This window comes from Coptis chinensis, chromosome 1, assembly GCF_015680905.1.
Source record: "Coptis chinensis isolate HL-2020 chromosome 1, ASM1568090v1, whole genome shotgun sequence".
Classification (NCBI taxonomy): Eukaryota; Viridiplantae; Streptophyta; class Magnoliopsida; order Ranunculales; family Ranunculaceae; genus Coptis; species Coptis chinensis.
Window position 1 is genome coordinate 9,020,635 of NC_141456.1, and position 70,013 is coordinate 9,090,647.

The 70,013-nt window shown below is 37.3% G+C and overlaps 8 protein-coding genes and 1 long non-coding RNA gene across 18 annotated transcripts; 7 read left to right on the plus strand and 2 right to left on the minus strand.

Moving 5' to 3' along the window:
* The first annotated feature begins 5,243 nt into the window (after positions 1–5,243).
* Positions 5,244–8,708, plus strand: LOC147521913 (uncharacterized). 4 transcript variants are annotated; one of them, XR_015194674.1, is made up of 6 exons: positions 5,244–5,383; positions 5,570–5,653; positions 5,780–6,979; positions 7,341–7,898; positions 8,158–8,600; positions 8,636–8,708. XR_015194674.1 is itself a non-coding variant. In XM_086559325.1 (5 exons), the coding sequence occupies exons 3-4, from the start codon at positions 5,832–5,834 to the stop codon at positions 7,864–7,866; spliced, it is 1,674 nt and encodes a 557-aa protein (XP_086415451.1). In that variant the 5' UTR covers positions 5,244–5,383; positions 5,570–5,653; positions 5,780–5,831; the 3' UTR covers positions 7,867–7,898; positions 8,158–8,708. The 4 variants fall into 4 exon arrangements, 2 of the variants coding, with proteins under 2 accessions (XP_086415451.1, XP_086415462.1); XR_015194678.1 differs by lacking the exon at positions 7,341–7,898; XM_086559325.1 differs by having other exon boundaries at positions 8,158–8,708.
* Positions 8,709–9,145: 437 nt separating this feature from the next.
* On the plus strand, positions 9,146–12,749 carry LOC147521914 (replication protein A 70 kDa DNA-binding subunit B-like). Its single transcript, XM_086559345.1, has 12 exons — positions 9,146–9,456; positions 9,616–9,762; positions 9,835–10,032; positions 10,142–10,319; positions 10,480–10,750; positions 10,846–10,948; positions 11,033–11,157; positions 11,234–11,312; positions 11,397–11,544; positions 11,859–12,016; positions 12,113–12,230; positions 12,342–12,749. Exons 1-12 carry the CDS (start codon positions 9,320–9,322, stop codon positions 12,537–12,539), a joined length of 1,860 nt encoding a protein of 619 aa, XP_086415471.1. The 5' UTR covers positions 9,146–9,319; the 3' UTR covers positions 12,540–12,749.
* A 1,765-nt stretch (positions 12,750–14,514) lies between these two features.
* Positions 14,515–17,058, plus strand: LOC147521915 (uncharacterized). Of its 5 annotated transcripts, none has more exons than XR_015211239.1 (4): positions 14,515–14,727; positions 14,950–15,092; positions 15,697–15,743; positions 16,785–17,058. It is a non-coding gene; the product is annotated as an uncharacterized LOC147521915 (long non-coding RNA). The 5 variants fall into 5 exon arrangements; XR_015211254.1 differs by lacking the exon at positions 16,785–17,058 and adding an exon at positions 16,562–16,609 and having other exon boundaries at positions 14,551–14,727; XR_015211256.1 differs by lacking the exon at positions 16,785–17,058 and adding an exon at positions 16,189–16,236 and having other exon boundaries at positions 14,551–14,727.
* On the plus strand, positions 16,931–21,716 carry LOC147521916 (uncharacterized). 2 transcript variants are annotated; one of them, XM_086589367.1, is made up of 5 exons: positions 16,931–17,058; positions 17,156–17,226; positions 17,322–17,421; positions 20,704–20,819; positions 21,527–21,716. In XM_086589367.1, the coding sequence occupies exons 1-5, from the start codon at positions 17,056–17,058 to the stop codon at positions 21,582–21,584; spliced, it is 348 nt and encodes a 115-aa protein (XP_086445493.1). In that variant the 5' UTR covers positions 16,931–17,055; the 3' UTR covers positions 21,585–21,716. The 2 variants fall into 2 exon arrangements, 1 of the variants encoding a protein (XP_086445493.1); XR_015211238.1 differs by lacking the exons at positions 16,931–17,058; positions 21,527–21,716 and adding an exon at positions 20,921–21,195 and having other exon boundaries at positions 17,150–17,226.
* A 15,839-nt stretch (positions 21,717–37,555) lies between these two features.
* Positions 37,556–41,718, plus strand: RPK2 (receptor-like protein kinase 2). Its single transcript, XM_086589411.1, has one exon. It carries the CDS (start codon positions 37,803–37,805, stop codon positions 41,208–41,210), a length of 3,408 nt encoding a protein of 1,135 aa, XP_086445537.1. The 5' UTR covers positions 37,556–37,802; the 3' UTR covers positions 41,211–41,718.
* Positions 41,719–42,141: 423 nt separating this feature from the next.
* On the plus strand, positions 42,142–46,038 carry LOC147521918 (GDSL esterase/lipase At5g03980-like). 2 transcript variants are annotated; one of them, XR_015211308.1, is made up of 4 exons: positions 42,142–42,583; positions 43,061–43,267; positions 43,379–44,246; positions 44,360–46,038. XR_015211308.1 is itself a non-coding variant. In XM_086589429.1 (3 exons), exons 1-3 carry the CDS (start codon positions 42,361–42,363, stop codon positions 44,041–44,043), a joined length of 1,095 nt encoding a protein of 364 aa, XP_086445555.1. In that variant the 5' UTR covers positions 42,142–42,360; the 3' UTR covers positions 44,044–44,298. The 2 variants fall into 2 exon arrangements, 1 of the variants encoding a protein (XP_086445555.1); XM_086589429.1 differs by lacking the exon at positions 44,360–46,038 and having other exon boundaries at positions 43,379–44,298.
* LOC147521919 (SKP1-like protein 13) lies at positions 45,382–45,861 on the plus strand. Its single transcript, XM_086566730.1, has one exon. The coding sequence runs from the start codon at positions 45,382–45,384 to the stop codon at positions 45,859–45,861; it is 480 nt and encodes a 159-aa protein (XP_086422856.1).
* Positions 46,039–46,374: 336 nt separating the features above from the next.
* GDPD6 (PLC-like phosphodiesterases superfamily protein) lies at positions 46,375–53,252 on the minus strand. The gene is made up of 8 exons (XM_086589425.1): positions 52,628–53,252; positions 52,380–52,558; positions 51,278–51,461; positions 50,579–50,653; positions 50,212–50,321; positions 49,296–49,514; positions 47,968–48,123; positions 46,375–46,834 (listed from the first exon to the last, which is right to left on the minus strand). Exons 1-8 carry the CDS (start codon positions 52,647–52,649, stop codon positions 46,595–46,597), a joined length of 1,185 nt encoding a protein of 394 aa, XP_086445551.1. The 5' UTR covers positions 52,650–53,252; the 3' UTR covers positions 46,375–46,594.
* A 138-nt stretch (positions 53,253–53,390) lies between these two features.
* LOC147521921 (ninja-family protein AFP3-like) lies at positions 53,391–56,621 on the minus strand. The gene is made up of 2 exons (XM_086589423.1): positions 55,424–56,621; positions 53,391–54,137 (listed from the first exon to the last, which is right to left on the minus strand). Exons 1-2 carry the CDS (start codon positions 56,238–56,240, stop codon positions 53,722–53,724), a joined length of 1,233 nt encoding a protein of 410 aa, XP_086445549.1. The 5' UTR covers positions 56,241–56,621; the 3' UTR covers positions 53,391–53,721.
* Between the last annotated feature and the right edge of the window lie 13,392 nt (positions 56,622–70,013).

Genomic DNA, 70,013 nt, shown 5'->3' on the forward strand with positions numbered 1-70,013 from the left:
TTTGATGTATTCCAGTTATTACGTTAAATGTCCAGAGTCCTTCGGCGTGCAACGGTGCCATTTGATAAAACGTTAATTGTACGTTTATTGGTTTTTATACTTAAGTCCGAGGTCCACAGTCCGAAGTCCGAAGTCCGAAGACCAAAGTCCAAAGTCCAAAGTCTAAAGTCCGTTTAGTCAAGTTACCTTACTCACGTGGGTTTGGTAGAATAGGTCGAGTAAGGGATCGTCCAAACCTTAGGGCTCGACAAGGTTCACAACTGGAATTACAACTTTTAGTGAGTAGGATTTTAAGGTTTTTAGTTGGTTTAATTAAATTAATAGTAATGTAAATAATGTAAATTACTAACAATGATTTCGATGTGAATAAACAAAGATAGAGAAATAGGGAGAGGGTTAATCATACTCATGCAAGATTTTTTTAACAGTTTTATATTACCATTATCACTACAACTCTAATTCGTCTCGAGTTCATAGACAAACCCGAGACGACGTCGAGTATTGATCCCTAGCGAAACGCGTATATCTCTGAGTCGCATCGCACTAGCATAAGAAGTTGAACTAATATTTCATCTCTGGAATATCATTTCAGCTCCCCGCTCGATTCTACATCACCGGACAAATTGGAGAGTTATTCGACACAAGAGTCGCATGAGACATTTTGGTCTCTCGCGAGACTGATGCGAGCATCAAAGACTCCAAATTTGTACAGTCTCAGTCATTTTGGAACCGGATGTCTAATCTACACCTAATTCCTAAGCAGTGATTCTAGAATATTAAAGAGTCAATCCGGATTCTCACACGAGCAACATAACCCTCCTCCTGAGGGGGGGGGGGGGATGCTCATGGTCATTGAAAGAATAATTAAACTTGTTGTATACATTAAATAAATAAATGCATGACATGAATTAAACTTGAAAAGAAATGACTATTATTAAGAAGAAATGACTTACAATATTTAAGCTGTTGAAATGAAAAGGACGGAATTTAAGCTGTTGGAATGAAAACTAACTAACTACTTCGAAATGAAGCTAAAGCATAAAAATAATCAAGGAAGAATATCTAAAGACCCCCTCATATATATATAGGCTGGAGACCCTCGTGAAGGGATTTTATTTGATTTTGTCTTTTAGTAAATTTAGACGTTCAAAACTTTGAAAAGTTTTGTTTGTACCTTGTTTAATTTGCCTTGTCTTTTTCTCAGATTAAGGTTTTGTCTTTTTAGCCAATTTCAATTCAAACCACCGCTTTGAATTGGTACGTAATCTTCCATATTGTGAGGTGGCACAAAATTGTGACCATCACTTGTCACCGCCTATATCCGACTCATCATGCATTTTGGGCTCATGAGTGGGTCCACTTAGTGTGTCCAAAGGGCACGATTTGGCGCTTTTACAACTTTCTCGCTTTAGGAGTTCGTCGCCTCGGTCGCTCTGGCGGCGGCTTCACTAGCCAACGCCGGATCCGTGATTTATCGGATGTGAGCCGGAAAGTTTGTCTTTTTTTATATGTGGACCCGCTCGCGACCGGTTTTGTTCTTTTTGAAACTTTGGCTCTATCAGGCTTTGTTGGCTTCACTAGGGTTGAGTGGAAAACTTCAAATATTTAAGTATTCCCGCATTCCGATGATGTTTTATCATTATATTCATGTTAACTGTGGAAACCTGCAAAAGTACGAAAATATAATTATTACATGATTATTAAACACATAATCGATCAAAATGCTATGTCTCTCGGGTTTAATATTACGCTTTTGGGTGCTTATCAACCATACATGTGTATTTGACAAAAAGAAAAAAAAAAAGTCAACTAATCATAAAATAAGTAACAAGATACACTCAAAACTAAGCGAACAACAAATAAAATTGTATTGTATGCACTATATATTTATATGGGCCTAAACAAATAAAGTTGGATAGATTTAATGCATCATCCACTTTGGGATTTAGACATTTAGTTATCGTTAAAGATTTCAAAAACCATGGTAATTACGACATATTCCAATTAAATTTCTGAATTTATAAATTTTTTTCAACACTATAATGTAATTTACAATTATTATATATATATATATATATATATATATATATATATATATATATATATATATATATATATACCAAACCAAAACAAATTACAGTGGAAAATTAAATTATATAAAAAATAACATTACAAAACATATAATAGAAAGTTTTGCATTCATTCTAATATAAGCTCACATGTATAAAATAAATAAATAAATAAACCAAATAATGACAAATATTTTTTTAAATATATATAATACTACATATAATTAAACTCAAAAAGAACAATTAATGGGAAACCGAAAACTGGATGCAAATGCATCGAACTAACCTCAAATAATATTTAACGGAAAATCGAAAACTTGATGCAAATGCAAACATTAAACTAATCTTAAAAAGTAATTAATGGGAAATCGAACTATGTATATAACTGCATTAAACTAACCTCAAATAATAATTAACAGGAAATCAAAATTTTGGTGCAAATACATCGAATTAACATAAAAAATTAATTGTCGGGAAATCGAAAACTGGTTGGAAATGCATTGAACTAACCCTTAATGATTAAATTAATGGAAAATTAGAAACTATATGCAACTGCATTGAACTAACATCAAAGAAAATTAACTATAAATTGGGAACAAGATGCAATGCGTATAACTAATTTTAAATAATAATTAATTGGAAATCGAAAACCGGATGCAACTGCATTGAACTAATCTCAAAAAATAAACTAGATGCAAATGCATTGAACTAACCTCAAGAAATAATTAACGGAAAATCGAAAACTGAATGCAAATTCATTGAACTAACCTCAACCAATAATTAACGGAAAATCGGAAACTAAATGCAAATGCAATCTTATCGAATAATAAACGATAAATCAAAAACTGTATGCAAATGCATTAAAATAAGCTCAAAAAATAACTAACGGAAAATTGGAAATTAGGTGCAAATGCATTGAACTGGCCTCGAAGAATAATTAATAAGAAATTTGATGCAAATGCATTGAACTAACCTCAAAAAATAAATAACGGGAAATTGAAAACTAAATGCAATTGCATTGAACTAACATAAAAAAATAAATAATGGGATTGAAAATCAGAAACTGGATGCAAATGCATTAAACTAACATTTTTTTTTTTGCTCAGTAAGTATAAATTGAATTAAGGAAAGAAACGAAATAAAAGAACTGACAGGAGTGGTAGAACCTACATGCTATACGATGTAGGTTCAAGATATTCTAAAATATCAACCATATGGAACCTCCCATTCATAGCCATTTGATACAAAAGCCTCATTCTTAGCTAAGAAAGATCGAAATTTTGTTGCCTGGTCTACGACTAGGTTAGCCTCTCTCCAGTTGTGCGACACTTTGAAGCTTTGCACCTTCGTCGTGCAGATTTTCCATCTACATAGGAGTTGCCAAGGGATGCCCCCGAAAGTTAAAAGTCGCGGATACCTGCCGAATCTGATTCCACCCAAAGATTGCTCCATCCTTTTGAAAGGGCAAGCTCCACACTCTCCAATATAACCATGCACTCGGCTGTATAGTTGTCTGCAATTCTGATACCCTTGCTCAAGAGTAAGACAAAATCACCATGAACATTTACAAAGAATCCACCCAACCTAGCTGGATCTGGGTTCCCTCTAGAAGCCCCATCTGTGTTGACCTTAATTTGATTACCAAGACTAATTAACGAAACATCGAGAAATGGATGAAACTGTACTGAACTAATCTCAATGAATAATTAATAGGAAAGCATAAATTTGATGCAACTACATTGAACTAACCTCAAAAAATAATTAACGGGAAATCGGAAACTTGATATTGAACTAACCTCAAAGAACAATTAACTAGAAATCGAAAATTGGATGCAACTACATTGAGCTAACCTCAAAGAATAATTAGCAGAAAATCATAAACTGGATGCAATTGCATAAAACTAAAATCAGATATTAACTAATGGTAAATCAGAAATTGGATGCAATATCTTGAGGAATATTTAATGGAAAATCAGAAACTTGATACAAATGCATTGAAATAACCTCAAAGAATAGTTAACTAGAAATCAGAAATCGAATGTAACTAGTCGAACTAACTTCAAAGCATAAATAACAAGAAATTTGAAACTAGATGCAAATACATTGAACATCAAACTAACTTCTAAAAACAATTAACTATAAATCAGAAACTAGATGCAGATGTATTGAACTAATCTGAAAGAGTAATTAATGAGAAATTAAAATCTGGATGGAAATGCAATGAACTAATCTAAAAAACTAATTAAATAAACATCGGAAACTGGATGCAATTGCACTAAATTAACCTTAATGAATAACTAATGAGAAATCATAAACTTGATGCAACTGCACTGAATTAACCTCAAAGAATAATTAACGGAAAATTGAAAACTTGATGCAACTGTATTGAACTAACCTCAAAAAATAATTAATGGAAAATTGGAAACTAAATGCAATAACTACATTGAACTAACCTCAATGAATAATTAACAGAAAATCGAAAACTTGATGTAAATGTATTGAACTAACCTCGAAATATAATTATATTATTTGTAGGGAAAATATAACGTCCCAATAAGTATAATTTTGCATTTTAAATAGCGTTTATCACAATTCTTTTATTATGAATGAGAGTATCTTGCTATTCAAATAGTTTCAATATCATATTCGCTACATTGAACATTCTCATAAAACTTCAATCGTTAAATCTAACAGTTAAAAGAAGTCAATATGTTTTATCAAGGTTTGGTGTTTTCTTTTTATTGAGAGTAGTGCAAAAAATTTGAATGAGTGATTAATATAATTATCATATATATCTCATAGCTATGTATGATTGCTAATATTTTTTAGAATAATTAAATATAACGGCACCCATTCGTAGTATGGGTTCGAAAACTATTGATACCAGAAGTCAACTTTAGTCTCTTTATAGTCTAGTTCTCGATTTCTATGGTCTTGTATTGGGGTCGATTACAAATGTCGGCCAAATGGGATTGAGATGAAGGCTCACAAGAAACGTGTGGTTCAAAAGGAACGGGATTACTGTGCTGTTTTAGGGTCGGGCCGGTAATTGGGCTAAAGAAATCTAGTTTAAGCCCATAAAAAAGGCCATAGTGATAACTAACTTGCGCGAACGACAATGAAAAGAAGACAATATATTTTGCGAGGGAAAATAGGCGTGAATATCTCTCGTCCTTTCAAAATAATGATTTCCCAAAAATGTCCTCACATTCAAACTCTAATTCCCAAAAGCCTCTCCCCATCAACACATATATTCACCAGAACAAAACACAAACCGAAAATTTTGCAACCTAAATCAAGTCTGCTTTATCCAGGTTATTATTATTATTTTTTTCTCTTTCATTTCTTCATTTTTTTTTTTTTTTTTTTTTTTTAATGATTTTGTTTCTTCAATGGAATAGCAAAAAGATTCAAATCTATATTCTTTTTGTTATTTCAGCGAAGAGTTAAATTATATACATATAATAAATTGTTTTTATATTTTATTTTGAATTTGGTAGATTAAAGAGGAGGCGGAGGGGCGAGTGGGCTTCGGTTCCAGTTGGCTGGATATCGCGGCGACTATCTTTATTTGTGTACCCAAGGTTCTATTTAATCTTTAAATGTTCTATGTGCATTGTGCCATACATAGAACTACGAGGTTGTGTTGCCCAACTTTGTAGTACCATTTTATTGATTTTTTAGGTTGTGTTTTATTTTATTTTTTGCAGCTGAATATGTACTGATGAGATGAATTCTTATATCTGTTAAGAAGTTTCGCATATGGGATCTGATCATGAGAGTGAGCATTCTTTGATAATTACCGAGCTACTTGTTAGTGAAGATGAACCTCTTTCTCCAGTAAACAGGATAAGCTCCTCTTCGTCCTCATCCTCGTCGTCATCTTCTGCTGCTTCTTCATCAGGCTCTTCATTTGGTGATGATTTTATCCAGATAGATGAAAACATTGTTATTAAGCCCCAAGAAAAAACGGTTCCCAGCCCTCCTAAACCTGCTGACCTAGCTTCAAAGGAAGTTGAAACAGAGGTTCCCAGAGAGGTATCTAGCAACAATGAAAATCCAAGCTCGTCGGTGTCAGAAAAGTTTCTTAGTGAGGCCCCTACCATTTCTGGAGAATCTGAATTGAGTTCGCCAAGATCTGATCGTATTCCCAATGAGCACCACTCCAATTCGGGAGATTCTGATCCCGTTTCACCAAGATCACGTCGGATTCCCAATGAGGACCACTCCAACTCAGGAGATTCTGATCCCGGATCACCAAGATCACATCGGATACCCATTGTGGTCCATCCCAGCTCTGGAGAATCTGGCCCCGCTTCTCCAAGATCAGGTCGAATTCCCATTGTGGTCCTTCCTCCCAGCTCTGGAGAATCAGATCTGGACTCGCCAAGATCATCCCATACACCATTGAGCCCGGGAAGTGGAGGAGTTATGATATCCCCTCCGGTCCAACTGATGGAGCGATCGAACGAGCACAGTAAATATAGGATTCCATCTTCTGTGTTTGCAATAAGTAAAACTGCGTCGCCAATGGAATGGAGTGTGGCTTCCAATGAGTCATTGTTCAGCATTCACGTGGGGAATAATAGTTTCTCAAGAGACCATATTTTTCTTATGGGTAGGTCTGGAGAACTGGGAAAGTCTGGGGAGTTGATGTTTCCAAACAACTCTGATGAAGAGTATGTATTCTCAAATACTCCCCCCTCACCTCGGGGCAAAGAACCTGAAAAGAAGAGTTTGGATTCAAGGGAGGCTTTAGGTGTAGATGAAGTGGCAGCTGAAACCATGGAGGAGGTTCTAAGAGCAGCTACGAACGATCATAATAAAGCAAAGGTGCAGCCTGCCGCTCGTACTTCTAGTCACCATTCTGATGGGAGTGGAGCCAGCATCCACTCGTTTGCATTTCCAATGTAGGTTGCACTCTTCTCTTCAAAATATATTTATTTCAATATTTAATTTTCTGTGGACGAAATGTTGATAAAATTTAGTGATATATAGATCAGTGCCTTTTGGACATTAATATGCTTGTGTATGTTATTTGTTGTTTACTTATTTATTTCATGATACATATGGTTTGAATTCAGACTTTTGATAATGCAAAAGCCGTGATAAGAAACTCACCCTCTTTGTTGTGACAGCAGTGTTTGTTTGTTTTCGTTTGTGTTTGTGTGTAACGGCCATTCTGCCTCTTTTCTGATTGCTTAATATGATATAAAGGCGCCTCACCTCTGATTTTGTGGATGAGGAAAATACATTTTGTGTATGTTGCAGAAAGAAGAGGCGTTCACGGCGATGCTGCAATAGTTCTAGTTCTTGTCGAGAGTGCTGTGACTGTACACGGCCATCCTGCTCCTGTTTTAAGTGTAACCTGAAGTGCTGCCACTGTACATGGCCATCTTGCTCCTGTTCTAAGTGTTGTCGTCCCTGCAGCCATTGTTCATGCCCATCCTGCAACTGTTTTAAGCGTTGTCAGCCATCCTGCAACTGCTCGAGTTGTTGTCGGAATTGCAGCATATGCAAGTGGCCATCCTGGAAGTGTTTTAATTGTTGTTGGTCATGCAGTGACTGTTCATGTCCATCCTGCCACTGTTGTAATTGCTTTCGATCGTGCAGCCTCTGTAAATGTCCATCTGTATCCTGCTTTAATTGCTGCCAATGTACATGGCTATCCTGCTTCAGTTCTAAATGTTGGCGGTCATGCTGCCACTGTAAATGGCCATCTTGCAGCTGTAACTGTATTCGTGCGTGCTTCCACTGCTTCCGTTGTAAACGTGGTTGCAAACTTTGCAACTGTTAAATTTAGTAGCACATGTCTTTTGCATATACCATGTATGCCTCTCTTTCTTCACTAGTAATGAATCGTTGTTTACTTGTGACTGTGTGTGCTTGAACTGCTTTTTATCTATATGGATCCACTTGGATGATTGTCCACACTTATTCTCTACAGATTAGTCGTATATACACTTTATCACGTATGTTCAGGAAAAAGTACTTCACTTAATTTATTCTTTGTTGTTTCATGTTGTCTATACACTGCAAATGTTTTAGTCATTATGTTCATCTTTCTTCTATTTTCCTTCTTAAACAGATTGACGGGGGTTGCAGTGAAAAGTGGTTCTCTGAAGGTTGCCGCAGAGCAAGAGCCACCTAGGTACCAAGCACATTCACAGCCGAATGGAGTTTCCCAGGCTTCTTGCTGTACTAATTGGTTCCCTCGTTGTTGGTTCCCTAGTTGTTGGTTACCTCGTTGTCGGTTTCCTCGTTGCCATTTATGTTGTTGAGAGTGAATACTCATACCATTTTTGAGACAATGTTTGAACTACTTGTCATGAGGTTTTAGTGTTCTTTCTGAAACCCTCGCTTCCTAATCCACTTCGTTGAATTGGCCAGCTCCGCCATTTGGTTTCTCCCAACATTTTCTTGGTTAAGAGAGGAGATTTGTTTTATTGTGAGAAGGAACACAAACATAGAAGAAATCGTTTTGGGAAATACCATTAGTCCAAGGAATATTCTGATAAAGGGGAGGAGTTTGTATTTGGTTATGGTTAGTAACTATACGTTTACAGTGCCGCATTTTGATTTCAGGATCAGTGTATATTTTGTGACCAGTAAATAAAAAATAGTTGTAGTATTAGCTTCCTTGATCTGTTATAGTTTTTCTTCTTTTGGTAGATGATTCCGTATGTGTTTTTTTTAGGAAATGATACTGAGGTTTGGCAGACCCATCTGTATTAATATCTCAAATAAGCTGTAGTTACATCTTCTTCTAGAGTTTAAAATATTACATAGGGGAGGAATGAAACAAACATATTCATCTGTGTTCAATACAGAGAGTTTGGCTAGATGATCAACAACTCTATTCACCTCTCTTATACATGCGTGAATGTTGTGTCAGCAAAACTTGTAACATATCTTTCGATGGTGCCAAGGTGCAGTCTCCATGGTGCCGTATATGTAAAATAAGAAAAAAAAGGCACAGATGTTTCCAATTACAAACGCCTGAACTAATTACTAATGTTGGAGCAGTAAAGGTATTTTTCATGATCCACTACAAAATCAACCCGGTCCACAATACTTGCAGCACCAAATCAAAACCATTTCCCTCGTTAAATTTGATTTCCCGCGAAGTAAAAAATTCCAAAACTTTTAGCGGGCCAAAATTTAAATTTGTTTGGCGCGAACAGGTTAAAATAAAAACACAAATTCTTCCTCCTCATTTCTCAAATTCCAAAGAAGCAAAACAACAACAAATGGAAAAAACAATAACCCCAAATGCCATTTCAACCATCATGGCAAACCCATCTCCTGATACTTCTTCTTCCCCACTCCCAGATCTCGTTGTTCAAGTCCTTGAATTGAAATCCATTGGCCAAAAAAGCAGATACACGTAAGTTTTCTTCTTCTTTCTTTTCGTTTCGTAGTTTAATGTTAGCCCATTGTATAAAGTTTGTTCCTTTAATGCTAGATTCAGTTTGTAAACCTTGTATACAAAACTACGTTGTCTGGGGATTGTTTTAGGTTTGTGGGGGTGTTTTTGTAATTGCAGATTTGAAGCAAGTGATGGAGAAATGAAGCTGAAGGCAATGTCTCAATCTAGTTTATCATCAGAGATAACTATGGGAAACCTACAGAATCTTGGACTGATTCGTATTCTTGATTACACACTCAATCCTATTCCAAACAAGACTGAAAAGTATGCCTACATTTTTTTGTTTTTTTTAATATAAAGTTTTTCTTTTTCTTAAAATGGTTTTGAAATCTGCAGGTATTTGATAGTTCTTAAGTTTGAGATAGTATCTCAAGTACTTGAAATGGAGATTAAAGGTGAAGCTAAAAAAGAAGATAATAATAATAATACTGGAATTGTTTTAAGGCCTAAGGTGGATGTTGGAGTTCAGTTGAAGCGGAAGCAAGAAATGGTTGCAAAATCTGCTGCTCAAATTATGCATGAACAGCATGGGAAGTGAGTATCTATTTTATTATGCATGATATTTTAGTTTGAATGTGATATGTGTCGCATGGAATAAGTTTTTGGGAGTTGAGTGTTTGTGTTGTTATTTTTGATATTACAGTAGTGCTCTTTCTGCGCGAATGGGCTTGACAAGAAGAGTTTATCCTCTTAATACCTTGAATCCTTACAATGGTACCTGGACCATTAAGGTTCGAGTCACTAGTAAAGGAAACATGAGATCCTACAAAAATGCTAGAGGAGAAGGCCATGTCTTCAATGTAGAACTCACTGATGAAGAAGTAAGCACTATTTTCTTGCTTGTCATTTGATGTTTTTGTTTAGGTTAATAGACTATAGGAATGGTATTGTGGTTTGATTGATACTGCTATTTGTTCAAGTCATTGGGCATCTGGATAGTACTGGATTGATGTTGTATTATGATTTTCTATTGAAATGTAGGGTACACAAATCCAAGCTACAATGTTTAATGCAGCTGCTCAGAAGTTCTATGATAAGTTTGAGATGGGAAAGGTCTATTACATATCTAAAGGAACTCTAAAACTTGCTAACAAGCAGTTCAAAACAGTTCAAAATGACTATGAGATGACATTAAATGAGTACTCTGAAGTTGAGGAGGTCACTGGAGAAGAAATTTTTGTCCCTGAAACAAAATTCAACTTTGTCCAAATTGATCAGTTGAGCTCTTATGTCAATGGGAGGGAGCTAGTTGGTAAGATGCTGGTCTTGCATGTACACGTAGCCCAATCCAATTTTCTTTAAAGGTGTAATCATTGATATTTTTTATATGCTGTCTTGAATTTTCAGATGTAATTGGGGTTGTTCAGAATGTATCTCCTACTATGAGCATTCGAAGAAAGTTAAACAATGAGATTGTACCTAAGCGTGATATAACAATTGCAGATGACTCGTAAGTGCATACTTGAATTGATATTTTATTTTCCATTTATAGTGGTTGTTGTTTTGGCTGAGAATTTGGATTTATCCATGGCAGAAAGAAAACTGTTGTAGTATCATTGTGGAACGATCATGCCACCAATATAGGACAGGAATTGCTGGATACTGTTGACTCAGCTCCTATTGTTGCAATAAAATCTCTCAAAGTTGGAGATTTCCAAGGTAAATCTAAGTTCTTCAAAGATATGTGATTGTGTTTTTGTCCTAAACAAACCTCACCCTTAATATTATCTTTTAGGTGTATCTCTGTCATCTTTGAGCAAAAGCACTTTGTTGGTAAATCCGGATGTACCTGAATCTAAGAGGCTCAGAACATGGTATAATTCTCACATCATACATTTTTTAAGAAGTTTGATAATTTATATTTTCTTTTTCCATATTTAAATTCTCTTTGGGAACAGGTACAATTCTGAAGGTAAAGAAACCACAATGGATTCTGTTGGCTCTGGTATGGTCTCCAACACATCTTGGAAGGGAGTGAAATCTATGTACTCTGACCGAGTATGTGTTTCTCATATTACCAGTAACCTGTCCTTGGGTGATGATAAGGTATTGTGTCACCATTTATGTGCTCAAACTCCATAGTAATGTTTCTCTGAAAAATTTAATGCGCTTGCGACTCTTCAAATACCAAATGCTTTTAAGGATATCCGACTACATGATGCTTACACCAGAGATTTGAAAATGCGCTTCAAATTGTCATGAAAAACAGCTTACCTTCTGGCTTAGCAAATTTCAGTTGTCCATGGTTGGAAAATCTAGTTGGTTTAACTGGAATGCCTAGGATTTCTCTAACTTTTATTCAATGAATTTGTTTGTGTTGTGGCCTTTTGTTTTTTGTCTGACTTTATTTCTGTGGCCAGCCTGTTTTCTGCATGAAAGCCTGTATAAGCAACATCAAGCCTGATCAAACAATGTGGTATCAGGCCTGCAAAGTGTGCAACAAGAAAGTAACTGACGGTATAGGATCAGGGTACTGGTGTGGAGGATGCCAGAAGAATGTTGAGGAGTTTAGTTTAAGGTCCACAACTAGACAATTAGTAGCAATCAATAAGTACTATTCCGTTTAAATATTTTATGACAATTAAGCTAATAACCTTATAATTCACTTTTACAGGTATATACTGGTAGTTAGAATTTTTGATCCAAGTGGTGGAGCTTATGTTTCTGTGTTCAATGAGCAAGCAGAGAAAATTATTGGCTGTTCTGCCGATGAGCTTGATAAGATGAAAAAGGTAATGTCTACCTTCACATTCTCTGCTAGTCTTTCAAGCATTGTATCATTTAACTAATGTGAATTTTTTTTTGATGTCTCATATGTTTTGTATTCGGCTTTCTTTCCACAGGATGGAGATGAGACCTCATATCTGTTGAAGCTGAAAGAAGCTACATGGGCCCCTCATGTATTTTGTGTTGTTGTCACACAAGCTGACTACAACAATGAAAAAAGGCAGAGGATAACTGTTAGGGATCTGGCTCCAGTTGATTTTGTAGCTGAATCAAGGTTTTTATTGGAAGAGATTTCCAAAATGCAAGATTCTTGATTGAAGCGTTACTACTGGTCTACTTTGAGACTCACTTTTGCGTGCTTACCCTTGGATCTTCCCCATTGACGATAGTATACTTTGCTTAAACATATGTTAGCCATCGAATGAGGTTATCTTGTTTAAGAAATGTGTTTAGTTCTTCGTGTAATGGAATGTTTCTTAAGAAAATGTTTAGAAATATAAGTTAAGTAGCTGTTTCTTATTGCCCATGATGACTGATGTTTCTTGTCCATATAACAATTGTTAACTGCCTTTTAAGTCGCATAACAATTAACAGGTGACACATACAGCATATTTCTTTGCAGCTTTTCGTAGGAAGTTAAACACATGTGACATGTCTGACATGAAAGAAGATTTGCAAAGCATGCACATCTCTTGCCATTTCAGTGGTGTGCTGACAGCTGACTAGGGGTGTTCATGGGTAGGGGTGTTCATGGGTCGGTTCCAGTTTGGTTCTAACCGGTTTTGATTTTATTTTTAATGGTTCTTATTAGATTTGAGTCTTTCCACTTTTTTTTTATATTTAGAAAACCCGAATCGATACCAATTAATTAAAGAGCATGTCTTCAGTGCACATAATGTATGGGTACGCAGGAATGAGAGCCTTTGGATTAGTACTTTTTTGTTGAAATACACTTTCATCTCTGTGTGTGAGTGCCCCATATTTATCTTTACTTTCTCTCTCCTGCGCACCCTAGATTTACCTTTAATTAAATCGGTTTTGGTTTGGATTTCAATTTTTTCTCGAGTTATATATTATTATTGTTAAAATTATTTTTTTATTTATATAATCAATATTAAAATTGGTTTTTAGTGCCATAATAATATTTGTTACTAATATTTTTGTCCTCAAAGAAAGTAATGGTCTTAAATTCAATAGTTTTTCAAAGTTTTCAAAAAACTTTAAGTATATCTAATAAATTGTATATACACATTTTACAAATACATATATATTATATTATATATATGTACACATGTCATATGTATAAAAAATACATGTATCACAATTATATCGTTAGTTAGTATTGTATGTATTTATTATTCTATATATACACATGTAATATATTCAAGTACGTACACATGTTTTAGTTAATATATACAGTGTATTAGCTAATTTATAATATATATGTAGACGTTGACATTATTATTAATATTTATAATACACATATTTAATGTAATATTATAAACCATATATTTAATAACACACATTAATTATTATGCTATATATATTTAGTAGGCTTTTATCCATAACAAACAAAAACTATATATTATAATACTAATATAATACTAAGCTTTATATATCAAAATCATAATAATCGTTTTCAATTTCAGTTATGGTACTCATTGGTTTTTTACTATTCAGTTCTGATTTTTTATCAGTTTAGTTTTTGAAAATCCATTTTTAATAGGTCAAACATTTTAGGACCCAAAAGTCCAAAACCGATATAAACAATTCAGGTTCCGTTTGGTTTCGGATAATCAGGTACCATGAGTGCTGAATCTAGTTTTTTCAAAAATTCAATATAACCATTAATTAGGTGTTCCCTTCAGCTTGGATTAGGTGGTTTTGAACTATTGATGACCTTTAGGCTTTAGGCAAAGCTGCTTTGGAGGTATACAACCAGGTGGGCCTTGCGTTTGAATGACCCCATGCAAGGTTTGCAGAATGAGACCTTTATTTTATTTTATTTTCCTTCAAAAAATAGGTTTTTTATGTGGGTTTTTAACACTATAGTGGGTTTTTTTTAGTTTAATGGGCCTTTTGTTTTGGTTTATATTGGAGGCTATATGGAATGCCTTAGACGACATTGCCGCCCTGTATACAACAAATCAAGCATCAAAGACCATTAATACCGAGTAGTTGAGAATGCTCCTAGTGACCCACGTCAGCCCATTTTTTTTCTCTCACTGACACATCAGATTTTACTTAAAAAAATGAATTCTACGCCCTTTTTGGCGATTTCAATTGTTCGTAGCCCAAAATACATAAAAACCCAAAATAGATAAGTAGATAAAAACCTCCTTCTTAAATCTTATCTCCATTCTTAAACTAAGGTCATCCCTTCAAGCCCTCCATTCATCAAGTAAATCAAACTATTGCAATAACCTTACCAATATTATTGAAGTTTCATAACCTTTTGCCAATGGCATTGCAAATGTCATCGACCCCAATGATCATATTCAGGTGAATATTGAGTTTGCGCTCTCTTTTTTTTTTTATTTGTTTTTCTGAAGGAAATATGGTGATGGTGGCGATGGGTGTGATTTGGGTCTTAAACGGCAACGCATAATTGATCAGCCTCCACCCTTTTATGGGGCGCCACCCGGTTCCAGTTTCATTTAATTCTCTATACTATTTTATGCCGTTGAATTAAGATCTGATTACCGGATATCAAAAATTTTGTAGACAACTTCAAGGCGTCTTGCAGATAGGAAGGTGGAGAAGTTTGAGAAGAACAGCATTGCCCGAAACAACTGCAAAGAAAGGGGCTGACTATCCAGTTACACCCATCGTGCTTGGCTTCTTTGTCTTCGTTGTCATTGGTTCATGTGAGCTTTTTCCTCTTTTTAACTTTAACATAACTGTTAATCTGTCATTTATCGTTGAGTTCTTTAGAGCTGATCTAGAACACAGGCCCAGCTTGGGCATACTGAAGCTCTACAGGCTTGAATTCCGAAGTAGATGACCCACCAGTAGTTAACCTGCCATGTGAAGTACTTCTCTTGAAGGAACCATGTTCCACAAGTTTGTCAAAGGACCAAGTGAGAGACATTTAAAGTTCCTTATTAGTCAGACTTCACAATTTGTATACAAAAATTGCAACCTGAAACTAGAAATTCAACAATGGGCTTTCGTGAAATCTTCTAAATGGTTCAAAAAGGGTGTCACAGAATCTATATTACGAGCACTGGCATGCCCAATGTAGATATTTAGGGTAATCAATCAATATAACCAAACTGGTCCAGCACAGGCTCCAATAATAAAAGACGGGGAAGATTAATATTTTTTATTTCTTTCTTCTACGTATAATGGTGAAGATATTATATTCCTTTTTAGCGGAGAGATATATTGCACTGCTTGAAATGCATCTGATGACAATAAATTTCCAGATTTGAATGTGTTGCACATTGGCGGTTCTGCTACTTAATCCAGTGTCTGCAGTGGTGGTAATCCTACAGAAACCACAGATTTCTTACCAGGTAATAATGGCTCTTGCATATCTTCTGGACAGTGCATTGCGAATTTTCATTTCGGGTTTTTCCTGACTTTGTTCCTATTCGATAATACGGTATTATTAGTACCAGGTTACTAGGTTAGCTATATTAGACTTTATAGTTTCGTCCCACTTCCTTAAGTTGTGACCATAGAACAAACTACCGTTCCTGGATGTAAATTATCAGATGCCTCCAAAACTGATATTTTAGAAATTTTCATTATATACCAGTCATTGAGTGGAGGTTTGGCATCTTTGTTATTAGTGAAGATATTGATACATGTAGAAAAATTTTAACTAGAAGACGAGGTTTCAAATAAGGAATAGAGTGGGACCAAGTGAAATCGTCATGTTTGTCTGTATCTTCTATAATTTGTTGTATCTTATGATCAGAATTGAGTTCATTAAAGAATCAATCGATTTCTCTTTAGGTCTCCTTATTTCCACAAACACACTTGAATTAGACCAGGTTACTAGGTTAGCTATATTAGACTTTATAGTTTCGTCCCACTTCCTTAAGTTGTGACCATAGAACAAACTACCGTTCCTGGATGTAAATTATCAGATGCCTTGATATTTTAGAAATTTTCATTATATACCAGTCATTGAGTGGAGGTTTGGCATCTTTGTTATTAGTGAAGATATTGATACATGTAGAAAAATTTTAACTAGAAGACGAGGTTTCAAATAAGGAATAGAGTGGGGACCAAGTGAAATCGTCATGTTTGTCTCAGATCTTCTATAATTTGTTGTATCTTATGATCAGAACTGAGTTCATTAAAGAATCAATCGATTTCTCTTTAGGTCTCCTTATTTCCACAAACACACTTGAATTAAAACTCTGTGCCTTTGAAGAAGCAAGAAAACGTCTTCAAGATCCGTATTTTCTTTTACATTCAGATTAAAAGAAAAAGACCAAAGAATCGACCATGCTAGGGTTAGTAGTACATTTTATTTTTATTTTGTCTATATAATTAAACTTAATTCTTTTTATATATAATTTTATTTTGTTTGACTTTTTATTTAGTCTAAAAGCGAGTCAAAGTGCACTAGCATTGAAGAAATTTGTGGAGGAGAGTCGGTTGGCTCTTGAGTGTACTAATCTTTTGAACCAGTGTGTACAAGATGGGAGAAAGAGTGTTTGCTTTATGATCGTGATCGAGAAGCGTTGATGGAATTTGCTAATGAAGCGGATGAAAGGGATAAAGAGGCTGAGGTTTGTGTTCTTGATATCGAAGATGAGTTGAAGAATGCTTTAGAAGAGTTGGAAGAGTATAAAAAAAAATCACGAGAAGCACATGGTATATTTATTATTTATATATCCTCCCTAATGTTGTTTTATGATTTTAAAAGGTTTAAATTTTTGTTGGTTTCTTAGTTGGGTTTCTTTGGTGGCAAGTTAGCGAAACGCAGTTGATTGAGGAGTTGCATTTGATGAGAGAGAAGATTACTATGCTTGAGCAATCAAGGTATATAATGGGTACTGGCCAAATTTTATAGTGGGGATAAATGTTTATGCGCGTATTAGTATGCTAAGTTTGTTATTCATTTTTGCATTAATCAGGTTGCAAGAATGTAGTGATAATCCTATTCACTATAGCAAATGTTCTTTGCTAAAAGCAGACGACCAAATTCCACGCCCACATGTACTAGCCGCCATGCCTGTGAGTGAATAACTCTTAATTTTTTTCTAAAACTTAATTTGGCACTAGATGTTTGATTACTGTTTTAAACAACTAATAGTGATCTTATTAGTGAGATGGCCAATACCATTGGGTTGGATTTCAAGCTATTTACCTCTTGGATACAAAGAATGAGGAATCAAATTTCGGGGTTGATGTTTTGATATAGGTGTCAATGTTCCACTAGCATTAACAAATAGGTTATGGGTCTGAACATGATTTGCTTACTGTTATAAGTATATTGGTCAAGATGAGGAACAAGTCTTTCGACTTTTAATAGTCCCGGAGGCGTAGTTGCATAACTCTTGGTGTTGGCATGATGGGATAGATTCATAAATCGAAAATGTATTTATAGAATTAGAAATGTTTTGCTGGTATGACACTTAGTCTTAGCACCACTCTTCTTTTCTGCACCCCCATTTTGGATCTAATATATATTTTTGTTTCAATATCAGCATGAGTTTCTCACTTTAGTATGTCTAGAAATACTTTTCCAGGCAAACTCTTGATATAATAATTCTCAAATGTTGGTCTGATTTACTTGCTTACTTCATAAGCTATTAGAAAAGCATAATTTGGAGTATGGTTGAAACTATGTATTAAGTATTAGCTATCATTCAAAGTAGTTTCTCCATATTGGTATACTGCCAAGTATTACATATGGAATTGCTGAATTTTATCAAAAAAATTATAATTCTTGGTTCTTCATTTGAATTGAGTTGGAAATATGCAAAGTTACATACTTATATTAGATGTACATGAAATGAGTACTTGGAAAATTTGGAAACTCAAAGATTTTATTCCCTTTGCATATACCATGGGTTGATCTTATGTATTGTTGTAATAATAAAAATGGGAAATTATAAAAACACGATCAGCGATCCTGCACATGACTCTCATGATATTATTACATTGTTAGTTTAATTAAACTAAATTGGTGAACTAAGACCATTTTGATTGGTAGCTGGCATGCAGTTTATATAATATGCTTTCGATATTAAGTTTGTGATGCAAGATTTCATTGATTACTTGGTATGATATTTAGAAGTAATATGGAAGTGCTGGAGAGAGATGCGTATGTACCCTAATAAATAAAGCCTCTGAATTCCTAAAGTAGTATGTAGTTTTTGTAACAGAGTAACAAGAAATATATAGCAAGCCCGAACGTGTTGATTTGGAAATGGGATTTGTGTCGAACTATGGACGGTTATTTAGTTTCAAATGGTTATATTGAATAATAAATTTAGGTGTTTTTTCTGTCAACGTGTTGATAAAGGTTGAAGGTTGAGCATTAGTTAACTGCCATCTTTGTTTTTTGGACGAGTTTCATGAGGAGGCCAACACATTTTTAACATGTTAAATAGGTATTATAGTCTATGGAGGTTGGTCACTTGACTTGAGGGAAGAGGCATTCTCTTTTGCTTACATTTTTCGAATGCAAGTGACATTTACTTTCTTTCACATTGATTAATCTGAACCATTTAGTACTCACGTATTATTTTTTTGAAATGCATAGCACAATCATGCATGGCATGTTGGAGCTGAATATGACATAATGACTATTGAAAGACATGGTAAGGTTTAGACTTTCATTAGTTAGCTAATTTTGTTGTATGGTTGGTGACCGCTCAATTCAACTAGTCTCTTTCAGCTTCCCAGTCGTCGAAGAGTTTCGCACACGTGAGTTGGGATGGATGATGTTTAATATTGAGTAGTTGAGAATGCTCCCAAGAGGCCAGTCATCGCCCATTTATTCTCAAATCATGATACATACGTCAGCGGGCAAAGAATAATCATTCGTAAAAAAAAAACGAAATCCACACCCTTTTTCAATCATTCGTCAAAAAGAAAAAATACTGGCCTCTTTCTCTCACAAAAATAGATCTCAGCTTTTCCTTGAATGTATCTCTGCAGTCTCGAGATGATTTTGGCATGTGTAGGATCTGTCAATTGCGCATTGGCATCCTTAGTATATTAGTACTCATAAAAAATAGTATTAAGTGAAAGTTACATAACTATGGGATGGCCTAGGTTGGGTAGTGGTGAGAAGGTTAGACTTTCAAGATTTGCTTTGCATGGCTATATTATTATTGAATTCATTATTATTTATTGAATTGGTGACATACTTGAGTTTTATTGGCTATGGACATGGACATCGATCGTTGTAGTTTAACATAGTTCACTTGAAATGATCATATTTGTTGTAAGCTTGCATAGATAAGAGAGGATGGATATTTAGTCCAAGTCATGGAATTACCAGAAACTGACTTAAATGTCTTAATACCATCTATTCTTACTGAGTAGTCATTTCTGGGGGCTGTGTTCCTTCACAATATATCATCAAAAAAGAAGATTCTCAGCCTTATATCATGGGGCCCTCACAGTGGGAGGTTTGAGCATGAGTGGTGGTTGAATTAAATAATCATTTGCAAAAGTATAAACTTTTGTCATGTTTCATGTGAGAATATTACATCTTGCATCAATTTAAATTATTATCTTACATAATCACAGTCATTCATATAGTACACGCAGTTTGAGGTTAGGATTGCTGAGGGTCTTGGGGCTGTTTTGACTGCATATCTATAGTCAATTGGTAATGATGTTTATGGTGTTTATTTCACGGGTAATTCTCAGTTAGGTATTGGATCTATTGTGAACCTGTACTTAAGTCATTTTGACTGCTATATCTAAAGCCATATTTCAATTTTGACCCATTAATGTGTAGATAACAATGTGATAATGTTGATTTATCCCATTAAATATCCAAGCCCTTCACCAAAAAAGACACATGACAGCAAGAAAATATATAAACACTTGACACGGGAGAAAGTTTGTGCATTAGTTGTTGAGCAAGAGGTAGTATGTTCGAGTATTTCCTGAACTTTATTGAGCTGAAATATAGTGGCAACCCAGAATATAGTACAAATTTTATCTTAGGATCTTTGGTTCTTTTTTCATGAGCTGCAACTTTTGAATCTTTTGTTTCTATGTTTTGATTTTTGGTAATATAAAAATTAGAAGCTTATTGGTGTAACTTTACTTTACTGCATAATGGTTATCTTGAGAGCTGTTATTTGCTTTCCTGCGTAGCAAGCACTCACAGGCCTCAAGAAACTTCACTGCAAAATTGATTTGCTTTTCCATATCCTGATGCTTTGGACCTCAAATGTGTGGTCTACATTCAAAACTAAAACAGACGATTCTTCTCATTTTATGTTGTACGCCTTCCGCTAATAAAATAATTGCTTATTGTGGTTATCTCAGAGAAAAAGAAGACTTGGATGCGTGATGAGTTCTGGGACACTGCACCTCACTATGGTGGCCGAAAAGGAACTTCCCTGGCAATGCAAGTTATCCATTCTCTGTGATGGGCACACATGGTATGTACTATTAAAAGAAATTCAATGGAAAAATGTCCTTAAGGTTGTCCATTAAGTGAACAAGACTGTTTAGCCTAAAAATTTGTTTATGCTTGGATCAGACCATCATTATCCGATGGTAGGCAAATGGGAAGACAAAGAGAAATTGTTATGCTAATTATGAAAAGGGAAAGTATATCCTAAAGGAGAACTAGTTAATAATTGTTTTACTTTAAGCATTAAGTTGTTTCCGTTACGTAGTTCCAGTAATTTTCATATATATGGTATTGTAATTTTTATACATGTATTTAGCAGGTATTGCTTCTTTATAAACATAGATTTTCTTTGTCACGAGAATGATATTTTTTTTTCTCAATATAGAATTGTTTTGACCTCACTATAGTTTCAAGTTTTTTTTTGTCACTACGACATTTTGCAAAAATTGTTTTACTTTAAGCATTAAGTTGTTTCCGTTACGTAGTTCCACCAATTTTTATACATGTATTTAGCCCTTTATAAACATAGATTTTCTTTGGGACTATAGAATTTTTTGACCTTATAGTTTCAAGTTTTTTGTCAACTTTTGCAAAAATATCCCCAACACTATAGATTTATCTATTTGTGTGATAAAATATCCCCAAACACCTAATGGGAATGGGCTGAATTTATATGGTTGGATTAGTATAGTTTCGTTGTTGTATCTGTTTCCGGTGGATGTGTTTGTTAAGGGGTCTCAATGGGTTGAAGGATATCACAGAACAATCCAAGCTTCTGGAAATTCGTTGACATTGTATCTGTGGGTGATTTTGTCTGGGGTGTTTTACCTCCTCTACAATCAGTCGTCTTACCAGGAGCTGCTAATGCTTACTGTCTTTATTTTGTTACTGTTAAGATCCAAGGTCACACATGGCTATCAGTAGATCTTTTGCCATTATATATATGATTCAGTAATTTATATGATATTAATGGATGAATCTGTAAATTTGGTGGATGAGGTATTAGTGTATTGTCCATTTTTATTTATCCGGGAATAAATATTTGGTGCAAGGAGATTTAAAGTTTTTAGCTCTAATTAAATGAGAATACCTTACTATAATATCAACAAGTTACCTTTGCTGTTGTTTTCTTTTTATTGATTGAATGTAGTTGTTAACTTTTTCTAATTATTAGGGTTTGATGAAAAAAATGGAAAAAGAAGATTTCCTTTTATGCTTAGTTGGAAAATTTTGCCCTAATATGATATGATGTTGGTGTTGTTTGGCCCTAATTATATGATTTTTGTGAGTGGTTCATCACATCATCACGTACTTAGAACTTCCCCCAAGTGATTATGTTTTAAGATTAGAAGACTGATATTATACTGATTGGTTGTTGGAATGTTGGTAATTTTGATGAGCAATTGAAATGTGTCCGACAACTGATTACACCTGGAGAAACAACTTTAGCTGTTATTTCTAAATTTCTACCTTGCCCAAGCGGCTGAAGATATGTGCATGATTGACTACTGAAATATTTTAGTAGTTAATAAAAGTTGCAAAGTACCGCCATCTTCCATCCAGACACCAGAATAGGAGGAGGGGTGTCATTCCCTCTTTTTCACTTCCATGAACTTAGGGCAATAAATTTGCATGAACTCTTCTTCTTCACTTAGGGCCATAAGAATGTTCTAAGTTCTAACATTCTTACATATCACCAGGATTTAACATGTAATTTTTATGTTTCTAACTTTGAAAGATCATGTAAAAATTATGTACTTGGCAGAATATGCTCCCTATCTCTCAACCATTAGCCTCAATTCACCAGTTGGTAATTCTGGACTCTAGACAACAAAGAGGCAGACATACCTGCATGGCATATGAACAAGTTTCTTAATTGCGTGAAATTGGATTGTTCCGGCCCCCACAAATGTGGCCCAATATAAACCCAATTCAATATGCCCCACGCCGAGCCCAACTATAAACAAGCTTCCACCGTGTTCCAACTATAAACAATCCACGCCGAGCTATGCTTAGAGCTTAACTATAAACAAGCCCACGCTCGAGCTTTAACTTTAACTAAACAAGCCCACGCCAGAGCTACCTTAACTATAAACAAGGCCACGCCGAGCCCATGCTCGGCTTATCTTTATCTATGAAAAAGCCCATGCTCAAAGCCTACATTCCACGAAATGATTCTCCCTCGCAGTTCTCCAACTTCATCCCACGAATGATGTCAGTTCTCGATTCTCCAACTTCCCACGAACTGACAGATTCCCAGATTCTCCAACTTCATCCCACGAGAGTTGACAAATGTCCCGCCAGTTCTCCAACTTCATCCCACGAGTTGACAAATGTCCCCCGGTTCTCCAACTTCATCCACGAAGTAGACGGATGTCCCGCCTCGACTTCATCCTACGAAATGACAGATGTCCCGCCAGTTCTCCAACTTCATCCCACGAATCCGCGACCGCTTCTCATCCAACCATCCCATCCCATCCCAGATGTCCCCCGCCATTCTCCCGATTCTCCAACTTCATTCCTCCACGAACTTCATTCCGACGAGCCGATATCCCGCCCGGTTCTCCAACTTCATCCCACGAGTTGGACAGATGTCCCTAGCTTCTCCAACTTCATCCCACGAGAAGACGGATGATGTCCGCCCCAGATTCTCAACTTCATCCTACGAAATGACGAGATGTCCCGCTAGTTTCCAACTTCATCCCACGAATCGACAGTTCTCCCGCTTATTTCTCCAACTTCATCCCACGAGCCGACGGTTCTCCCCGCCCAGTTCTCAACTTCATCCTACGAGTGACAGATGTCCCGCCAGTTCTCGACTTCATCCCACGAAATGACAGTTCTCCCGCCAGTTCTCAACTTCATCCCACGAAATGACAGCTTCTCCCGCCAGCCTCTCGACTTCATTCCACGATCCGACAGATGTCCCGCCAGTTCTCCAACTTCATCCCACGAAATTGACAATTGGAGCTCTCAACTTCATCCCCATGATTGGGCCAGTTCTCCGCCAGCTCCAACTTCATCCCACGATTGGAATATTGGAGAACGAGGAAGTAACTATCACCAATGCTACCTATAAAATCCAACCTTTGTCATTTTTCCAGAACTACGCAATCGAGACTTGATCCCAAACAATATCTTTGGGTACGTAGGCAACTTCAAAACCGAAGTCCAGTCTCATCTTTCCCCAATCACCATCTCCTTCACCATCTCCAAAAAAATATTACTTCCAACCCTCAACTGGTGTGTTTTGGCAAATCTTGCTGTAACATATCCAAGCCCCATTTCGCAAAAGGCCAAGGGCTTAGAATTGGGTGGAGTTCCGTTGCTGGAAGTTTGCCCATATTTGCATGTTTTTGACATGGTATGCATTTTTGGGCAAATTATGTTGAGTGTCTTTGCATGCTAGGCCACCAGTATCCTTGAGTCATGGCTTTATGTGCAAGACTACGTCCCCCAGAATGGTTTCCACAAAGTCCGGAGTGTATCTCTTCGAGAACTAGATGACCTTGATCTTTGGAAAGACATCCGAAAAGAGGATCGAAATTATTTGCTTTCCTATAAAGTAGGAGATTTCCTTTAGAATTTGGAATTATGACAAATTTCCGTGCATCTCTTTAATTTTGTAGGAAAGCGGCGAATCCTCGTAAAGTTTCATGTTGCGAAATTCTAAATAAATAGGTCTCCAATCATCTGGTGAAGTGTCACCGTCGATAGATTGGAGATCCAAATGTGGTACTTCTGGAGAATTATCTGCTTCGTGGGACTCATCTTCCATATCAACATTGATTTGGTCGGCATCATGTGTCGGTGGAGAATCACTCTCAACACGATGATCAGCCAAACCTTGATGGTCGGCTAAATCTTCTTGAGCTGGTTCCTCTGAGTGAGATTCTGAACTTGTGCCGGCCGATTGAGCTAGCTCTTCTCTCTTTCTTTTCCTTGTTGTTACGGCATTCACTTGCTCGAATTCGAATTTCCGAGATGTCGTCTGGAAATAGCATAGATGAGCAATATATAAGTTTTGAACATGTTCTTCTATGACAGTTATGCTTAGAAAAGGTTGGAAATCAATATAGATTTTTCTTTCATTGTTAACATCAATCATGCGTAGAGATAGGCTAAGGCATCGGCATGACGATTATCATTGTTGGAGAGCCGGTGAATAACAATGGATTTGAAATGAATGGATAGCTCATGCATTTTTGGACATATCGACCATCCTATCATTTCGAAAGCAACAAAAGATCCGCCAAATTGATTCGCAACAAGCTTTGAGTCAGTGAATAACTCGATTTTTGTTGCCCCTAGGTCAAGTGCCGTTCGCATTGCATAAAGAACCGCTTCATATTCAACTTCATTGTTTGATGCGCAAAATCCGAGGCGAACAGATTTTTCAATTTTCTCGCCATCAGGTCGGATCAAAACACAACCAAGGCTGAACCTCGATTTGTTCTTGGAACCGTCCGTGTGTATAGTCCATAAAGTAGGGTCGGCACTTGTGGGATGGATCGGCCGATCCTTGTTGTGGATTAGGAGGAGGTTAGATCAAACCGCTCTTCCATGGTCGGTATGTCATCGACAAGAAAATCGGCCATAAGTGATGCCATTCGTGGCCTTTCTCGGATGATCGGGCTTTGTAGATAATTTAAGTAGGCACTCAAATATGTTTTCCATTCTCGCTAATCGGCTCGAATCAAGATTTCAAGAACTTTTCTCAAAGGGTATTCGATGTAGACATTGATGATACGTCCTTGAAAATAAGGCTTCAATCTTAGGTGCACTATGGACAAGTGAGAGAGCTATTTTCTCAATCTGTGAATACCTTGTTTCGAGTCGTAAAGGTCTTACTTATGAATAAAATTGGTTGTTCATTTTCATCATCAATGAATAAGACGGCACTCACAGCCTATTTACGATCTTTGCCAAATAGATGTCAATTGTTTGTCCGTTGGTCGGACTAGCAAGAATTGGCGGTACATATAGGTATTCTTTCATTTTCTGAAAAGCTACGTCCACACTTATCTGTCCATTTTGGGGATCCCTTAATGGCTTGGAAAAAGGGGTGAAGCCGATCTGAATATTTTGAGATAAATCTACCCAAAGCGGCTATCTTACCCGTAAGTTGCTGGATTTGCTTCTTGGTTTTTGGTGAGGGCATTTCAATAATTGCACGGATTTGATCAGGGTTAGCTTCAATGCCTCGTTTGGTCATAAGATATCCAAGAAATTTTCCCGATGCTAATCCAAATGCGCATTTTGATGGATTTAGACGCATTCGAATATGCAATGCCTCGTTTGGTCATAAGATATCCAAGAAATTTTCCCATGCTAAAAATATTTTGATGGATTTAGCGCATTCGAATATGTATCGGGTGTGATGAAGGTTCATGACTCTTCATGCGACTTGATGACCATATCGTCAATATAAGCTTCCATAAACTTGCCTAAGAAGTCTGAAATTGATGTATTAATGAATTTCTGATATGTTGCCGGTGCATTTTTTAGACCGAAAGGCATTACCTTATAGCAAAATAAGCCTTGGTCTGTTATGAAAGTTGTAAGTTCTTGTTCATCTTTGGCTAATGCAATTTGATAAAATCCCATTGAGGCATCCATAAAAGAAATTGTTTAAACCTCGAAGTGGCATCAACCATTTCGAAATACGAGGCAAATGATACGGTTGAACAGGACATTTTTATTGACATCGAAAAATCAACACGATTCTAAGTTTCCCATTTTTCTTAGGGATTTGCTACTACATTTGATATCCATTTCGGATATAGTACAGGCCTAATAAAATTAACACTTAGAAGTTTGTCGATCTCTTCTTTCACTTTGAGCTTTCGATCGGGAGCCATTCGGCGAGGCTTCTGACGCACTGGCTTTTGTGTTTTGTCGATATCCACTGTGACATGCAAGTGAAGGATCAATCCTGCATTTTGTTCGACCGTCCATGCAAACACTGCGGCAATTTTTCTTCAAAAGCTCAATGAGATTATCCCGTTCTTTCTTGGAAATTTCCGCAGAAATAAAAGTGGTTTCTTCTTCCTTGTTGCCGATCAGACTTCGAGGAGTCCGTCGATGGTCGGGGCCACCTAAACACCGCTCCATAAGCGTTTACCCGCCAATGGAATTCTGTAATTGCTACTTTTCCCATCGACATTTAGGATGGTGTTACCCTTGACTTCGAATCTTTATAATCTTCGAAAGTACGGACTCATGACACTTCAAAGCCGCTATCCGATCACCGAACTTTGCATACCCTACCATCACACCGAACTTGATAGCGATGGAAAGTAGAAACGACAACTCCCATTGAGTGAATCCAATCTCTTCTCAGAATGACATTGTAGGAGGAGTTAGAATCCAAGAGAAGAAAATCAATTGTAACTTCCTTGTTCATTAATGTCACCGGAAGAGAGCATCTACCAACTGATGTTGCTGCTGTCCCATCGAAGCCAATGATAGGATTTGGATCGGGAACTATCATTTTCTCGGGGAGGTTGAGTCCTTTGTAACAACGCTTGTAGATCACACTTGCCGAACTACTTGTATCGATCATGATTTTCTACACACGATGAATTCCAACAAAAGCTTGTATTACAACGGCATCATAATGAGGATGGTGCACTCCTATCAGGTCATTGTCAGTCCAACAGAGAGGTCCTTCCTCATAAGTTTTGATTACCCATTCCGCGTGGAAAAATCATATCCACTATAAACATAGTGGTGGTGAGATCGATGATCTTGGAGTGATTGAAATTCTTTTCATTTGGGTGTTAGACATTAAATCAACTCGCATGACCGACTTTGATTACATTGTATGTGCGGTAACGACTAAAACTTGTTTCGTTTTACCCAAAGACATAATCCTCGAGCATACCCTTCTCGATCAAACCTTGGATTCTACCCCTTAGAGATCGGCATTGTTCGGTTTCATGACCAAAATCATCATGAAATTTGCACCACGGGATTTGTCACATGTAGCCTTGGTATCTTCGAGAGAGAAAAGGTGGAGATAAGATATTCTTTCCTTTATCTTCTCATAGATAACAGTACTTCTTCTCGTTGGGCGGTAAGATTTAACTCTAGAAGTTTCTTTTGTTCTTTGCCGTTCCATTGTTGTGGCCTACCATCACTCTTGGACTTTTGATCGGTTGTTTGTTGAAACTTTGGTTTTTGACTCTGTTCCTGCGGCTTGCTTATTCGATCCCTATCTCTGTGAACTCGTGCCGATGCATCATCTTCAACTCGAATAAACCGGTTGAGTTCGAGAGAAAAGTTCATAACGAGTTGTTGGGGCGCCTTTTACAATAGAGTTGTAAATGCCGTCCCCTATCATAATTAATGCCTTCCTTGAAGGCATAAATGACAAGAATATCGATGCATCCGGGATTTCAACGGCCGCTTTCAAAATCTCGCAACAAACTTCATCGAAGCTTTTCTTCTTTTTGTTGTTTAATATTGAATAGAGAATCAATATGTTTTGGTTATTTCCAACAGTGATGAAAAATGCTCGGCAAAAACTTGTAAACCGGATCGAGAAAATTGTGGATGGATCTTTCTGGAAGCATGTTAAACCATCTCATCGACTCAATTCCAATGAGTGTGGACGGAAATAACTTGCAAAGAAGAGCATCGTCGAAAGTCCATAAGATCATCTTGTTTATGTAATTAACAAGATGCATCAAAGGATCTCCATCAATCTCATCATACTTCTCGAATTCTGGCTGCTTGAAGTCCTTGTGATGAACAGTTGTTTGGATTCGGAGAGAGAAGGGAGAATCGATACCACTCTCGATAGCAAGATTTCATATTTTATTTTCTCGTGACTCCTTATCATTTACAGCCTTCAGTATCATTTCTTGTAGACGTCGTTCAGAAAATGGAACATTCTCTTGACGATGGTCACGACCGAACTGTGGACGTTTTGGCCAAGATTTCTTCAGAGGAGGTGGAGTGAGTTCTCGTCGACCCGTCCATGTAGGTGAAGGTGACCGAGCCAGTAGAGGAGTTCGGTTCCTTCGTCTCCTATGGTGAACATCGGAGAATACTGGACGAAGTCTTTGGGATCCACAACCATTTTCTTGACCTGATGCAAGTGAGTCTCCATCTCCATGGCTACCATTATCAACATACTTTGGCCGATAATGAGCTCTTGGATTGGGACTACAACTTTAGCGACTTGGTTGTGAACTGGAACTGCTTGGTGAATAGTATCGCTCGAGATCGGGATACCGCATCTTTGCTATTCGCGACGAGGACTTGCAGTGGCTTGCCTACCCCTTCTATAGCTTGGGGTAGGAACTTCTTTGGTTTTTCGTTGGTTGGGTAGTTTATCTTGCCGACTTATATGAATATTTTGCCGATCTCCCTTAGTACGGTTCGAATCGGTAAAACCGGTTTTCGTCATTAGATCTTTTGTGAGTTGGTGATCCCTGACAGGGTGGTCGGCAGAGGAGTTTGTGGATTCGCTTACGATTACACTGGAAAGTGTAGGCTTTCGGCGTTGCACATTTTGTTTTGCTTGGCCGAAGCCTTTAAGTAGTTTACTTCGCCGCGGTTTCTCTTAGTGCGGAGTTTGTACTTTCGGAGTCTTTGACGATGATGTTTCGGTGTTCAAACAATCCCAAACACTTTTGCCGTAGACCTCGAATCATCTTCGAGAAGTTGACGCAGCCTATTTCTTGATTTGTTATTTCTTGCTCTCCAATTGCCGGAGGCACGGCCTACCCGAGTTGATGGATCGGATACATGAATACCCACTCTCGATCGTAGATGGCGAGGACCATCGGACTTGGAAAGTGAATTCAATGAGAAGGTGAATCTTGACTTGTGCGGTAAAAGGGATACTTTCACCGTTGTTTGTTTTTCGAGAAGCCATTGGCGTAACTTTTGTTTTGTGGTTGAGGGTAGAGAGCGACGGCGGCGCCAAATATGTTTCAAAGAATATTTGCCAAAACACACCATTGAGGGTTGGAAGTAATGTTTTTGGAGATTTGAAGAGATGGTGATTGGGGAAAGATGAGACTGGACTTCGGTTTTGAAGTTGCCTATGTACCCAAAGATATTGCTTTGGATCAAGTCTCGATTATGTAGTTACGGAAAAATGACGAAGGTTGGATTTTATAGGTAGCATTGGTGATAGTTACTTCCTCGTTCTCCAATATTCCAATCGTGGGATGAAGTTGGAGAACCGGCGGAGAACCGCCCAATCATGGGATGAAGTTGGAGAATGGGCGGGACAACCGTCGGCCTCGTGGGATGAAGTTGAGAACTGGCGGGACATCCGCCGATCGTGGAATGAAGTTGAGAATGGCGGGAGAACTGTCGGCTCGTGGGATGAAGTTGAGAACCGCGGGAGAACTGCCAACTCGTGGGGATGAAGTTGAGAACCGGAGAGACATCTGTCGGCTCGTGGGGATGAAGTTGAGAACTAGCGGACATCCGCCGGACCGTGGGATGAAGTTGGAGAACTGGCGAGAAGCTGTCGATTCGTGGGATGAATCGTGGGATGAAGTTGAGAACCGAGAATTGGCGAGAACTGTCGGACATCGTGGGATGAAGTTGAGAACCGGGGACATCATCTGCCGGCCGTAGGATGAAGTTGAGAACCGGGACATCCGTCGGCTCGTGGATTGAAGTTGGAGAACTCGGGACATCTGTCAACTCGTCGGGATGATGAGTTGAGAACCGGGGGACATCTGTCGGCTTCGTAGAATGAAGTTGGAGAATCAGGGAGAACTGGGCTCTGTGGGATGAAGTTGAGAATCGGAGGGAGAACCGCCTCGTCGGGATGAAGTTAAGGAATCGGGCGACATCTGTCGGCTCGTAGGATGAAGTTGGAGAACCGGGACATCTGTCGGCCGTGGATTGAAGTTGAGAACCTAGCCGACATCTGTCAACTCGTGGGATGAAGTTAAAGAACCGGCGGGACATCTCGGCTCGTGGAATGAAGTTGAGAATCGGGCGGAGAATCCGCCAACTCGTGGGATGAAGTTAAGAACCGGAGAATCCGGCAACGTGGAATGAAGTAGAATGTAGAACTTTGATGCATTTGGGCATGGGCTTTTTCATAGAATAAAGCTCAGCATGGATAAGCTCGGCGTGGGCGCGGGCATGTTTATAGTTGGGCTTTGGCGTGGGCTTGTTTATATTTAAGCTCGAGCATGGGCTCTGGCGTGGGCTTGTTTATAGTTAAGCTCGAGCATAGGGCTCGGCGTGGGTTTGTTTATAGTTATAGCTCGGCGTGGGCTTGTTTATAGTTGGGCTCTGAGCATGGGATTGTATTGAATGAGGCTTATATTGGGCCACATTTGTGGGGGCCGGAACATGGATACCATTTTCGCTACAAGCTGAAGTGCTGAACTGCCAAAGGAAATGAGTCCCAAAGATTTAAAAAAAAAAAAAAAAAAAAAAAAGTGGCTAAAGTGGCTGAACCAGTATTAACCCAATCATCTGAACAGAGTAGCAAATATAATATCGTACCTAAAATCAAGGCAGAGCGAGTATAAGAGATGTCTTAGGGTATGGTAATATCATAAACATGTATCAAATGACTAATGTTCTTATCGATGTCATCATTTTCCTGGATCATTAGGACATTGAGCTGTTTATGTGCCAAAAATCATAAATGCCAAAGATCCGAGCATCATGGCATGGAGGTATTCATACAACCATTAATACTTGAATAAACAATTTTTGTTGTTACTTTTTCTACATTAGCAAACAAATAAATATAATAGTCGGACTATCTTCATGGCATATCATGCCACTAAACCCTTTTGTGTGGCTGTAGAGACTAGAAATAATACTTAAAAAAAATTAGAAAAACATAAACCCATCAAAAAAAATATATATATATTATAAGCAATGAATCATTAGCTATCAATATACATATATTATTTATTCAAGTAGACTTTAGGTTTTTTAGTCATTAGCTATCTATGTACTTATATAGCAAGTCTGGCCATAGGCCGGGCCAAATGGCTAGTTACTTATAACAAACTTGTTCAGGTGCCATCTGCTTTGCAACAAATCTAAGATGTGTATCTATCATAGTTCGTGATTCCGAACAAAACTCCGGAATTCCATTCGGAATTTCGGTTTTCTAAAAAACCGGAATTCCGAATATAGTGTTGAAATAATTGAAATTCCAAAAGAATTCGAAATTCCAAATGTAATAGGGTCGAAATTTGTTAATTTCGGTTTTTGGATTTATTGGAATTCCGAGAATTCCGAAATCCCGAACTATGGTATCTATAAGATGTTCACTTGAGGTGCATTGCTTCGATAGACTGATGTAGATTATGCACTATTTTAGGGAAATTAAACCATTTTATCAATAGCTCTGAATTTAGGTTGTACTGTAGATTATGCACTATTTTAGGGAAACCATTTACAAAGAATGTTAGTTATTGACCAAAGTACCAAACTCTATCCTGATATTATTGGTGATTTAGCAAGAGAAATGGGATTTTGGATAAAGCGTTCAACCGGTAGTTCCCCACTCCCCTCCCCCTTCCCTAATGCTATTTCATTGAAAGCTACTTCAATTCAATGTGAAACCATGGACTGGGAGGAAGAACAAGTCAAGATTTTAATAGCAGATGTGAAGAAGAAAATATTGTCATGATATGTCCATGTAAGTATGTAGCTATCTGCACCTTTTGCTAGAAGACGAAGTATTTTGAAAACGTTGGCAATATTTCAACTTCATCGTCTCACAAATCCAATAATGGTTGGTTGTACCTGGCAAGTGTGATCCATGAGGAGACCCTTTCGTTGTCCATGACATGACAACGTAGACAACTTGAGTCTCTAGCTTTGCTACGTTTATTTCACGAACTTGTTCATGTAAAAATGTAAAAATACTTATTTCCATCAATGAAATGCACAAGTTATTACATACAGGAAGGAAGTAATCATTTGTTAGAGATGGATATGGATCAAAACATGACATCGAATTGCCATATATATACGAATACAATCCTTAAATGAAACAAATCAAATGCACTACTCGTCTCTTGCTTTACAAGCCACAGATGCTTCAGCTACTATAATATCAGGCCATGGCATTCAATCATAATCTTCTATCTTATTTATCTTTAAATCTGTTCTAGCTTTTAAGTACGTAATCTCGCAATGTGTTTTTCTTTCTTCTTCTATCAGGAATCTCGTAATCTTCTTGAGAATAGTTCCAGTTATTAGTATAAGAATTAGCGTCGATGTCTTCACATGTCAGCATTAATGATTGAGTAGCACAACTATAATAGAGGTCAATAATATTCTTATAGTATAAAATATTAAAGTTGGTGAAATGTTTGTCGAAATCTATCCCGCTCTTAATTAAAATTTACTATAAAGATTCTATTTCATAATGACGTCCTTCAGAGATATCATTCAATAATATTCTTATAGTATAAAATATTAAAGTTGGTGAAATGTTTGTCGAAATCTATCCCGCTCTTAATTAAAATTTACTATAAAGATTCTATTTCAGCTACTAATTTGATGACGTCCTTCACTTGCTGATATCATTCTTTCATCAGCTGCTCTTCCTTAACTATGAAAAAGTAATCCACATACTTGAAGAAGCCCATGTGACATGTGACTATCATCAGACTATGTGAGAGAGCAACAGTATGGACTTTTGGGTCATTCTACGGTTCTACCAACAAAGTCACCAATTGATACTATCCTATACGGCTATACGGCAATACGAATTGATACCAACTTATACGGCAATACGACAGTTTTTCCTCAGATACAAACATCACCAGAAACATAATGTGAATTTTATTGTTTATTTCAAGTGTAAATTTCCACCATCCGTTTGCCAAAAAGATGCAAATAGACGGTAGATTTACGCATGTAATTCACCTCCAGTTTAGTAGAGTAGTCTGGCCATATGTATATTCAAATAGGAGTGTAAAAAAGGCCCTCAAGTCCTTGGCCCATGGGCCAAAAAAATCTTCAAATTTAAGTTTTCATGTAATTTGAGGGCCAGGTTGGGCTGGCCTTTACGTTTTGAGGGAAATGTAAGAGTCTAGATATGAAAATATAAGGGCTGCCCTTAGCCCGACCCTCAAAGGCCCGCATTAAGGCCCTCATAATTTTTCTATAAAATTTTATTTATATTTTGTTAAAAAGTAATTATATAAATATCAAAATGAAAAGTATGTTTTACATAAGTTAATGCTTTGTGTAGGTTCTTCTAATGTTACATGAAAAATTTAGTTCAAAATAATAAATTGTTCTATTGTCGAGATATGAACCCAGTAACTTTTCTATATATAAGCAAGAATAAAATATTAATCAGAGTGATGTGATATGATATTTGGTATATGATAATGAAGTTTTTAATCAATTTCAACTAATCAAACACAAATTACTCTACAACAATCTACAACATCACATCATATTTTTGTTATCATATATATTTCTTATTGATTCATGGAATACATCGGCACATAGAACCTAAGAACAAAACTTTTGAATTTTATTATCTTGCACATTTTAGCCAAATTATTAATTAAGTATATTAACCAAAGTCGAGATTGAGAAAACCTATTATTTAAACGTGATAATTAATTTATCGCATATCAATTTAGCAATATTATACTATAAATAAATAGTTTAAGAGAGTAACCAAACCTGACCCTCTAGCCTTGCCCTCAATTCTTAGAAGAGAGGGCTGAAGTGAGAGTTAGGGCTTTACAATTTTAGCATTACCCTCATAGACCCGCCTCTCACTACATAATAGGGTTGGGTCGGGACGACCCTTAAATCATACGAGCTTCATAGTTTGAGGGCCGGCTCGGCTCGGTTTATTTACACCCTTATATCCAAACATGTAAATTATTCACAATGCCTTTGTAAATGTAATTTACATACAATTAGGAACATACAAGGAGTTTGGGAGAGGGTATTCAAGTCAGAAATTCAACAACCAAAACTTTTCTTTAGTGACAAGTAAAAAAAATAAAATTAACCCATTTGAATGTTCTCACAACAGAGAAGTGGATTCTCCTACAACGCCAACACATGTTTCATGGAGAATGTATATCCATAGTTTGGGATTTCGAAATTTTTGGAATTCTGACAAATCCAAAAACCGAAATTGACTATATTTCAACCCATGTCAAATTATAATTTCGATAAAATTTCAACTTTATATTGTATTTTTCGGTTTTTCCAAAAACTGAAATATCCGGCAGAATTCCGACATTATGTTCGGAATCTTAAACATTGTGTATATCTAAGTGGGTGAAGTCATCTGTTACAGCATGTCCTATTTGTCGAACTAAGCTTCCATTGATTAATGTTTGAGTTTGAAATCATGTGTAGGCATAAAACCGGAAACAAGACTATGAAATTTATCATTTTTTACGGGTGTATTTGTAGTAATTAATGTAATTACTTAAACTAACTCTCTCGATTTTTCCTGCCTTATTTTGAGACTAAAGTACTATATGCTTTATGCTATGGTGGAGACTAATGATCATTAACTACTCCTTGTGTTTGTGTTTGTGTTCTCATTGCATAGAAACTATCGGCTTATAGCTAGTAATATAAAGTTAAATACTGATAAGAGTATAAGACTAGTATTTTTTTTTTTGGCAAATTTGTGTGAATATACCCCTCCTCATGCGCGCACTGGCTCCGTCCCTGCATATAATGGCTCCGTCCCTGCATATAATGTTGGGGATGCAGTGGACTAGTTAAAACATGCAGTTACTATACACATCACAGAGATGCTGAGACAATACGTCAATACCTATAAATGTAGGAAGCACGATGAGCTGATACTTCTTATTAAAAGGCTGTTCTCATGGTGTCATTTTCCCTCAAAAAAGAAAAGGAGTTATAGCTTTGCATGTGTATTGTTTGTAAAGTAACTTGTCTACTTTGGGTAGATATATCCATATATCATATGCTTGGATGTATCTCGTGTGCATTATTTTAATTATTACTCATCATAATCATCATGCACATAATCCTTAAAGTATAACTTTATGTTTCAATTTCTGTTTTCCCTCCTTTATATATGGTTTTCCTTCATCAAAGGTGCCACCAACTGCCCTATTTATCATCATAATCTGTTCTCCTTAGTGCAAACTCGTAGGTCCAAAGTAAATGTAAAATTGTCGGCAAGATCTGGCATTACTGTGCTCCTATTTATGCAAAACTCTGTGATGCCCCATGATCCTCTTTATCCCTGATGATACTTTATTTAGTTTTACTTAAGTGATTGCAGTGAGCATATGACCGATGAAACTTAGGGAAGGCATCAATAATCCTTCTCAAAATCATTGTACTTTTTCGATTTTTTTAATTAAATTTTAATTTACCTAGCAAAAAAAAAAAAAAAAATTTTCTTTATTTTCTAAACACAAAGGGTAAATTCTCCACTCGACCATAATAATGTCATTTTGTTTCTAATCAAGCAATTGTCAGCAACTCAGTGTAAAAAGTTGTTTACATTACCACTCTAATTGCTGACAAAATGTGTTGTGTTGCTATTTGTGCCCGAATTGGAAACACATTAACATTATCATGGCCAATTGGAGAATTTACCTAAATGCAAAATCATGCCTAACCAAAGTGCCCTGCTTCAACCAATTTACCTTTTTAAAGAAAAAATATAGTATCATAGAAATGTTTGTTGGTTTGAACTTAGTAAAAGGTAGCGTGATATATATGGATTTTCTTTCAAAAAACGATTAAAAAGGGTATTGAATTTTACAAGTTTTGACAATATGGAGACTAAATTTTTTTTTCTGGTCAAATTGGAGACTAAACTTTTTAATTTTTGCAATATGAGGACTAGTTACACATGTAGTCTAAAATTCTGATACGGTGTTTCATAATTCATAAGTTACATATACATTGTTATACACTTTTTTTATTAAAATATATCCATGCTACAATCTCATGATCATATAAATTAATTCGAATTATGAAACACCATGTGAGAAATTTAGATGTCATGTTACACATGTCCCCACATTGTAAAAATTAAAAAATTTGGTCCTCAATTTAACCGAAAATAAAGTTTAGTCTCCATATTGTCAAAATTTGTAAAATTCGATACCTTTTTAGTTGTTTTTCGGATTTTCTTTTCTTCTTTGAACTTTCCTCCACAAAATGAGCTACAAAGTTAAAATCCGTGTCCGTGATTCCGAACGAAACGTCGGAATTCCGCCTAATATTTTGTTTTTTCAAAAAATCGGAATTCTAAATATAGAGTTGAAATCTTGATAATTCCGAAATCAACCAAAATTCTAAATATATAGGGGTTGAAATTTGATGAATTTCGGATTTTGGATTTGTCGGAATTCCAAAAATTAAAAAATCCTAAACTATGGCTGAAATACAATGCAGTATCATTTTAGAACTACCTGTGACACCGAATATTCGCAAAATATGTGGGCAATTTTATTGATTGCACAATTGCACCTTAATCTTAATTATGTCATGTCAATATATATATATATATATATATATATATAAAGAAACAAAAGAAAATTAGCAGTGGATAAAGACATAAAGTATCTGATCTGATAATTTTTCTAACAGCTAATAATCTAGAAGAATTCACATAAAACAAGTAGCAGACAGCCCAGTTAGACTAATAATAGTCAAGCCACGTGTAAGTCAAGAAAGAGTCATATAGTCGGTTAGTCCTCAATGTTGACGGCTGCTCAATTGTAGACCACTAGTGGACCCTACTGTCATTCTACTGGGGTCCACCACGAAAGAGAAAAAAATGAAAAAGGAAAAAGAAATGAGAGAAGAAAGAAAGAAGAAGAAGAAGAAAATAAAAATAAAAAGAAAAAAAACGCGTTTTCCCAATAAGAGATGTGAGAAAAAAATAAAAAATAAAAAAATGAAAACATTTCTCTCTCTCTCTTTCAAAATTAGGGTTAGGGTTTTCTAAAAAACCCCTTTTATCCAATCTGCAAATTAACACTTGATATTGTAAATTCAATTGGAAGAAAAAATGCCTTGGGTGTTTTCATGTTCATGTAGTGGACTAGTTTTAACACTTTTGCTTCATTTCTGCTTGGTTGGAAGTGTTAGTAGTGATGGTGTTGATGAGTTGACACTACTTGAGTTCAAAAGCTCAGTTTCAGACCCTTCTGGTATTCTATCCAGCTGGAATTCAGCTGGGTCTGATTATTGTTCATGGTATGGAGTTTCTTGTGACTTGAAATCGCGCGTTGTGTCGTTGAATATAACGGGTGGTGGAGGCGGCGGTAAAGGAGGTAATTCTGAAGCTCTTTATTGTTCTAATTTTGCTAAATTTCCCTTCTTTGGATTTGGTATTAGAAGAACTTGTTCCAGAAGTAATGGGAAGTTGGTTGGGAAATTATCACCTTTGATTGGGAAGTTAACTGAGCTTAGAGTTTTGTCGATGCCCTTTAATGATTTTGATGGTGAAATTCCTGTGGAGATTTGGGGTTTGAAGAATCTTCAAGTGTTTGATTTTGAATGGAATTCGTTATCGGGGAGTTTGCCTATTGGTGTTGGGAGTTTGAAGGGGTTACGAGTTTTGAACCTTGGGTTTAATAGATTTGTAGGGGAAATTCCAGCTACCCTTTCGAATTGTTCTGGTTTAGAGGTGTTGAATTTAGCTGGTAACCAAGTTAATGGAACATTACCTGATTTTGTGGGAAGCTTTTATAAGTTAAGGGGGTTGTATCTGAGTCTTAATCGTTTGGGTGGATCGATACCAGAAGAGATTGGGAAGAATTGTTGGAGCCTTGAACATATTGATCTTTCGGGGAACTTATTTGTTGATGGAATTCCTCGTGCTTTGGGGAATTGTAGTCAATTGCGGTCATTACTGTTGTTTTCTAATCTTTTGGAAGATATGATCCCTGGAGAGCTCGGTGGACTTCAGAAACTTGAAGTGTTGGATGTGTCAAGGAATAGCCTGAGTGGCCCTATTCCATCTGAGCTTGGAAAATGTGTTGAGCTGTCTGTTCTTGTTCTTTCAAACCAATACGATCCACTCAAACCTATTGTGGATCTAAGGGGGGGTTTTGGGCCGTCTACTGCTGCATATGATGATTTCAATTATTATGTTGGTGGTATTCCTGGTGAACTGACTGTCCTACCGAAGCTCAAGATAATATGGGCACCTAGAGCAACTCTTGAAGGCGAGATTCCAAGCAATTGGGGTTCTTGTGAAAACTTGGAAATGGTCAACCTTGGTGCGAATATGTTCACGGGAAAGATCCCTGAGGTATTTGGACTCTGCAAGAATCTGCATTATCTCAACCTGAGCTCAAACAAGCTTACCGGAGAGCTTGATGTGAAACTTCCAGTTCCTTGCATGACCATGTTCGATGCGAGTGGTAACCATTTGTTAGGCTCCATCCCCACTTTTAACTACACCAGCTGCTCCCTTTTACCTGCTTTTAATGCTTATCCTGACCAATCCTCCTATGCATCCTCTGCATATTCATCGTATTTCATGTACAAACTTCAGACTGAAACACTGTTGTCGTTTTCTGGAGGAAGTCCTAGTTTTGGCATTTTTCATAATTTCGGTGTGAATAACTTCACTGGTCCTCTTCCATATTTACCGATAGCACCTCAGAGAATCGGGAAACAAAGTTATTACACATTTCTTGCAGACGAAAATAAGCTCAGTGGGCCACTCCCTCAAAATATGTTCGACAAGTGTAACCAAATGAATGGAATGGTGCTGAATGTTTGTAACAATCAGATTTCTGGTTCAATTCCTATGGAGATTGGTTCAATGTGCCGGAATCTTAAGCTTCTGGATGTCTCAGGGAACCAAATGACGGGATCGGTGCCTGAAAGTTTTGGAGATATAGAGTTTCTTCTTAGTCTTGATTTGAGTCGGAACAGATTTGATGGTCCCATTCCAGCAGGCCTCGGCCGCATAAAGGGCCTGAGGTATCTTTCATTTGCTGGTAACAATCTGAGTGGTGGCATCCCTTCCAGCTTGGGGCAGTTATTCTCTCTTCAAGTGTTGCAACTTTCCGCAAACTCTCTGTCTGGTGAGATACCCAAAGATCTGGTGAACTTGAAAAATCTGACAGTTCTCCTGCTGAACAACAATAATCTTTCTGGGCAGATTCCGTCTCGTTTGACTAATGTGACTTCGCTGTCTGTGTTTAACGTGTCCTATAATAACTTGTCTGGGTCGCTTCCATCAAATCATAATTTGGTAGAGTGCAGCAGTTATCTCGGAAATCCTCTTCTTCGGTCCTGCCATTTGTCCTCTCAATCTGTGCCACCGTCTGAGCTGCCAGGGAGTGGTGGCGATTCACTTAATTATGCAGCTCCTCCCACAGAAATTGTATCCAAGAGAAGTCGAAGTACTGGATTCACTTCTATTGAGATTGCATCCATAACATCTGCATCGGCCATTGTTTCCGTTCTTCTTGCTCTAATTGTCCTTTTTCTATACACAAGGAAATGCATCCCAAGGTCCAGAGTTGGAGGGTCTGAAAGAAGAAGGGAAGTTACAGTTTTTACTGATATTGGTGTTCCATTGACTTTTGAGAACGTTGTACGGGGTACAGGGAGTTTCAATGCAAGCAATTGCATAGGGAGTGGAGGCTTTGGGGCCACATACAAGGCTGAGATCTCTCCAGGGGTTCTAGTTGCAATAAAGAGGCTCTCAGTTGGGCGGTTCCAAGGGGCCCAACAGTTCCACGCAGAGATCAAGACCCTTGGAAGAGTGCGTCATCAGAATCTTGTGACGTTAATAGGTTACCATGCCAGTGAGACAGAGATGTTTCTAATTTATAATTATCTGTCAGGGGGTAATTTGGAGAAATTCATCCAGGAACGGTCTGAAAGAGCTGTGGACTGGAGAATACTTCACAAGATTGCTATAGATATAGCTCGTGCACTTGCATATCTTCATGATCAGTGTGTTCCACGAATTCTACACCGTGATGTTAAGCCAAGCAATATATTGTTGGACAATGACTACAATGCTTACCTATCTGACTTTGGATTGGCCAGGCTTCTTGGTACCTCTGAAACTCATGCGACAACAGGTGTAGCAGGCACATTTGGATACGTTGCTCCAGAGTATGCAATGACGTGTCGAGTTTCTGACAAGGCAGATGTATATAGTTACGGTGTGGTGCTGTTGGAGTTGATCTCTGATAAGAAAGCCTTGGATCCCTCTTTCTCTTCATTTGGAAATGGTTTTAATATTGTTGGTTGGGCATGCATGCTTCTGCGACAAGGTCGAGCAAAGGAGTTCTTTACTACAGGGCTATGGGATGCGGGGCCCCATGATGATTTGGTGGAGACGCTGCACTTGGCTGTTATGTGCACTGTTGATTCTCTTTCCATCAGACCTACAATGAAGCAAGTTGTTCAACGGCTAAAGCAACTTCAACCTCCACCGTGCTAGGTAGGTAATGATGCAGCGATTGATTAACTTATTCAATTTGTAGAATTTAAAGCAGAGTTGGAATTTGTGTTCTCTCAGCCAGCCCGATTTTCGACAGTTCCTCATGTTCAGTTCTGAGTTGTAGTTATCTCATTTGTATATATACCAACAACAGTCATCTCTCCACGTCCGTCTCTGAGGGGGCCCGCTGAGAATCTGCAGAAGAATGCAGATTTATCTTCGGATTAGAACACGTTTCGGAACTTCTCCTGTCATGTGTATCCGAATTCCTTTTGCTAGTTAAATAAACTGAAGGGTACAGATGCCTTGAGGAGTTCTTGTAACTTATTGCTTCTCAGTCTATGACTAAGAAAGCACATTGTTCTCATATTCTCGGTCTCGTTATATATGTAGAATGTTTGTAAGCTCGTAGCTTGTGTCTTAGATTTTAACATTATGGACAGATTCAACTCAGTCTTATGTAGAATTATTCAAAATTTTCAATTGAATTCTGAGGTTGGTTTGAAAATTATAGCTTCCTTCTTCCTCTGCCCTTTTCCCTTTCTTGCTTTCTTTTCTAATTAATTATTTTTGTGAAGAATGTTATTTGCAAAGCCAGTGTGGCGTCTGACAATTATGTAGTTTGTCATTGCAAGGGAATTCATAGTTTTCAAGTCTTCAAGAGCAAAGAACTGGAATGATAAATAATAATTACACTAAGAAAAGAAAACGAAAATTTTCAAAAGCAATAAAACTGAAAAGCATTTTCTCTCAGACTCTCATTGACCCTTAAAGAATGTTGTAGTTCAAAATCTCAAATCTTGAATATATCAATATGCCGGCAGTATAAAGCCAAAAATATCGGAATACTGATTATACAAAAAGTTTTTTTTTTGTCAAAATTCGGCAGACATTGTACTGTTTTGTGGCAAGACTTCTCGAATATTCTCATAGGAAAACATAGTCGCTTTAGGAGTCCTTATAGGCTTATACTAGTTTGTATCGAATTGTATCTAATTCAAGTGACGTGAAAGTTAAGCTAACCGCCTAACCTCCAGTATATAATGAGAATTCACCCAACTCAACACATGCAACGCAGCAATACCAACTTTGATCATTGAGATTTCGTTACGTTCTTTCTGATTCTCTCTCTCAATAATATTCAAGAAGAATGGGTTTTCGTAGGAACAACACAAGTTCTTTCATGATGTTCTCATTGGTATTTCTTTCCCTAGTATCGCTAGGTTCGGGTAATGTTGATCAAGTTACTCAAGTTAAGGGATGTCCATTCGGTTCAATATACAGCTTTGGTGATTCTTCATCGCTTCTTGATTTTAAGGATGGTCGAAGCAGTTCATCTGATCAAGGTTTGCTACAAGTTGTGGACTACTTAGGTACGTTGAGAAACGAAAATTCATGTTTCTTTTTACGCCTAGAATCTTTCTTTTATGTTCCTTGTTATCATGATTATATAGTTCTTGTTCTTGTTCTTGGAACACTTTGCATGCAACTTCTGCCCTATGTTCTGAACGTCCAAACCACAAGCAAGGCAGGCCACTAATGATTTTTGCTTTTATTTTGGACACAAAAAACAAACAGGACATCATATTAAATTACAGTAAGAAAAATCCACAATTTTCTGCGGACGTTTACTCTTTTCAATATATATGAATATATAATTATATATATATACCTATGCTATAATTGCATAGTTCAGTTAGTTGGATTAGACATAAGAAAACTTCATGAATTACACACCGATAATTCCTTTAGTGTTTTTATTCCAGTACTCATATGGCCTACTTTTCGAGTCCAAACAATTTATTCGATGTCCAATTTCTAACAATTGGCAATCTTCGTTTGTTATACAGCTTATGCTTTTCATCTTCCCCTTGATCCATATGAGGAAGATACTAAATTAGATTATGGAGTGAACTTTGCTGTACGGGGTGCTACTGCTCTGGACTCAACCTTTTTCACGAAGAACAACATTACATTGTCGCCAGCCAACAATTCTCTTCACACACAAATTGATTGGTTCCAGACCCATCTTGATGCACTATGTTCATCACCTCCAGGTAAGCATATATGATCCAAAGATTAATTTCATCCTATTTTAGCCAACTATTTCCTCTTATTATGTCACACATTCATTCATATTATTGATCATTATTTTCTTTATGTTGCAGACTGTCGTCAGAAGTTAAAGAAGTCTATCTTCTTGGTGGGGCAGATTGGGGCCAATGATTATAATTATGCTTTCTTTCAAGGGAAAACCATGAACGAGGTTGTTGGTTATGTGCCTGAAGTCGTGCAGGCTATTAAGGATGCTTTGAAGAGACTCATCCATATGGGGGCTGTTAACCTGATAGTCCCTGGAAGTTTGCCAATGGGATGCCTGCCTAGCTACCTGACAATGTTCCCCAGTGATGATAGAAGGAACTACGACAAGAATAAGTGCCGAGAAGGCTATAATAACTTTGCAAGGCTTCACAATAATCACCTTGAGCAGGCCTTAACCGAGCTCAGGTTTGAGCACCCTCGTGTTCACATTGTGTATGCTAGCTATTACGACGCATTCATTGCTCTCCTTCGCAACCGTGCTGTTCTAGGCTTCCAAAAGAGCTCCTTGAGTAAAGCTTGTTGCGGAAATGGAGGATCATACAATTTTGATTCATCAAGGATGTGCGGTGCTGAAGGCGTTCCAGTTTGTTCTGATCCAACCAAGCATGTTCACTGGGATGGGATTCGTCTAACCGAGGAGGCCTACAAACTCATGGTGGAAGGCTTCATCAGCGGCAACTTTGTAAGACCGAAACTAAGAATTCCAGAGAGATGGCATTGTGTTATGTAATAATCTAATGTAACCGGAAACATCAAATTAAACATTGAAGAACTACGTGTGCTTGATCCTATAAGTGGGGTTAGACTATGTGTCCCCTCCATGGTACGTAGGCAGCCCAGAAGTTACTTGGGTCCAGCACAAAAAAAAAAAAAAAAAAAAAATCGTGCTCAAGGCATGTTGGGATCGCGGATGTTATAGCCTCCTGTATATAAGTATGTAATTCCTCTGCTTTTATGTGTAGTATATTACTGTTAGATTGTGTAATTCTATATGTTCTGCATTCTTCTTTTGCCTCATTACTCATTAGTGATGAATGTTGCTTTAGGTACTGCAAACCCCAAGGATTGTGGTACCTGACAAGTTTGAACAATTCCTTTAAGCTGAAACTGTGGGACAATCAACGAGCAGTAAGATTCCTCGTTTATAACCACTGATCGAGCAAGGTTCAGCTGGTTCGGAGTGGTCTAAAAAGTATGCACGTCATCTTTTTCATACACCGCAATTCTCAATAAAATTACAGGATTTCTTCTGAAATTATTGGAATGAAAAAGCGGTCTAAATTTTAGACAGTACTCACAGTTAGCTGATCTGTATTCAGTCTCGTTAACCATATAGGTGTTAAATGAGGGCATTACTTGCTTCAAGAGCACGTAAGAAGAAGGGTAATCTCATACTCTCTAGTTGTTAAAAGGAGGGGATTACACTTGCCTCAAAATCACATGGGGAAATCTCATAATAATGTTGGACATGTATATTCTCATTGCACTTCCTCAATCTTATCTAACATAGATTTTACATATTAAGTATTTTACAGTATTAAACACCCTTCTAAAGATGTGCAAATGTAAAAATTGTATTCCACCATATTAAGTTAATACATAAATGCATATCACATTAAGTATATATGGTGAACTTGATGGTGAATGTAAATTTGTTGCAGATTCTCTCTGGATGAAGAGGAGTGTCTTTTCTGACATTAACACGCCTAAAGCGTGTAACAAACTCTCATGTAGAACTTGCTGGTCATGTACATTCTTGTTCTCGGAGTTCCTACTAAAGTCCTAAACTCTCTTTGTGAAGCTAAATTCACAGAGTCACAAGCTCAATCAATAAATCTTCTGAAATTTTGCCATATATGTCTAGTGTTAAATCTTTTAGAGTTTAGACAGAAAAGAGAAAGAATCTTAGCAATTGTAGTAACCTAGTTAATGCAATTTAATATGCTACATTTATTGACAACAACTAACTTGTGATGCAAATCAGTATAAAACCAGTGGTAAGCCTTCTTCACTTTGCTCACAGTGTGAATCATCTTCTTGTTTAGTTCTAGAGATCAGGCTACATAACATGTCTTCTTCCGATTCTAACAAAAAAATAACTTTGGTTGCCCTTGACGGAGAATCCTTTCAACTGGATGAAGCCGTAGCAAAAACGTCTGAAGCCATTCTGAGCTTCTTAGATGAAAATCCTAGTTGCAATGAATTTCCAGTTAAGGTGGTAACTGGCCAAATACTGGCCAAAGTTATCGAGTACTGGCAAAAGCACGTGGAAGCAGGCGCTGAAGGAGATGAAGAGGAGCTTAAAAGGTACGATGCTGAGTTTGTTAAGAATGAAGGTCAGTTCATGGAGGTGCTAAAGGCAGCAACGTACCTGGGACTAAGTGATTTGGTAAGCCTGATTGGCCAGGCTATAGGAGACACTATTGATGGCATGAAGAGTAGGGAGGAACTTTGCGAATATTTCCGCACTGTCCATGGCATAAATCTGGAGGAGGATGAGGAAATACAGGAGGTGGATGCTTTAGCAAGCGATTTGAGCATGCTTTAGTTTTGATATCCCTAATTTGATCTGCTGGTATTGGTTGGGTTTAAAATCGGTTCCTTTATATCTTTTCTCAAGTGTTAGTTGATGTTGCTGGTAGCATATTATTACTCTTATGTTGACGTTGAACTTGAATTTCAAGAATATATGGTCTGAATAAACTTGAGAAATTTTATTGAGTAAGTTCGAACTATTCAATTTAGTTTAAGATATTACTTAATCTTGATTCTTGAGTGTGTTAAAGACAACTAAATAAATTCTGAAAATGAAAATATAGATAAACTAAAGTGAGGGTGTTACTTAATCTGAAGTTTTTCCTTCAGTCAATGGTTGCGATTAACATTCATTTGGTCATCCCGTCACATGCCTCTTCCCCTCGTTTTTACAAGTCGATCATCAACAACTTTTACTACGAACCTTCAGTACTCTCTCAAGGACTAGTACGTATACAATGGCAAAGGCTCAAAATAGCTTTTGGATGTGATAGTCTGCCACTGTCTGTGATAAAAGGTCTGGCAATTTAACCCTATGAACATCATCGGTGTATTAAGTCCAAGTAAAAAATGAGACATGATGCATGCCCATCTTTCCAAGTTCAATGTTTATTTGGTCTTTCATGTCGTAAGGTACAAACACGAGTAGTACAATAGACCCAACATTACCAGGAAAGATGCAACCAACTTTAATTACTTTCAATGGTTGAAGGGAAGAACAATTAAATAGATGGACACTACCTCTGTCACACTTTTATATTGGAGGAGATCATCAATGCAATTTTTTGCAGTAAACTAGAAGCAGTGTCATTCTTTGATGGGTATGGAGACGTCCATTCCTGATACTGGTGGACACTCCCTGCAAAGTCAGTGAAGAGTCCATCAACTTTAACTTGGTTTACCCAGTAATCATACTCTGCATATGGATCTTGATGGAAATCAAAGTGTAAATATTGGTTCTCATTCCTGTATGTATAAGGGTGAACCTGAAAAGAACAAAGATTATTAGAAAGCTGCACTGCAAGGAGCTATGTATAGAAACTAATCTTAGTTACTAAAATAAAAATTCATAAATATGAAGAGAATTTAGTGGTATTGACAACTCCGACTTTCAAAAATATACGGTTCTCTACAAATCCACACGTACGCAGAATAAACAGTGTAAGGACAGAGGTGATTGCAACTTCCAACTTTCACAACACAAGGTTTTATGTATCTACCCTAGGTCAAAATTTAAGTTCTTTACATTTACACCCTTTACACATGATTCCATGGAAGGACCAAAACAGTAAAGATTTCAGCCTAAACAAACAGATGACGTCGTAGTGCAAGAGGATTGTCTCATATTTACTGTTGGCCAAAACTTAACAGCTCTTAATTTATTTCTTCCACAGTTCAAATTTCAAACATCCATTTCAACAGTGATCTGTACACCAGAAGATGGATGCCGAGTGGCTGTAGATATCAACTTCACCATCATGTTTTCAAAACCATAATTATTTGAAATAATAGTTAACAACAAAAAAATTTAAAAGAAAAAAATATTAATCAAAGATGTCATAGAAGAACTCAGACCATATTTCAGTATCTGAAGTGAAAACATTTAGATCGGTGTTCAATAGAAAATATTGACCATATCTTTCCAATGGAAGCGATTTGTTGCAATTATACATGGATTGGAAGTCACAAAACATGAGTTATTTTGAATAGCAATAGGGGGCAAACTAGGAGATCAAAACAATGACAGATAGTGCAACATCATGCCATCGTGGTCACAAGTAGAATGCTTTTAATTCCTTGCAAGTGGTAACAATAATTTAGGAAACCAGAACTTTCCATGGTGCTGAACGCTCCAGGTTCATTTCGTTGTGATTATTTTCATTCTCTATTCAAACACTAACAGATAAGATCATAACACTAACAAGAAGAGAAAACAATTGAATCGTATGCGTTAAGCATAAAGCACTACTTCAACTGTTAACCGTTTTACTATATACACAGTCAGTTTAGCCAATTTGGGAGAACAAGGTTATGTTATATAACACTCACACACACGGCCAACAACGACCGTGACAGCTATCCATAGACACATGTAAACTAATTTGGAGAATGCACACACCTGTAGGTTACGAGCATGCGCCCTGGAAACAAGATCAGTTGGTGTCATCAGATAATTGTCAACTACAGGCACAATTGTGTCTTTCCAAGGACCAATGCCAACCACATACTCTTTAATGAAATCAAGGTAACTATCAGATGTGATCTCCCCATATGACTGCGCATTCAATGAAAAACAAACAGTTTCAGAATAAAAAAGAAATAAAAATCAAATCCCAACTCCACAGATTGCCATTAAAGACATTTACCAGATCTCAACATACTTAATCAAATAAAAAGCCACGCACACTAAATGACCAGTTTAAACAGGGAAATATTAATAAGGAAGTAACGATAAATAAATTATCTCAAGTAATGAAAATGTTAAGGACCTAAAAACATTGTTAAGGTTCAGCCAAAGAAAATATAATTATAGTAGTAGCATGCATCTGCAAAATAAACTATGATGTGTGGTTCAGAAACACCATTCTGATTCCATTATAACCTAAATCTACCCCCGCATGCGGAACGGCTGTCTCCGCTATTCGAACCGAACCCGTCACCTCAGGTCACAGTGGGGAAATCTTATTGTTGTCTCAAAATAGATGTCTGCTTCCAAATATCTCTTCACCAGATGGAAGTAGTCATTTCACCTATACTTAATGACTAGGACAGGGTAGCAACAGAGGTATATACCATGATGTGATGAAGTTCAATTTTTCATAGGACAAGTTGTCCTATGAATAAGGGTGGAATTCGGCTCGTTTATTACACGAGCTTTAAATTGAGCTCGAGCTCGGCTCATATAGTTAAACGAGTGAGCTTGAGCCGAGCCAGAGTAGCTCGGTTATTTTACACTACAAAGATGTTATTTGAGCTAAATGAACCAAGCTTCATCAAGCTCATTTGTTACACAAGCTTTAATTTGAGCTCGAGCTCGGCTCATATAGTTAAATGAGCGAGCTCGAACCGAGCTTAAACGAGCCGAGGCTCGCGCTCGGCTCAAATTCCACCCTTACATAGGAGATCCATATGTGGGCCCACGGCCCACCTTGTACAGGTCAAATCACACAGCATATGAGTTGTGCATTTCATTTGACGTAAATTGATAGATGTCATTATAAAACTTAGGTTTCAAAACTTCAAAGCATTAGAATGTGTCAAATAGTACATATCTAAAGACAGTTAAAACTCAACGTATTTTGCAAGAAGTATCCAGAAAACATGTTCAAAATCTACTGGAGAAGACGTACTTCAAGATATCAGGTCATCATCTTTAAGTAGGGATTTCAAATAGAAAAAATTCTGCTGTATTCTAGAACCATGACTAAATGGCAAGGAAAGGATAACCTGATTTGTGTCTTGTGTTGGCATTGTAACTTCATCGATTAAGAAGATTTTAGGCAAATCTGTCAGATTTGAGGTATATATGAGTGAAGATGGAGCAAAAGACTGAATGAACGCTGGTTGCTTCAGCCAATCTTTAGACAGGTATGAACCCTTGTATCCATACTTCTGCAGAATCTCCACAAACTTGTCTTCAAATTTCTTCCCATGAGCCCATTTGACCTGTTGGAAGTACAAAACACAAGCAATAGTCACAAAATCCAGTAGTTTCCTTCTGGGAAAAAAAACAAAAACAGCAGCAGGTATACGGATAAGGCAAGAATGCAAGACGCATATGGTAAGTAATGCACTTTGAATTGTTTAAATTGCAAGTTCACTTCATGTAGGTCATGATATTTATATAGGTACATACAACATAGTTATATAGTTATATTTGTTCCCATATTGGTTTTCAAACTTGTGCTGAAGTAATCAAATTTTTTTCTGAACTTTCCAGATAAACTGCTCATTACATTATTACGGCATCCGAACTCTGTTGACAAAGTACGCAAGTGTCTAGAGGGCAAATATGTATAAAATCATACTAGTCTGTAATTTCTAGCTTCCAAGAAATATTTCTTCCCCACCATTAATGGAAATATAACTAAAATGTTAACAACTTCCACTTCTCTCCGGGCCAGTTGGACACTGACATGGCTGCTTAGGTGGACCAGAGCAAAAGAAATTCTCTATGATCGTCGTGGAGGCGATTAGATTACTTAAGTGGTAACGAGATGTGGCATGTACTTGTGTTTCATTCTTGAACGTATAGTTGCTTGAGTTGTAACCAACACCTATGAAGTCGATTCTAACGAGCATGTTTTACAATTAGTCCATGTATCAGTTTCGAATTGCAATGAGTTGAAAGGAAAACACTAACATGTTGATTGATGAATACTGGATTTTTCATCTCTGGGTAAATACCAACAACTCTGGTTGCATCCAAAGCAATTGAAATGAACTCTTCAAATGTGATAATTGAGTACATCCCTGCAAAAAAAATGAAGAGCGCATATAATCAATGTAGCTATATAAGAAATATAGACTTGTTATAAATGTGTACTTAATGCAAAATACAATTCGAATATACTCTAGAGGGTGTTCAATCTGTATATAACTTATTTTTAGTGTATTATAACTAATGCACTAAATCTGCCATATCAAACTTTCAAACTTGAGAATACAGAACAAAGAAGAAAATCAGAGGAACCATATAAGGTGAAAAACCCTACTAAGAAGTTGCTTACCATTATATCGCTGGTCCCGGAACTGGTACCGCTGCTTCACTCTTAATGACTTTAGCTCTTCCAATGTGAAGTCAACTATGAATAATTAAAATAATCATCAGTTCATTAACCATATCAGACCTCAGTTTGTGTGGATGGATTCTAATAAAGAGTTTCCTACCTGGTTCAGACAGTGGGGGAAAAGGAAGGAGATAAATATATAAAACACATAGTACATTAGTTAAGGGAGGATAAAGTTTCTAGCATTTCTAAATTCCCTAACCTTTGTTCTAACTATGTATAATTAGAAAACATAAAAATTAGTACGAACATGCTTAAGAGGGCCTTTTTTTTATGGAAAATTGGAAGGAAAAAAGACTAAAAAAAGGAGAAGAAGAAAACCGCAGCCATTTCAATTCAGTAAACACCATATTGTCTAAGCAATATATGCAGTTCAGTGCAACTTATTTTGTAGCCTTTCTAATATGGATCCAGGGCACCTAATTTGATGTCATACCACAAGGATGTGTAGACACAACACTTACTATTTTATTTTGTTAACGAGTCTATTTTTTCCCGTTATCTTCTTGTATGTTGTATCTGATTACCTATGTTAGCAATACATGTATTACGTTCATCACAAGGACATCAACAATAACCAACCATTTGTAAATCCAAAACATGAGGAAAAAGAAGTTCAGAGGTTCATATATTGCATACCAATGAACCATCCAGTTAGATTTTTCCCTTGGACCTCATATGTTGCTTTTCGGTTGGCAAACTTCTTGTGGGCTGCTATATCAGTAGTGTCATCAAGTATTACATCATGGAAGCAAATGAGCACACCATCTTTAGAAGCAAGAATATCTCCTTCAATAAAGTCAGCACCTTCTTCGATAGCTCTCTGCAATGACCAACGAAAATCGTTTAGAACTAGTCTTCTCTTAGAACTCAAAGGAAATTAAGTGAAACTACAAAGAAGACTAGACCATGTATGGTTCACAATGTTAGTATGGAAAACAAAATAGTGAGGATTCCTTTTTCAACCAAAACAATTTTAGAATAACAGTTACGTCTATTCTTGTTGAGCAAAATGCCGAGTTGCTTTTCTAAATGATTGAAGTTGACAAAAATGATTTCTAAATACAACCCCAAAAGCAAGAATTAATTGAGGGTTTATCACGACAGCATAAATATTCCATTTATATGAGTAATTAAATCATCAACATGACATAGATAAGTACGATCTGAATCCAAACTACCTAGCATAATACAATAGCAAAAACTATTAATCACATAACTTGTTTGGAAATTTCCTGTCACTACTATTATTTACACATTTATAAAGTTAGTAAGAGCATCTTTAGGAGAGAAACAAAAAAAACACCAAATTTTTGAACCAAACCAAACACCAAATCAAAAAAACACCAACCATCTTTAGGAGAAACATCAAATTTTCGCTATCAAATGACACGGTTTTGGATAAACCGCGCCATATAGCCCACACGGTTTTCCCAAAACCGAGCCACTGAAGCCCATCTCACGCGGTTTTGGCAAAACTGTGCCATAGAAGCCCAAGCCCATGAGGTGTTAGAAAAACCGCAAAAACAGCGTGAGAGATTTGATACAAATATTGGCTGATTTGGTGTTTGGTTTGGTATTTTTTTTGGTGTTTTCATCAACATTGACTCTCTTGAAGATGAAAAAACACCAAATTGTTGGAAATTTGGTGTTGATGCTCTAACTTAGTTACCTCTTGTCTACAATATTAAACTTGAAACAACAAAAACTTGTTGGTCAACTATATGAATTCAACTTGTACCATGTATGCAGCAGCAGTTTCTTCAGGAAGCTCTCCATTTGAACCACGGTGAGCAATATTGTAGGGACGAAAATGTTGTAATGGTTGTCTATCCTTGTGAATCATTTTACTGGGAAGTGGATAAAAAGGCCTTCCAACACATCCCCCAAAGAGTGATAAAAAAAGCAATGGAACAATCCCTGCAAATATCAATTCAACAATCTATATCTAGAATTTGAAAAGTAAAAAGAATGAGATGAGGAGCTTACAGAGAGAAGAAGAAGAAGCCATTGATGTGAATTGTGATAATGAGAGAGGGTTTGACTCCTTTTTTGCTTTTCAAAACTGTCACGTCTTTTATAGTAAGTCCAAAGCAGCGCTATTTCTATCCAATTACGTCAGAATGAATATTCCCTCTTGTTACTCCCGAACTAATTAAAGAATATATCATCCATGAATTTTAATAAACCTCCATATCATATCCAATTATCCATCATGGGCCAATCACCTTCTTAAGCCAAATTTGAGAGATAATCAAACCGATAAGAGTGTTGGCCTTAAATTATGGTTGACTAGGTTTACTTATGTATTGACTTGTTTTTTCATAATGTTTTCCTGGGCTGTCCTCTATGATTGTTAGTCTACATTGTCAAGCCACTTTATCAGAGGTTCAGACCCACAGGGCATCTGCTACTCCTAAATTCTAGATTGGATTAAGACTTGAAACTTGCGAATCACCATTTGGTCAACAAATACAACTATATTATTGCGTCCGCCTGTCCTTAAGTGTTTGAATTCCCAATAGTGCAGATCAAACTACTAGCACTTGCGTTTATATTTGCCTTCAATCACACAGTCAATGCAATTTTACTGTCAGATTATAGCCTCTTTCAAATTGACTTGCCCAAGCGGACCAATTGAATGATTGTGCCCCGCTAGTGTGCACGGTGGCACAGCTCAAACAGGTAACAAAGTTGTATAAAAATTGCAGATGCTGAAAAATAAGCTAGTTGTAAATAATGGTAAATCAACTTTTTGATGCAAACGAACATCACTCCATTAAAGAAGCTAAATCATTCCTCTAATTTTGTCTATCCGAGTTTCCTGTACATCTCGGAGAGTTCAACAGAGAGCAATGTAAATGGACAAGAAGCTAGAAAATCTAAAAAAAGAGCCTCCATAAGGTACACGTCAAAAACTCTCCATTCCTCTTTCAAAGAAGAGTAGGCCATTATGTACTCCTGCAAATCTAGTCCTTCTATCCAAAATAAAAAAAGAACAAAGGCCATTACCCGTTTTCCTATTCCGTTGCCATGTTTCTTACAACTTTCCATTTCCATAGTAGTGATAAATTACATCACTACTATAAAAAGTTAGACGAGGGGCTTACAACTATATGCCTTAAAGGGTGTTCCACGTCGCCCCCGCCTGCATGCTTGACAAACTCAGCTGGAGTGAGGAAGCTGCCATGGCACACACACACTATTCGCACCTCCTCCCCCTTCTTGTATCTGTATAGAAATCCCTCTATTCGTCTACCATTTGGTCCATCTCCCTTTGTAGACACGCATGGCATTTCTTCCATCACCTTCATTCCTGTTTCCCTTATCCCATTGTCAATCACTTTCGCCTTCTTTGATGGATTCTCCACCTCAACTTTGATAGACATAGCTGTTTTTGTTTCGGTTGATGGAGGAGCAATATCGGGCTTCAGCTCATTTTGCTCTGGCACCGATTGAACACTTGCTGGGCTTCCCTCTTCCAGGCAATTACCCAAGCCTGCCAAATGTAAATCCTTATAGTAACAACATAATACAAGTGGTCTTAAAATACTGCTACTTACGTTGTTCACTTTTTATATGAAAATTATAGAACTAAAAGGGTCACATAAGCTACAGCCACAGAACCAATTCCTCCAACTCCAGGTGGAGATTGGACAAATTCAAAACATGTTTCTTCCCGTAGTTGATCTTCTAGTCCTGAAGAAATGAATTTTTTTGAGGCTCGTTCAAATAAAATCTCAACCCTTCCGAAATACAAAATACATGCACTGACTAGTAACATTTAATCTAGAGTTATATTATTACCAAAGAAACCCCGCCTTATGGACGATCCATTCCAAATTCTATTTGACTTCGAACTTGACCAATGGAAATTCCACCATTCAATCATTTGTCTACACTCAAAAGGAGATTTCTTGTTAAATGAAATGAGGCAATCAATGCCACCTATAGAAAAATTCATGAAAGACGACGTTGTGGGGATTTGCAATGTACTAGCAAGATACTCAGTATAGCAATGGATATATTTCCTTATACTTGTACTCCCTTTCGGTACTATGAGTAATGCCATCATTGCGAAAGTAAATTCAAACAACATTCCATCTCACAGTTCTAAATGGTTAAGAAAAACAAAAGGAAATACTTGAGTCAGACTTTGATTAAAGGAGAGATCTGTCATATGTGCCCACTGAGTCAATGTCATAAGCCAAATTATCCCAACATGCAAGGGTTTCGTTAGCAATAAAAGTTAACGAAATTGCAATGCCCATACCTAAGTTGGGTTTTGGAACTACTGACTTGAACTATACTGAAAATGCTTTCCAACTTTAACCCATCAAAAAGTGGTCACTAAGTCAATTGTTGAATGCTAAAAGAGATTCAGTAGAATCTATACCAGTCAAATGATGCATTCGGTTGGTCAAAGTTGTCCAAAAACCCAAACCTATCTAGTTAAACAAACTATCAACGCTCCAGCCAATTCACCAATGGACCAATCGATTAATGGAAAGACCAATGTGCATCACGATTTAAACTTTTTCAAGTAAGATTAACTCACATTTATTTAGCATATAGTATTGCATTAAACATGCAGCCAACATTCTCAAATTTTATGTCATCGAATTAATTTAGGATTTCCGATCACTCAAATATCTCCTAGAACCTAAAATTTGGGTTTACAATTTACATGAGCTAATATTTTAATCAACTTCACACATGCTCAAATATAAACATATCCACACATGCTCAAAAAGTAAACATAACTTTAAGAAAACAAAATAATACCTTGAACAGGTAGACTCTCGAATTCTGAAATCCCAGAAGAGCTACTCCCATGTGATCCCACTGATCCCTGTGAAGATGGTGGAATAAAGCCTTGCCCAGCAATAGCAGCCATAACATTCCCCTTCACATTTTGTGGAGAATCGAGTACTGGACCCCGAGCATTAGGCCAATTGGGCACTCCAAAAGGCTGTGTTACCGAAGTTGAAAATCCATTGGCAAGCACAAATTGCTGCTGATTTGCCCCCACACCATTTGTATTTCCTATAAGACCAGGTATATTAGTACTACTCCCATCAATCTTCTTATTCAAATTAATCAAACCTAAGCCTTCTTCATCAACTCGCTTCTCTTCACAATTGCTCTCCAATGAACCGCGGTCTTTAACCAATCTAGTATTCCTCTGCTTCTCAGACCTCTTTCTCTTAGCTTCCAATCTCCTAAGAGACTGCAACTCTTTTCTCTTCCTCCACTCATCTTCGCTTTCCATTGGCAAAGAACTAGTTCTTACAAGTGGATACACAGCAGGTGGTGGAGCAGCCCCATCGTCTTCTCTTAAAAACGTCGTTATCCCCGCAATCGACGAAGACCGAACAAGCTTATTATTATTACTAGTCTCTTTTGGGTCTACCCCAAAACGACCACCTAAAGATAGTCCAAGATTTAGCTCAATTTCTTCATTTTCTTCTTTCTCTATTTTCAATTGCTGGTTATTTGTTGCTGTAAATCTCTGCAAAAAATCTCTTGGGTGGTACCCATTGCTTTGTGAAGAAAGTTCTCTTATCTCAACTCCCTTTGCTTCACCCATCTCACACAACATAACAAACTAGACAAAACCTCGAAAACAAAACAAAAAAAAACGTTTTTTTTTTTTTTTTTTTTTTTGGGGGCTGTTACTCTATTTTTTCCACCTAACTAGCTCTTTCAAAGAACACCACTTTCATATTTCTCATCATTTAAGATAGAAAATCAAACAACGTAACACATATAAGTATACCAACATTAGAACAAACAAACAAAAATATCAGAAAAAACAGACCTTTGAATCTTTTTTTCAGTTTTTTTTTCCCATCACTATGCTTCTTTGATGGATTTGAACAAAACCCAACGTTTAGAATCTCATAATCTTTGCAAAGTAAACATATAAGAAACGGAAGAAGAAGAGAGCATGGTGAAGAACAAAGGTAGGGAGAAATTTTAATTAAAAAAAAAAGGAGTTTAGTATAGTTAACCCTGATAGATTTTTTTAATACCGAAACTGACCTTAGAATTGACGAACAAATGTACCTCGTAATGACACGTGTGTAGGGGAAATAGCTCCATGTGCGACGCGTGGTTTTGTTAGCCAGATTTATCTCAGACGCCAAACAAGCGTCTCCACCGCTAAGTTTAGCGAGACTAGTGTGTCTAAGGACACGTGTCGGATTTTGAAGGGAGTAAATTAAAGACGTTCCACGTGTCTGTTGAGGTCAATATCGGTCTCGTAAAGCCGCGATGTCCTTTTTTTTTTTTTTTTTTGTGTGTTCTCTCTCATGTGAGCTGTTTTCCAGAATTACCGCCCGTTAGTCCGTTACGGCCTGCTATTTTGACACGTGGAGAATGATATAGGAGCTGTGGCTTTCTACAAAATACGAGGAATCAGTTTGAGTTGGAATAATCGTTGAGCTGACGAGGATTGGAAATAAATCGCCTCCTTCATTAACGAAATGGCATGGGAGCAGGAAATATGAAACCAACTCTTTTATGAGAGCAAGTACAATACATAGCTGCTAAACAAGATTTTTAGGTTTCTACCTTGCCGGCCAAATATGGTAGACTAAAACTTGAATTTCATTTCAATCGTTTTTTTGTGTTTTGAAATGTTAAATGGATACATATGGTATAGTTTTCTGTCGTCTATCCATTAGTTTATAATTTAAGTTGAAAATTTTTAAACAGAAAGTATCGTTTTTACTGTTTGTCAAAATTTAACACACAAACAGTAAAAATTGTCGTCTATCTCCCAAAACTTATTATTACAACTGCTAGACAATACTACAAATTTGGCTGAGCTTATCACACCAGCTAAATTTATGAGTCTTTTAGCAATCCCATTAAAATGACATTTTGGTTTTTGGGGTGTTATGTGAATTTAACAACCCATATAGCACTCTATTGGACTTGCTCTAACTGCAATGTTTTCTTCGACTGTTAAATGCTTCAAAATATGTTTTCTAAGCTTGGGATTTTGAATAGTGTATATATTGAAACACTTAAAAGCTATTTTTTATTAGATATTACCTCCCTGCTATAGATAATATCTTCACAAAAAATCAGTTCAAACAGATGTGTCTACTCTTGTCAAAAGAGTATTAAAATTCTAGATCGACAAATAAATTTCAAACTTGAATTCAATTTTTGGTAGAATTAAACATATTCAAAAGAGCTAATTTTTTTCAGAGATGATCTCCATGTCATGGAGATCACATCCCCATAAAATCAACTCTTAATTCATCGCATAGGTAGGTAGGATTACATATGTCAATTCCATATGTCATTTCTATATAGTTTACTTTTATAAATTATATATATATATTTGCAAAAGGGTAATTATATATTAATAATAAAAAGTTAAATAGTACAACGAAAAGATATGATTGATAGTTAATTAGTTATCACTACCACATAGATTCTTAAATCAGTTTACAATCTATGTGTACTCATCTATTATATGTAACTAATTTGTTCAACATTGGCCATAGCAATACAAAATTGGAAGAGTGCTCGTGCTGGTGTTGTTCTCATCATAAATTTGGTAGTGTCTTTTGGATCTGTAAAAGGATTATAAATTGTTGTGGGTCATTAGAAACAATTGTAGGCCCCTCTAAGTTAAAATTGTTAGGCATTAGTTTGGCTCAACTTGAGGTAACAACCCATACAGGATTATTTCTTGTAAAATATATAATTGGCCTAGATTTTGTGTTAATGCTCAAAATGAAGTAAACTCATAGATGTCTGACGATGAAAGCATTAGTTTAGCACCTTTAGTTAACTCCTATCGTCATTCCAACTAATATTTTTCCAATAAAATTACAAACTTATCATAGCTAAATGTCATTCAAATACCTATGGCACTGACAAATGCACAATTGCACATAGTTTATTAACCCTCCCGAGTAAACAGTAATGACTAATGAGTAGACTTAAACGTGGACTAGCTCAGTTAGCAGTTATACTGAAATTCAACTTGTTATTGAGTTCAAGCCTGCTCAATAGTAAAGGGAATAGTTTAGGTTCGGGTCACATATGTCAATATTCGAATTTTTTCACAGTATCCGAACCAAACCTAAATCCAAATTTTTTACAAATATTTCTACGAATTCGAATTCAAACCCGATTAAAAAATACTTAAAGTGTGAAAAATTACCCAAATCCAAATCTGAACCCAAATTATCTGTATCAGTAACCAACCTAATATGGTTAGAGAAATGTATCTGACCCCGACATATTCAGATTCAGATCGGATTCAATTCCAGGTCAATTTTTACTATATTTTTTTTGAAAAATTTCGGGATTTACATTTCAGTTAGCCCCTAGTTGGATTTCGGCTTTGCCCCTAAAGTCTCAGGGCCGCCCCTGACCATTATGAATTTATGATCCCCGAGGATTGAAACGGAAACGAAATAAAAACTCGGGAAATGAAAAACTCGTACAGCGGGTAAAATGGTCCCCTGAAGCGACGCGTGCGATGTCACACAACAAGTAAAGGCAGGACCCACAGCAACCAAGTTGCACTTTACAAAGAAATAACGTACGGACGAATAAAATCCAGGCCACGTGTATCCAAATCCATAACAAAAAAGCACGTGTCAAAAGAAGGAAGGAGAAGCACAGCTCATCATCATTCATCAAGTTGCCCAAAGACAACGACGTGTATAGTTGCTGACATCAACAGCTGTCTCACGCGAGCATTGTGTCAGAAACTCGAGAAAAGAGGAAACACAAAACAAAGCAGCGGCGACAGATTGTAGAAGGGAGATCTTCTTAGGATAATCTGCTATGTTATAAGAACGGTCAGCGTTATTCACGTGGATTGTTTCAAGATGCTATTGCTTCTCGTTTTGCCACGTTTGTTAGTTGATTAAAGACAAAGTTGGGTTGCTTTTGTCGCTTTTTCGTTGTACTACCCACGTGGCGATTTGTTAGAGCTTAATTTATTTTTCGCCCTTATTTTTCACGTTGTTGGTGTACTGTAATTTTTGTGGGCACAGATTTCAGAGGATTGCACGGCTGATTCACGGGAAAAACTTGTCATTTTGTAGAATGTGAAGGGGCAGACTAGACATTTTAATGCCTATTAAGAGCTTCTTTTAACGGTGAGACCGATTGAAGACCAAACACCGTGTTATTGAAAATTTGTTAAAAACCATATTTATCTTGACTGGTGAGACCAAATAAAAAAAAAACCAAAGTAAACACTATATCAGCTCTCATTTGGCGTTTGGTTTGATGTTGTATTCAGTAGTAGAGTCAGGAATTTCATCAAAGTAGAACACCACAGAATGTGATCATCGACGATAAATTTATAATACAACATGGTTTCGCTTTAGCGCATGTTGCACTTGATTAGGGGAAATATTTCTACTACCACGGCCATATGTAATCGATTAGGAATACATTTTGTAGGAATTTATCCATATCTAATTATCTACACAAAAGTCAATTGCATACACTATAATATATATATATATATCCTTTAAAGGCTAGCCGAACAAGTGAAAAACCTAACAAATTAAACATCACAAATACAAAGTCTGAGAACATAGCATAAACACACGGTCCTTTAATCCCTCTCCTGACCACCTATTTGACAACTTTCCCTAAATATTAAAATGCATGTCCACACCATAAATTTTGGATTTTTCTTACAGAGTTATTGCTTGTCGTCGATACTAAAAACTTGAGTCCTAGACAACATAGCAGCATAACTACCTACTACAATCCAATATTTTAATCAATTTCATCCAAACTAATTTCACAGTCTTTTCTTAATTGACAATGATATAATTCCCATTTTAAACAATTACAATGCAATGTTGTACAACTCAATTAATTAACATCATTTTAACAGTACAAACATGGCTTCTTGCACCACATAACCAAAACAACACAATCCATATATAAACTAACAACCCAATTTCAGAAAAAACAATAACTGAATAATTACTTTAACATACTGTAAAATGTAAAATATAAAAAAACAGAATAAATTACCTTAGGAAATAATCAAGAGCAAAAACAATCTTTTTGGTCCTTTAACAATGCATAGGTCATTTGCAGTTGGGCTTTTTGCACACTTCAATTAGGCTTCTTTTTTGGGGTTTGGGTTGTAGCTAGACGGTGGGCCTAAGGTGGGATAGTAAGTTAGCAACACTACTATTTTTTTTTATCCAAAGTTCGGGGGCTAGGCCCAGGTTGGTTCATGAATAGATCTGCCCCTGGTTGTATCAAACGTATGACACGATGTTCAATAAGCCGCACCGTTTTTCATAAACCGCATGGGCCTGTGGGTTGTTGTGGGCTTCTTTGGCACGGTTTTCAGAAAACAATGTCGGTTTCAAAACAACGTGGACTTTGGGCTAAACTGTACGACACAATGTTTCAAAAGGCACGCAGTGTTTCGAAAGTTGCAATGGCTATTATGACGCGGTTTATCCAAAACAACATAGTTTGGTGTTGAATCTTTGATGTCTGGGCTTAATATGTTTGGTGTTTGTTTGGTTTGGTATTTAGTTTGGTCAAAAAAATTGGTGTTTTTTAGGTCTCACCATTACTTGTAGGGTGTAGATTTTATGTACTATTACACAATGCCTAAAATATCACCGATATATTTGATATATCGCTGATATATAAATCGTTTTTTTGGGTACACCGACATGGGTATTGTAACGCCCGTATTTAAAATACGTATTTATTTATTAATTAATTTATTTATTTAAAATTTATTGAATTGGATTTGGGATACATGGGCCTAATTTCTGGGCCCGAGTCTGTGTTGGGCTTAGGTTTCAAACCCAGATATATATACATATTTTTCCAGAGAATAGGGTTTTTAGATAAAAAAAAAAAAAAAAATGGAGGCGGAAATAAAAGCTCGTTTGCGAAAGTGTTGGAGCACGACGATTTGGACTATGAGGGTTTCGTGGAGCTTTTAATACAGGTGAGTAGTTAGTTTTTCTTTTTCACGGAATCCAGAGTTTTACGGGTATACAAACAAAATTTTACTGTCTAAGGTTTCCGTTTATTTTTCTGTAGTTATTCTGCTATAATGTCAAAGTGTTAAACGGAATGTTAGTATAGTGTTTGCTTAATTATTATGTTGGCGAAGCTCGAAGAAGCGTTAATAGCGGCGCAAGACAGAGATAACGTCTTTGTATACTTTTTAAACTTGTAATGTGTTTAATATGTGGTGTGTTAGTTGAATATATTATTGGTTGTTGAGGTTGGATTGGGTGCTGTCGGATTTAGATTTGGTGGGGGCTGTCGAAGCTGTGAAACAGGTTTTTCATAGCGTCGCCTGCCCGAATTGATGTGGGTTGAACTTTTATTGTCGTGGTTGAGATTGATTTAGGCTTGGTTGTTGTTGGGAAGTGTTGGATATGTGTTGTGACGTTGGGAAGAGGGTTGTTGGGAGCTTGAAGACTCATCAATGGCGGTCGGTGGTTGAATTTCAATGTAAGGGGAATCAGGTTATGATGGTATCGATAGATGGGGGTTTTCATGAGGGTTAAAACAGCTGGGTTTTGAGGGGCCAAATGTGGGCGATTGTGGTAGCCAGGGAAACTAGGTAAGATATAGATACGACGTGATTTTAGGGACATGCAAAGAAAGTTTTAAATAATATAATTATGGTAATATGTTGGTTAATGATATATCTTTAAATATATGATTGGATAGAGTTTTGCAGAAGGGTGGGTCAAACTAATTACTTGTGCAGAGACGACCCACTCTGTAATTGAGCATGAAATGCGGTAAGTATAGAATATGTTTGGCTGGTTATTAGTTTAGTTAGAACTTAAGACGCCTCGGTAGAGGAACTAAATACATTTTTATTATGCGTATGGTTTGTTGTGTGGTTAATGGGAAGTTAAGGCGCCTTAGTGGAGGAACTAACTGCCTTACATGTGGTATGTACATATCAATATGATTGTTTTTATTATTGGAAGCTAAGGCGCCTCAGTGGAGGAACTACCTGCCTTAATTATGGTACTTAAGGATGTTGTATTATTCATTGGAGGTTAAGGCGCCTCGGTGGAGGAACTAACTGCCTTATTTATTGTGTAAATATATGTATAAGTATATGTTGTATTTTAGGGCTACTCACACCAGCATTGTTTATAATGCTGACCCGATTTACATGTTTGTTTATCCGGTGTGTTCATTAAATGAACATAGTTGATAAGTCTTAACATATTTAGTGTTGAAGAGGGTTGGTTGTTGCTTGTGGTTTACGTTAGCATCGCATTTCAGGATATGTTTTGTTTTTCCTTGAGGTGAAATAGATTTTCAGTTGAGACAATGTTATTTGTATTTTCATTTGTAATTTTAATTAAAGAGTTATTGAAATGAGATTTGTAACCTAATCTTAGTTGTGAATTTTTGTAATGAAGAGGACTTTTGTTTAATTTGAAATTTTTACTAGTTTTTAATTATCCGCATATTTAAACTGTTTATGGTTTTTTGGAAGTTGAGAGTGCATCACACCTCGAAAATCGAAGAGTCGGGAACAAATATTGTTTTTCCGAATTCTGTTGAAATTCGGGGTGTGACATGTATATTCGATATATCTCAACCGAATATTGAACCCTTTTTATTTCCGATATAACGATATATATGATATAAATTGACTTTGACCGATATCGTTGACTTTGACGATATATTGACGATATTTCCGATATAATCGATGATATTTCCGATATAATTGACGATATTTTTGATATATCGACATACAAAACAAAATTTTGACTGGTCAACAAAAAAATAGATATCTCTGATATTTCTGATATATATCGGTTTTTGGGTACATCAAAATATTCACCGAATTCGATATTTTGGGCCTTGCTATTACATAGGGCTGTCAATGGATCGGTTTGGGCCAGGTTCTAGAAAATTCAAACCCGAACCGATAAGAAAATTAGGAACTCGAAATCGAATTAAACTGATAAAATATATTGCAAATTAAACTGAAACCGAACCAACCCGAACCGAAAACTATAAAATCAATTAAATCATAAATTAAATTGATTAATTTCACTCATACAATTGATAAACATACACAAAATTAATCATAAATATTACTAAAATGTCATCTTATCGGTTCGGGTTCATATTGGTTCGGTGGAGGGCAAACCCAAAACTAAACTAATATCTTATCGGTTCGATTCGGTTTTGGGTCGGTGAAGGGCAAACCAAATTACCGGCCAAAACCCAAACCATTTTTTTTTATCAATTTGGTTCGGGTCAGTTATTGAGTTATTGAAAAACATTGACAACCATGCTCTTACATACCCTAATTTTACCATTGCTTTTCGAGAATCACATAGATTTTACCATGCCAAGGTAAGGTGAAAATGCTGAAGTCATTAGTGGCTTAATGTAAAAACTCAAATTCTTGTTAAGGGTATTTTTGTAAATTTCATAATAAATCTAGGGTCATTTATGTAAATTGGTTGTCGGGGTTATATTTCAAACGTACGTAACTTAAGGAACTTAACTCCGACTCATAAGTCCGTTAATAAGCGACCATATGCAAAATTTGACAAAATGCGGTTAAGCGGTTTTCTGCGTCTGGCGGCACGAGTTAACAGCTTACACGCATGATTGGGTCATCGTTATAGCCTGCGGTGAGATAGAATATAGAAGATTAAATTTAACGGGATGGGCCGGAAAAATAATTACGACGCGACGCCAAACGAGTTGGCGGTTAGGAGTGTGAGGACCTTAAGCCTAATTGTAATATATTGGGCTTGGGCCTAAATATATCGCCCAAATAGGAAAAAAAAAATCGCAAAAAATCAAATTCGCACCTAACTTCTTCTTCTTCTTCCCCATTTCTCAACCTTTTAAAACCCTAGGAGAGAGAAAACCAAATTCTCTCAATTCCCATCGATCCAACCATAAACTCTTCACACCCAAACCTAGGAGAACACTAAACCTGAAGGATTCAGAGAATTCAAAATCTCTTGGAAATTCGAAAGCATACCGCAAGATTACCAAATCGCGGCGACAATGAGTGAATTCCTCTCCAATCAATTCAAACCCTCGATAATAGTTGAACAACCATCACTAACAACAACGAATTCAAGTGTGGAGACTCACAAAATTTGGATTTTTGCCGTAAACACAGATAAGAAGGTGAGTTTTATTTTCGTTCAAATAATTATTTAGACTCGATTTAGATAGCTTGGGATTGTAATATTGAAATTGATTGTATTGGGGGTGTTGAAGGTGTGAAGCGGGTTTGAGGAGCTAAAGTGGAGGGAAACAGATGGTGGAGCCGAAATTCTTGGAGTCGTCGGGTTTTAGCGAAAGGTTAGTGAATTTTGCATACAAATCGATAGTGTAAACTTCGATTTCGAGTTAATTAGTGGTATTGAATGAAAGATAATTGAATGGGATGGTTGTTATGTCGGCGAATTTGTGGGTGGGCAATAGAGTGGAGCGATTTTTGGTGGAGCAATGGGCTAGGAGCGATTTTTTCTTGACTTGGTAAGAATTTGGTTATTCATTACAAATTCGAGAGATTCATGTCGATTTATAACTCTTAATGTACATTTCGAGATTTAATATGAATCGAAGGGTGGGATTGGTTGTAGTTGAAATGTGGAATTTGAATTGAGATGTGATAGGATTGGCGGCGATATGAGGGCCGCCATGGCCCGAAATAGCCTTTTGACCGGGCCGTCTAGAAAGGATTAAAATGGCCTCAGTAGCTCTGTTTAGTGGTTATAGGAAAAATTACCCGAAACCAATTTCTTAACGTCGAGATTTCTTCTCGGCCTACGCTAGATAATAATTCCTCGTTGTTCGATCAATTCTAACAACCGACGTTTATGTATATACTGTTATAGGAGTGAATTCGAGTTGATTCGGTTAAGCGAGCTTGATTCTGTTAAGTGGGCTTGAGGAGAACGGAGCTTGCTAAGGTAGGAACCTACATACCAATATATAGCCTGCTTATTTTCATGCATGATTTGAATTATTTAACTAGGAAATAGATAGTTGCGTATCAATCATGCATGTATATATGATATTCATGTTTTGCACTGTATTTCCTCGCTATAAACTATATATATATATATATAGTTTTCGTGTGAAATGGGTTTTACAGAAAATCGGGGTAGCGAGGGATTGTTTTCTTTGTTAAAAGTGAAAACTGGTTTTGGGAAAGGTTCGCCTCTTGTCTCCGATGGGGAGATAGAGAGATGGATTTTGTAATGCGGGTAGGATTACCCGGTTGTTTGTAACTAGGTGCGAGGTTCGGATTGTTCCCGGATGGTCGTGTTATTTACGATGATTCACCGCTTTGGGAATCATCGGTTGTTATTTACTATGACCGCCCGTTTGGGAGTCATAGGTTGTTCTACTTTCGAGGATGGGAAATCCAGAACTCACACCTACATAATCAATAGTTTTAAAAAGAAAACTACATAGGTAACTAGAGTATTTGAAAATAATTGGTAATATGAGTATATATATATAGATATTACTATGTTTATCACGAGGGATTTAGAAAAGGAATTGTGAATTCCTATAAAGAAGGAACCGTTGTCGCATTCAGGAGGCGGCATTCGCTCTAGGATTCAATCGTGGTGTACACCTTCGAGGTGGTGGGCCACCTTTAAAGGGATGCATCACTGGATGTAGTCCGGAATTCCTTTTCTACTTTTCTAGATAACCATGCTTATGCGTGTCCGCCGTATGGTGTTTAGCTTGAGTGGGGTTACATGCTACCTCGATGAGGTTTAGGCGAGGAGTGAGAGTTTAGTCCACTCGGATGTGTGTCGGGGATCCCGAAAGATCTGCGGTCGTCGAACGGTTGACCACCGTAAGTTAGGTGACAGCCATATGGGGGTAGTGGGTCACAGGGCCCACCCGAGCCCTAAAAGCTTTGGGAATTTTGTGGTACCTAACAACAACAACGATATTTCAACTCCTGCCCGGTAAAAATCGGGAAAACAATCTGCATGGTTTACACCTGGGAAATCTTGAACCGAGATTGCCTCGCGGATCGGGCCGAAAACCCGGTCATTACCCTCACCATTCTAATAGGATGCAGCGGCCACAATAGTTGTATGATGACTGTGGAAACTATATTTTGAATATTAAAGAAGCATGTCGATATGGTTTATGCTAGCTAGTGATTTATTGTATAGTCACGATATTTGGATATTATTATAAAAATCTGCATGTTTTAAATGTTTTGTATAAGTAGTCTAGTATTGGTTATGTGCGTTTCTACTGGGCATAGTTGTTTGCTCATCCTACTTAACATTTCGAGACGAGCGATTCTTGGAGGAGGCTTTTCCTAACCCTAGCAAAGAATGGGTTATGGGGATTTGGGAGGATTTCCGTATGCTTGACGAGAGCGAGTCAAGTTTATATTTTGGGTCAGATAGAGATAAGCTAGGTTATTCTTTTGTCAGATATAAGGAGCATAGCTCTTTTCTTTTGGTTGTATAGTAAGAGGCTAGTTCCTTTGGTTGTATATATAGTGAGCTAGGCCATTTTGATGTAATATTTGATGTATTTAAGTAGCAGTTACACTTACATAGTTGGTGGATGGGATTTGATGTTGTTTAAAAGGTTGGTTTGTATATATATGGTTGTTGGAAGGTTGTAGTTAGGATTTCCAGGTTATGACAGGTTATGACAGGTTTTTAAGGTTTACCAATGTTGATCAAACAAAGGAAACTCTGCCAAAATTTCGGTAGAATCGGGATAGGTGTCTGCCTCGAGATTCATTCCACGCCCCCTGATGTGTTGGGTCTCGGTCTCGTGATGTAACGCGGTATCGAGCGTCCACTATTAGATCCGTCTAGGAGCTGTAGTGGGGGACTCGGTCGCGACGCGTTTCTAAAGTTTCATCGAAACCCGATAAACCCTAGATACACTACCCCTAGTTAGTACGTTAATCGTTAATAATAGCTTAGCAATGTAGAGACGTCGTACGGTTAGTCGTCTTGTCACAGCGGAGAGCGCGGACACGAGTCAGAAAAATTTGACGAATCGGACACTATAAGGTCGGAGTGAATTTTCATTTCGAGGTGGAGGGCGCAACCTGCCCTCTGTAGGAGCGCACCTGCGCTCATCTCTTGAAATTCTACTTCCGCTCATTCTGTGCATGTGAGTTCCATAGGGCGCGACCTGCGTCTCTTGCATAATTTTGAGAACTCTCTCTCTAATTTATCATACACTGAGTTGGCTCTTTGTGTATGTGCAGAATTGTTACCATGGATCCGAAAGTACTAGTGGTGATGATACTACGGATCGTGGTCGAGAGGACCGAATGGATAGGCTCCTCGCTATGATGAATCAAATGGCTCAAGCACAAAATGAGATGAGAGCTGAGATCGAAAGTTTGAGGGCTAGTCGGAACGAGCCCCAACCTCTTCTGACATCCATTATTATTCCACCTGGTGTAACACCAGAGGTAGCATCCCCAACCACAGTGAGAGTTGAGGAGTTCAGACCACCAATGCAAAGTCAATCGGGGTTTCTGCTTGCAAATTTCATCAAGCTACGTCCACCTGAATTTGTGGGGTCTTCTCGAGGTAAAAGTAGCCAAGACCGGTTGTTAGACATGTCTAGTATCTTTGGACTCCATGATGTGTACCGATGCGAACGGGTTTACTTTGGTCGCCTTCATGCTTAGAGGTGAAGCCAAACACCGGTGGATCGCTGTTAAGGGCGGAGGCGTTTCCTATGAGTTGGGCTAAGTTTGAGGAACTCTTCCTTTTGAGGTATGTTACAGAGGGCGGCGAGATAAGAAGCGAATGGAATTCCTCAAGTTAGAACAAGGAAACATGACATTGGGCAAGATAAGAGAAATTCACTGTTCTTTCAATGACACGGGGAAGGAGTTGATTTCCACGTAAAAAGCTAAGGCTAGAATTCATTGACGGGTTGAAACCGATATCTGTGAAAGCAAGATGTCGGTCCTTCGGATCGATTCTTATCCGAGGCTATGAGAAGGGCTCAAGGTATTGAAAGAGTGGATGATCAGTTATTGCTACAGAGAGGCAAAGAGGTTGGAAGCGGTAAGGCGAAATTTGCATCTCGGGGTAGGCGGGGATCTGGGGAAAGAGGCAGGTTTACCAAGGTAGTGGTTCGTGGTCGCAAACAGATGTATAGGCCGGTCATTCAACCAAGCACCACAAAGGAGGGCACCAAATTGCATATAGGGGTTTGAATGTGGTTAGGCCAGCCTGAGTTTACCGTTCCATGAGACCGATGAGTGGATCACGAGGCCACCGAGGGTACCCGCTCCTTCTCGCACTGCAGCACCAGGTCACAGAATTTGAGGCCTCGTGGTCGAGAGCTAGATTGCGATTCAGAATACCACGAGTACACAAACCGGGGAGAGAGTGTGGTTTGCTATAATTGCGGTGAAGCCGGGGCATATCAAGCGGTTTTGTCCCAAGTCCACTTCAGGGGGGAGCGGAAACCAGACCAGGGCAAGGTGTATTATCTAGTGCCGTAGGAAGAAGTTGTGGATCCCATCGCCCAAAGAGGAAGCCACGATATATAATGCTATGGGGGCAGATATCGTCTACCGATCAAGTGGTGGAAGGTATGATATGTTTGTTTACTCATAAGGTGCATGTCTTGTTTGATACGGTGCTACTCACTCTTCATTTCTAAAACTATGGTGGAAATTCTTGGGTTGGAAGTAGTTAATACCGGGAGGAAGCTTATTTTATCTACTCCTTTAGGAAAGAAAACTATGTTCTTTGAAGTTTGTCACCATTGTGTGATAAAGATAGGTGATAGGGAGATGATAGTCGATCTAACGGTGATGGACCTAAAAGATTTCGATATCATCGTAGGGATGGATTTGTTAAGGAAGTATCATGCCCATGTAGATTGTTTTGCCAAAACAAAGCAGCGCCAGAAAGTACCGGACGTGACTGAGGTTGTGTTTGAGGGGATTAGAAATACGGTATCTCGAGTGGTGAAGGCCAAGTCTGACTTCAAGTATGATAGATACGGATTGTTAGCTGGTCTTAGTCTCCAAGGCGAAGTTTGAATCTTCCGAGCTTGTTCCCTGTAGTTAGTGAGTTCTTGTGCGGTGTTCCCGGATGCATTTCGGGATTGCCTCCACGGCGTGAGATAGATTTTGTAATAGATCTAATGTCGAACGTTAAGCCATTTCGATGATTCCTTATCGAATGGCTCCTCTCGAAATGAGAGAACTCAAGTCCCAATTAGATGAATTGAAAAGATTGGGGTTTATAAGGAAAGCCCGGACCTTAGGGAGCACCCGTGTTATTTGTGAAGAAGAAGGATGGGTCATTTCGGCCAGTGGATTATCTAGTCAATAATGTGACTATCA

Excerpts from the sequence above, each read along its gene's own strand:
- LOC147521913 (XM_086559325.1), top strand. The coding sequence starts at position 5,832 with ATGGGATCTGATCATGAGAGTGAGCATTCTTTGATAATTACCGAGCTA. Across the intron at positions 6,980-7,340 it reads CACTCGTTTGCATTTCCAAT|AAAGAAGAGGCGTTCACGGC; the intron begins GTAGGTTGCACT and ends TGTATGTTGCAG.
- LOC147521914 (XM_086559345.1), top strand. The coding sequence starts at position 9,320 with ATGGAAAAAACAATAACCCCAAATGCCATTTCAACCATCATGGCAAAC. Across the intron at positions 10,033-10,141 it reads ATGCATGAACAGCATGGGAA|TAGTGCTCTTTCTGCGCGAA; the intron begins GTGAGTATCTAT and ends TTGATATTACAG. Across the intron at positions 11,313-11,396 it reads TCTAAGAGGCTCAGAACATG|GTACAATTCTGAAGGTAAAG; the intron begins GTATAATTCTCA and ends CTTTGGGAACAG.
- LOC147521916 (XM_086589367.1), top strand. Across the intron at positions 17,422-20,703 it reads ATGTACTAGCCGCCATGCCT|AGAAAAAGAAGACTTGGATG; the intron begins GTGAGTGAATAA and ends TGGTTATCTCAG. Across the intron at positions 20,820-21,526 it reads CTCTGTGATGGGCACACATG|GGGTCTCAATGGGTTGAAGG; the intron begins GTATGTACTATT and ends GTGTTTGTTAAG.
- RPK2 (XM_086589411.1), top strand. The coding sequence starts at position 37,803 with ATGCCTTGGGTGTTTTCATGTTCATGTAGTGGACTAGTTTTAACACTT.
- LOC147521918 (XM_086589429.1), top strand. The coding sequence starts at position 42,361 with ATGGGTTTTCGTAGGAACAACACAAGTTCTTTCATGATGTTCTCATTG. Across the intron at positions 42,584-43,060 it reads ACAAGTTGTGGACTACTTAG|CTTATGCTTTTCATCTTCCC; the intron begins GTACGTTGAGAA and ends TTTGTTATACAG. Across the intron at positions 43,268-43,378 it reads ACTATGTTCATCACCTCCAG|ACTGTCGTCAGAAGTTAAAG; the intron begins GTAAGCATATAT and ends TTTATGTTGCAG.
- LOC147521919 (XM_086566730.1), top strand. The coding sequence starts at position 45,382 with ATGTCTTCTTCCGATTCTAACAAAAAAATAACTTTGGTTGCCCTTGAC.
- GDPD6 (XM_086589425.1), bottom strand. The coding sequence starts at position 52,649 with ATGGCTTCTTCTTCTTCTCTCT. Across the intron at positions 49,515-50,211 it reads CAGTATTCATCAATCAACAT|GTCAAATGGGCTCATGGGAA; the intron begins GTTAGTGTTTTC and ends TACTTCCAACAG. Across the intron at positions 46,835-47,967 it reads CGCATGCTCGTAACCTACAG|GTTCACCCTTATACATACAG; the intron begins GTGTGTGCATTC and ends TGTTCTTTTCAG.
- LOC147521921 (XM_086589423.1), bottom strand. The coding sequence starts at position 56,240 with ATGTTGTGTGAGATGGGTGAAGCAAAGGGAGTTGAGATAAGAGAACTT. Across the intron at positions 54,138-55,423 it reads CGAGAGTCTACCTGTTCAAG|GCTTGGGTAATTGCCTGGAA; the intron begins GTATTATTTTGT and ends TACATTTGGCAG.